Source organism: Crotalus tigris, unplaced genomic scaffold (genome assembly GCF_016545835.1).
Source record: "Crotalus tigris isolate CLP2741 ecotype Arizona unplaced genomic scaffold, ASM1654583v1 scf7180000018862.1388955, whole genome shotgun sequence".
Taxonomy (NCBI): Eukaryota; Metazoa; Chordata; class Lepidosauria; order Squamata; family Viperidae; genus Crotalus; species Crotalus tigris.
In genome coordinates this window covers 80,463-141,410 of record NW_024097242.1, presented here as the reverse complement: position 1 = coordinate 141,410, position 60,948 = coordinate 80,463, and the positions used below count along the sequence as shown (strand labels likewise).

Genomic DNA, 60,948 nt, shown 5'->3' with positions numbered 1-60,948 from the left:
AAACTTCTCTCCACATAACCGGTCCCTGATGCCCAAAAGGTTGGGGACCTCTGATCTAAGCCCTTTAAATTGTCACAACCTAGAATCAGTTACAAGGCATTGCACTTTTTTCCAAACTGTTCTTGCTCCTTTAGCCATCCATTCTCTAAATGAAAAGAATTACCTCTCATCTGCTGCTAAATTCCATTTCAGTCTTGTATTCTACAGAAACAGAGATCTGAATTTTCATCAAAGTGAACTAAGAAGGGAAGCATAAGATACTCACCTCTCTTGCCTGCCTGGAATAAACACCAAAGTCCCTACCCAGGCTGGACAAAACACATGGCATGAAAGGCTACAGTGATGAAAATCAGCTTCAGCATTTATTTGAAAAGTAGAAGTCTAAAGGAGTTTCACCTAGTGATGAATGCCTCTTTAGCTAGTGTTATGCCTCCCTAGAGTTTGCTCCTCAGACAAATGATGTCACACTACTTAATGAAAAGACTCCTTGAATGAAGACTAGGAAATGGGAAGAGGAGAAAAACACACACCAGCATCTTCCTTGGACTGATCCAAACACTACTGAAATGTCTATAGTTAAGGAATGGGGAAGTCAGAGGATAGTAGGTCATCCTGTCCCGTAGCCTCTTCTTATTCTACAGGATGTTCTTTGCAATGGCATTCAGGGTCCTCACTTTAGTCACATCTGCCACCATGCTAGAATGCTCAGGTGTGGAGAGGGAGGTTCCCATCTTAACACTGGAGTTCCTAAAAGAAAAGCAACAAGTCATTAAATGCTATCTAAAAAGTGTACAAGTAGTCCTTGGGATACAGTTATTTAACAGCTGTTTGAAGTTACAATATCCACTCCAAAGCTACATATGACCCCCTTTTGCCCTTTCAACTGATCACAGGTTGTGTATTATCTGTAATTCAGTACTAATTTAATGTAAGCGTCCCCCAGCCTCGCTTTCTCTCCCCATCCCACCCCACTGGAACCCTGTAGCACTTGGGCCCGTTCCCCACTTGGGGCAGAACAAGATGGAGGTTGTAGGACAAACCACTCTGTTTGGCTGCCTTAATAATCCCTGAGGCACCCTGTGCTCTATTTAATGACCTGCATGTTCATTTAACAACTGCCCTGGGGGAGCAGGTTTGGGGTTTAACTGAGATCCTCAATTGCAATCACAACGTATGACCATAAGGGGGAGATCTTCATTATGGTCGTATCCCAGGGACCACCTGAATCCAGAAAAAAATCAGAAAAAGAACCACTTCCAACCTATTTTTACTTGATCAATATACATGTAACATATATTTCTGGAATAGATAATAAGTTTTTCTAAATGTTTATTGATTAATGAAATTCATATGTAGCAATATATATGAAAATTAGTTTTAGAAATGTATTAATGAGATTATAACATATCTTAAATAAATGGAGAGTTCCAGTTTAAGTTTAAATATGTGAGAAATTATAGATTTGGATAGAATAGACACTGAGCGGTTGAAAGTTTTGATTAAGAGAATTTATATTTAGATATATTAATGAATGATTTTATTTGAATTAATTTGATTATAATATTATATATAGATAGAGAGGGAAACTTTAAGAAATATTGTGTGAATTTATAATGCTATTGTTTTCTTTCTGTAATTGATCATCATATCTCCACGTTGGCTCTTAAGCTTCTTTTGGTGCAAAATGGAAAACTAATAAAAATTGTTTAATATATATATATATACGTGTAACAGAACATCACCTGTTGCCACTTTACTGAAATACTGAAATACCAATGACTGCTTCAGTAGACACTTCCTTGTTACAGTTAAGAAGTGAGGAACTACAGATGGATCTTATTGTAATGCAACCGATGCTTTTATTCAGTTTACATTAAATAGTACAAACAAGATTAAGGCAAGGAAGATCTTGCTCTATTACCTGAACTTCATGCCTGAGTTCTTGGCTGAGCGAGCTGAGCAGTGAAACTCAGAAGCACCAGAGCCTTCTAAAATTCTTTGTAGGTTTCTCTCTGTTATGCCTCCCCCTGTTGGAGATAATCCATCTCTGAGTCACAAATGAGAAGTTAAGCATTCACAAACAAAGTCAATTTTATCTAGATATTAGAGGGAACATCTGCTCTGAATCTGAGATTATTTCTCAAAAACACTTTAGCTTTTAATGTCAACAGATAGTGAACTTGCATCTCTTCAGCAAATAAATCTGCTAGATAGTATTCCTCCTCAAGGACCAATCACTGTTTTTCTTGATGGGATAGATAAAATAGAAAAGTGATACTTAATGCTTGAAATATTCATTACACCATACCTACCAAACATTAGAGAGGGGATAGAAATGAAGTCCAGTAGACTCTTGTCCAAAAACTAATATAGTCTTATCAATATATTTTTGAACTTTACCCTATATCAGCTAATAGCACTCATAACAAACTTACCTGGTACAATAATGATCCTGTCCTTTGCCTATAAAGAAAAAAAAAAGATTAGTAACCTCATTTGTAACAAAAAATATAACTCACATAGAATCCTCAGATATCAGACTGAGAGCTCGATGGCATTTTCTCTATTCTGAATTATCAGGAAAAAAAAGGATAAATTATCAGCAGAATTACAAAATGGGAGAAATGAAAGCTCACCTGTTCTATCAGCCGCTTTATCAAGGGCAGCCCCTCCAGGGCAGAGCTGTCACAACCACTAGTTAGGACCCGTTCAAAACCTATGGATATCAGTGTTTCCATGGCTGTTACAGGATCACAGACCATGTCAAAAGCTGCAGGGGAATTAAAACTCTCCTGGTTAAGACTAATTACAATTGATAAAATATTATCTCAGATAAGTTTCTAATTTCAAATAGTATCAATCTTAGTTCTAGAGTAAGAAATACATAATTAGTAAACAACACTTAACAAATGTATTTGGAAAGAGAAAAAACCTAGAGTAAAATATAATATTTTATAAGATTCAAAAGACAGTGGTGGGCCTGCTCTCATAAATTTTAAATTTTATTACTATGTTAGCTGTTTGTCATGGATAATCAAATGGATAACATTCCTGAGCAGCATGATGTCAATACATGACATTGACATTTAAAAGATACATAACTCTGCTCATAACTGCAAAAATAAATATATAATTAACGTAGAGTTTTGTGGTGATTTTCAATTATTTTGTAGTATGTCTTGTTTTATATATTCAATTATTTAATGAGATAATTAATTTTAAATGTTATGACAAACATAAATTTTCTGGGTTTTTTATTGATATTTTATTTTCCATTTTTATTTTATGGACTCATTTATTTTATTCCTTAAATTTTTTAATGTTCAAAAGAAAAAAAGCTGCATTGGAACAGATCAGTATAAAAAAAATCTACTAATAAGAAAAGTCTAACCATTCAGACAACATAAACCTATTTGTAATAATAAATAAAAAGCAGGATATTAATCATGAATCTGGAGCTCAAAGCAAGACTGAAATCTCTAGGAGAAAGCAGCGACATCTCAGACCACATTCTCACAAATCGCAGCTGGCATGTCACAGTGTCTGGGCCTGCATTTTTCCAATTTTATTTCTAAGCTATAAAACTTACCCCTATGGAAGGTGACTGGCAAAGGGCGAGAAGCCGCTGCAAAGGAAAGACTTCTAATCAGTAACATTCTTATGCTGAGGTGAAAACAAGTTTTTTTCTTACAAAAGACTTTTCATAAAAAGGCATTTTGTATAATAATTCAGCCATGTTACCTTGAGACTATTTCTACAATCTAACCTTGTCTACAAAGACATCTTTTCAAAGCATCTTTTCACATACCTTTTGTATATGAAATCCTTTACAACTATTATACTCATGTACCTACAGAAAAGCAATCTTAGAATCTAAGAAGCATGCGTGAGTGAGAGGGGCAATCTCTAAATTTGATACATAAATAATTCTACTCTTCTCCTTAGACAACATGTCAATAAGTCATTCACAGAATTAAATGAACATTTGTTTTAATGCTTTGAGTAAGTTTGGAACTAAACACCTGGAGGATTGTCTTTTACAGTAGATACACTAATTTTTTTAACACAAAGAAAAGGCTTTTTCTTTGTCTCAGTCCAATTTTGTGATATTCTCCCTAAAAAACTGCTATATTATTTTATATGACATATTTTCATTTCAAATATTTTATTAATTTATCAAAATATAAAATATAAAGTACAAATAAAAATGAACATAAGGGGAAAATAAGGGAGGAAAAGGGGAAGAGAGAAAAGTGTAGGTTAAAAGGGGGAAAGAAAAAGAAAAGCATTTGACTCCTTTTGGTGCAGTAGAAAAAACTCAACTTTTTACTTTTATATAATAATATATATTAGCTTCTTCTTCTTCTTTCTTCTTCTCCTCCTCCTTCTCCTTCTGCCATATCCGTTACCAGACGTTGGCAATCAAGTTGGCGATCCTGTTTTGATCAGCAGCCGCACGAAAAACTGCTGCTGAGTTTTGTCTAAACCAGTCCCTTAGATTTTGAAGCCACGATGTTCTTCTTCTGCCTGGACCTGTATGACTATATTTTCAGCGTCGGATCAAAATAATTTTATTTGTCCATACATTGTAACTAACTGCTTTGCCTTTGCTTCATACCCTTTCAGATTTATAGCTAAAATTATATTTATTTTTATTTGTACTATGCACTATATGGACTGTCACTTTGAACTTTCTGTATAAATTTGCAGAATCCATTCTGATGCAGAACTGTCTAGAAATTATGAACATAAAATTAAATGAAATGAACAGACTTCTTTAAAGATGCTGAAAGCTGGCAGCTGAAAAGTCCTTGAGGGTTATGAGTAATTGGGAAATATACAATATTTCTTTTTCTCTGAAAAGGAGACCTTGGATTAAAAAAACCCAACTGTATAATTTATCTTGTACGAGAAAGAACTGAAAATGGACTCATTGTAATAATAATACAGGATACCCTAGAATAATGGGAAGCTATTAAATATATTATTGTAACTTTCCTATAATCATACCCCAACGATATATCCATCTCAGCTTGGAAGAATGAGCCTGCTTTCCCCCAAGCAATAAGGTATGGGGGTCATAACATCTACCTATAAGAAACCATTGGGGGTTTTTCTATCTGAGATTTGGATGTACTAGTTATGGTCACAGAAATCAAACAAATCCTAAGGAAAGCAAGACTCTAACCAAGCAGTGCTGTGCAGAGCTCCGTGTCCACATAGCCATCCTCAGTCAAAGTTCCAAATACCAGCCCATCTGCTCCATACTGCTTTGCAAGTTGGATGTCAGCTTTCATCACTTCTATTTCCCGGTCAGAGTAGAGGAAATCCCCACCACGGGGTCGGATCATCACAAATATGGGGATTCTTGTGCATTGCTTTACTACTTGCAAAAGACCTATAAGTAATAAAAGAGGTAAGGCAGTTTCAGTTAAAAGCTGGGGCAGGGCATGAATGTGACAAGACAGTAAACTACTCTATAACAAAAGATAACCCAAAAGAACTAGCTCCTCAGTTCTGCTTCCTGCAGCAACAATCCAAAAGAAAAAAAAAAGAAAGTTCTGATCTTTTGCTGAAGAGGTGGGGAAATAAAAGGGATGTTGAATAAGTGCATATGAACAAAAATGAAAAAGTATTAACCTGCTTCTAAAAAGCAAAACATGGCTAATGCCATAACATTCCAGTTTCAATTAGAAAAGTAATCTCTTCCTTTTTATCTGAGAGTTGGGGAGCTGTAGACCAAGGACTAGTTTACAACATTTTATAGTAGTGTTCGATTCTCATCACTGTAAAGGCTGAAAGGCTGGATTCAGCTTATCAACTCACCGATACTTGGTGTAATTCCTCCCTCCATCAGATTGGCACATAATTCAAGGCGACCAGCACCTGCAAAAGGTACAGATATACTGTTTGAAAGCAGATGTTAGGAACAATCATTTTTTTCTGTAACAGATAGAAATGTTTCTGGGCATTCCTGAAAGATCATTTACAAGGAAAGGCCTTATTTAATGTCTTTATTTGGACTTCTAAGTAGTAATATGTGATTTCAAAAAGTGAATATGCATTCCACATGATTTGCTGTGGGATTGATTAAAGTAGAACACAAAAGCTCTAAAACAACTGTATATAAATTTTCTATTCATATAAATTGGTGTCTTGCCTGTGTCAGAGCACACAAAAGAACTGAAGATATTAAAAGGAATACATAGGTTTATACTTTATAACATTACGCATCTTGCTCTTCCCTCCAAAAGGATTTTAAAAATGGCTTCATAATGCTTTTTGCAACTCATTTAGCCTATTTCACCCAGAGTTAGGAGTCCCAGTGTCTTCAGCTTCTATTTTATGGAATTACCTCCTCTTTCAGCATTAAGGGCAGATTCCACTGAATCAACACATACTTCCATGAGAAAACCATTGGCCATTCCTTGAAGAGAAACACAAAGCAGAAGTTACGGGGCAACTGGATTCTGCCCTTGAGAAAAGGGTGAGACTATTTATGAAAAAGGTGAAAAATATATCTCAAACTGTAGCTCTCACTCAGTTTCTTCTATCTGAACTCAGAACTCAGAAGATTACTAGATTTTCATTTAATAGTTAAATTCTGTTCTATGTTATTATAAACAGCACTGTATGAACAATATACCCGGAATTATTACTGAAAAGCTAAAACTTTAATAAAAGACTCTATCTTCAACCACTTCCATATTACTTTTAAAGGCAGAATGAATATAAACTTCTGAAAGAAAATATCTCAGCACTCATGCATTACATAAAATAAAGGTAATTAAAGGTATTGCTGAATATTTTCCTAAAGCACAAAAAAAAGAAAATTAAGATAAGGGCATGAAGACCAGAGCAATACCAATAATAATTTTGCTTATTAAAGATTCAATTTTTTTCTCCATGTAAAAAGATTCTAATATAATACAATGAGCAAAGCTGATTTGGTTTCCCTCTCACTTTTTTTCCAGATAATTTAAAAGTATTTTGGTTGCTTTACAGGAATTGCAAAGTTGAGGAAAGATCTGGCATCCATAAATGATAAAAATAGCATCGAATGCTGATGCAGCAAGATTTTAGACACATAAAGACTGACCTGCGACTGCTAATAAGTGATGCACCAACATCAAGATTTTGATTATTTTGCATTTCTTACACAATTGTCTATGATCAACTTTTTAACTATAAGCAAAATACCCACAAGTTGGTAACTAACTTCTCTAACATCTCTAACATCTTGTATAGACTGTTATGTTCTCAGTCCAAAACAAATCTTTCAATTATAAAGTATTCAATAGCCTAGTGAGACATACTTATGCATAGTAATCATGCTTTACAATTGTTCTTAATCTTAGAATACTAGGATCCCATGCTCATTTGAAATGTATAGTGCCAGCTAACTGCACTAATACTGGCATTGTATTGTTAATTGCTTATACTATTTTATGTAAATATGATGCAATGCCTTACATTATGCAAAAGGTAAAAATCTCTGAAATGTACTAACAGTTGTAGAACAAAATAAAAAATAATTAGAAGCTGTAAGGGCAAACGCCTAGCCTGAACTAAATATAATTTTATATAACCCTACTGTAACTGTATAATTTTAACAGAATGGAAAACTGGAGACCAATTTATTTATTCAGCAGAAAAATAATGAAAGTCTTTACTATCTGTGTTTTCTCAATGAAAGTTGCAGATTTGGGAAGATGGTTTTCATTAGAGCCATGATGGGGGAAGAAGCGCCTAACTCCATCACTTTACAACTCTGTTCCCACAGGACACGTGCTGATGGCGATTTTTGTGTGCCAATACACACCCACTTCGAAGATCATTCTAAAGTATGCCAAGAAGAGTTACCCTAATCTCATCTATATTATACTCCTTCACATCTAAGGATAATTTCAAATGGATTAATATTAGCAGTGCAATCCTATACATGTAAATCCCAATCCCAGCGGAACTTGCTCAGTTACATCCGTACCTGGGATCAATAACCACTGAATTCAGTGAACCTAGCCTTAAGTAGCCACTCAAAGGATTATTCTAAAAAAAAATAATCAGCCCCCTTATCTGCGGCGCCTTTTCCGCTAAGTATTCTTGAATGGATGCAGCTAAGTGCAGCGAGCCAAACCCAGGCAGAAGTGGGGCTCCAGCGAAAACTCCCCACTGCACTATTAGCTTCTTTCGAAGCTATTCTGAACCTACAAGGAGGGGGGGCGCGTGCGAACTTAAGGGTACGTGTTTAACTCCGCCTTCCCAATACTCATGATTTCTTCCAGCCTCCATTCTTATTTTTGCTTCCACCCACTCACCCTCGCACCCTCCCACGGGGCCCCGTTTCCGGTCCCATTTCCTCATGCTACGTCAGTCACGCGGGAGCTCCGCCGGAGGTGGCTTTAAGGTTGACGGGACTGCTGGGAAAGGAAGAAGGCCACGCCCCCATGCTGTGTTGACCTTGAACGCAAGGAAGCGCCGTGCCAACTATCACGTGATAGCATGGAACTTACTGCACTTCGTTTCCGGTTGCCTTATTTCCGGTTAGAGGCAAGCTATTTCCGCGCGGTATCTTGAAGCAATGCTCTTACGGACAGTACTAGGAGGTACTCGATTTTTGCTGGCAGCTCGTGAAGGAAATAATTCTGGCCAGGTACTTGCATAGTAGAAGATGACTTCCTGATCTCTATAAAGCTAGGATTATCACATCTGGGCTGCAAAGATCCGGACAAAAATTAAATAATAAAGCTAATTTTTTTATTCTCTCCTGCAATTTCATGGTAATACAGAATCTTGCACCCAGATATGGTAGCTCTAGTAAAACTAATAATTTATTAAGGGACTTGGGATCACGTTTCTGTGATAATTGGTGATGTATTGGGTAATATATCAACAAAATCAAGGATTGCATGCTGTCATAGTTCATGTACTGTGCTGTTTCCCAGAAAAAAAAGTCAATTTACTCGAACACATCCTTTAAAATGGAATCTGCACTTTCTGCATCGTTAGGTTTTTAATGTAAAAAAAAGTGGAAAGATTTTAGTTCAGCAAACCAAAATGTAAAAATTTCCTTGTTTATTTAAAGCATTTACTTTCTGCTTTTCAGCACTAAAAACAGCTTATTAGATAGCAAAAAGAAGACAAAACCTGATCTTAATTTTTGGTCCAAAAAAGTTCAAAATGGAACTGAAATGGAGTAAGAATGGGGGAGGGGGAAGCTTACCAGTTCTTAACACATTCTAATTCCTATAATGGATGGCTGTGATAACTTGGTTAACATCAACATCTCCAAAATTAGATGGTTTGTAGGATCCAATCTGGGTCGGTCACCAGGACCAGAGGTTTTGTCTTCCAAGCTTTCAGACTTGTACTGGAGCCCCCATCCTGAGGAAAATTATCTCTAAGCTTTCGGACTTGTGCTGGAGCCCCCGTCCTCAGGAAATTATCTTGGCTAGAGAGCAGTTCCCTGAAGATGGGCTCCAGCACAAGTCCAAAAGCTCAGAAGATTAAACCTCTGGTCCTAGTGGCCGACCCAGATTGGATCCTGCAACAATGTCCTGGGACACGTATATTCGCCTTCATTTGTGATAGTTTTGCTAATCTGCCTTACAGTATAATGTAAGGGCTTGGCCAGCCAGCTAAGAGGCAGATAATGAAGAATATAGATAATCTTTGACTTACAACCATTCATTTAGCGACTGTTAAAAATGATATCAGCCCTGCAAAAAGTGAATTATGATCGGTCCTCACACTTACGACTGTTGCAGCATCCCTACAATCACATGATCAAAATTCGTATGCTTCTCAACCATTATGTACTTATGTTGCAGCATCCTGGGATCACATGATCACGATTTGCAACCTTTCCAACTGGCTTCCAACAATCAATGGGGATAGCCAGATTCACTTAATAATCATATGATTCACTTAACTGCAATGATTCACTTAACAACCAAGGCAAAGAAAGGTTGTAAAATTGGGTGCAACTCACTTAACATTCATCTTGCTTAGCAACAGAAATTCTGGTCCCAGTTGCAGTTGTAAGTTGAGGACTACCTGTACTAAATATATAACTCATAATTGAATTGCTGGGTTTTGTTGTTCTCCCAGTTTGCTTTTCTTCTCTCAGACATTTAATTACAAGGCAACCTCACCGGTGTCTCATAATAAAGCATCTGCAAGAATGGGTAAGGACAAGAATCCAGAATAAGCTGATAGAAATGGTAGTTCCTTACTATCAGCCTCTTTTCTCCTTGAGGTACTTATGAATGTGGTCATCTCCAGAGGGAAAAATTCATTATACAAATGCCTTGGCTTACATATTTGATCATATATTGGGATACAATGGTATACATTTTACAATTGCATGATGACATTATTGTACATGTGTTGCTAATTTGCCATCATTATTTGCTGTGGATGTTACTGTTTGTGTGAAATCTGCCCAAGTGACCTAAATAAAAATATAAAAAATTGTACTAAGCTTCTTGGTCAAATCAATTGATATTCTAATGTATCTTTTTTCTATTAGAACTCCTGTGAATGTGTTTTTTTCTTGTGCTTTTTAAAAGCACAATATCTTCTCTGTTAAGTACACCTTAAGTCAGTGTTTCTCAATCTTGACAACGTGAAGATGTGTGAATTCCACTTCCAGAATTCTCCAGCCAGCATACAGTAGCTGGCTGGAGAATTCTGGGAGTCAAAGGCCACACATCTTCAAGCTGCCAAGGTTGAGAAACACTGCCTTAAGTAATATATTGAAAACCACTTTTGTGTATTGGTTAGGCTAGAAACTTGGAGACTATGAGTTCTACTCCCACCTTGGGCACAAAGTCAGCTGGGTGATCTTGGGCAGGTCATTAATCTCTCACTCCTAGGAAGGAGGAAATGGCACTTGGGAAAAACCTTGCCAAGGAAACTGCAGTGAGTCTATCCAGCCCGTCTTTCAAAATCAGACATAATTGAACAGAAGAAAGAAAATGAAATACCAAAAACATTTTTACTATAAAGTGCATCTTTCCAATGGTTGTGATTCTTTTTTTTTCTTAACAGTTATCTCTTCAGTCCAGTCCAATAGTAAAAATACTTAATATTGTAGTCTACCAAGTACTTATACAAAGGGTTGCTTGAATAGTTAATGTGTCTTACCACCTTTTTTGTCTTTAGCAATGTTTCAGGTGGTGGCAGCTCCTGCAGAAACGGGCACAACACAGTGCAGTTTCAGAAGCAGCTTCACATTCCAGAGTAGCAGTACCACCTGTACCCAATGCTGTGACAAACCGAACAATAGGACGTTGGCTCATAATCAGCAGTGGTACTGTGGCTGGAGCTGTGGTGCTCGGTGGCATAACTAGGTAAGGCAAGTTACTTTCTCATTCTCAAACACTCCCCCCCCCATCTTTTTCTCGCAATATATGCATTCCATTCAATGGAACTTTTTACATCCAACAAAATATCTTCTTTCAACTTCCTTATAGCTTTGCTGGATATGCTAAGTGTCTTTTAGTGAATGTTAAAAAAATACATTGCCTTTGAGTACTTGTGTCATTCTTTTTATGTCTTTGATTATTGAGGGAGGAGTTCTGTGTCTTGGTGTTTGAGCTGAGCATGTCATTTAAAAGTGCAAACTAAATATATTACATTTTTATATGACTATTTATATCAATCCCCAAGAGTGTTTAAGATAATCTTGTTTCTTTTTCCCTTGGAAAACCTATAGAATATATACATTATTTTTACTGCATATGCATATCTTAAGAATTTTTTAATCACTAATAGATTTGTGTGTAAATTCCCCCATCTGCTTTATATCTATCTATGTCTCTGAATCAATTTTTAAATAGTCTTGTTATGTTCTAACTCTGCTTTTCTAGATAGGCACATCTATCATATTTTAACATGAAAGGACCTTCTCCCCTGATAAGTAGTTTCTTTGTTTTCTTTCTAAGGTTGACAGAATCTGGGCTTTCAATGGTTGACTGGCACTTAGTGCGGGAGATGAAGCCTCCTCAAACACAGGAGGAATGGGAGACAGAATTCCTAAAGTATCAGCAATTTCCAGAGTTTAAAATGTAAGTATGATTCGTATTTAAGTTCCTTCAAACTCAGTTTCAGTTAAAAGGAATTCTAGTATTAGCATGGTTCTCTTTCTACAACAGACAAGTTGGGCGGGAAAGGGGGACCTTGGCAGCTTTTTTGAGGGAATTTGAGTTGAAAATTAGAGAGAAATTATTAAACTTTGTTGCTGTTTTTTCTCCCTATTTTTGAAAAAAAAAATCCCCAATGCAACAGCCTGAACCATGACATGTCACTGAGAGAATTCAAATTCATCTGGTACATGGAGTACTCACATCGTATGTGGGGGCGACTTGTGGGGTTGGCTTATATCCTCCCAGCAGCCTACTTCTGGAGAAAGGGCTACTTGAGCCAATCCTTGAAAGGTCATGTCCTCGCCCTATGTGGGCTTGTCTGCTTTCAGGTAGGAATAGCTATTGGAATTTAGGAATAAATGATTGTGGTATTTTAAAATAACTGAGACAGGAAATGAAAAATACTAGTATCTGAACATTCAAAGGGCTGGTGCTGAGCTATATGTGTGAGTCAAAAGCTGAAATGACTGGTAGACTTGCAGAAGCTTGACGTAATTGCGCTAGAGATGATTATGCAATGAAAGAAGGAAGGAAGGAAGGAAGGAAGGAAGGAAGGAAGGAAGGAAGGAGAGAGAGAGATCAGGCTATAGAAATTATCCTGTTTATTTAAATTCAATTTTTAAACTTGTCCAGCTCCTTTATGACTCTGGGCAGCTTACAGTCAAAAAATATATCAAGGAAACACAAGGAAGGCTAACTCAGCAGCAATCCCCCAAAACATTAGGGACTCCACGATCAACCTACCCCAAGCTTGGGAGAACAGCAATGGAACCTCGTGTGAGTGGAGGGTGCTTGCGCTCGCATGCAAAGCTCCATTCATACGAATGGAGCTTCGTGTGCATGTGCACTTGTCTATAGCTCACGCGGCCCAATTTGAAATAGGCCACGGCCAGTAATGGGCCGTGGCCCATAGGTTGGAGACCCCTGACCTAGAGCATGTACACTCTGCTTAACCTCATCAGATGGGCATACAAATTCAGAGACAAGCAGTCCATCAAGTGATCAGGTTTTGTGACATGAAGGGCTTTATCAGTAGCAACCTTGAATTGCACCTGGTGGTAACTAGTGCAGATTGTGTTGCAGCGGGGATATGTGCACACACTGATATATTCATCTGTGGTTGTGCCCCTACATTCTAGACCAACTGAACCTTTTTGCTACAAGTTGAAGAATTTTCTTTCTAAAATAATGGTGAAAAATGAGATGATTAATTAAGTAAATCTTTGTTTGGAAATTGCATGTAGAAAAAGAAATGAACTTTGTTTCCATATAATTATTTTGTTATTTTTGCAGGGTCTTTTGGGCTGGTATATGGTCAAAAGTGGATTAGAGGAAAAGCCAGATTCCTGTGATATCCCTCGGGTCAGTCAATATCGTTTAACTGCACATCTGGGATCTGCTCTTGTTCTTTACTGCTACAGCTTATGGACTGGGCTATCCTTGTTGCTACCACAACATAAGGTTTGTAAAATATGGGACTGGAAAAGGCTTGTATCTTGAATATTGGTTGGGTACCCCATAGTCCTAGATAACATTTGTATTTGGAATAGGGAAGAAGTATGGCAGATATGTCCTATACAGGCTTAGTCAGGAGGCAGAGATGGGAAATATAATCAGAAAATATGTTGCTTTTGTAAGATCTTTTTATGTAGAATATATGAAAGAATTCTAGCATATACTATTGTACCTGTGTTTTGGCAGCTACCTAAAATCCAACAACTATTACGCCTAAGAAAATTTGCTTATGGGACTTCAGGACTCATCTTTCTCACTGCCCTCTCAGGTAAATATCTCTGTTATTGGTGCATTAAATTTGGAGGTGGGGAATAGGGGAAGATAAGAAAAATGCATCTATTGTAAGACCTTGCTTCATCAGGTTCATGATAAGATTTGCGTTTTTCTCTGACACAAAAGTTCTTAAATGCCTTCACCTGAAGGACAGTATAGAGAGCTAGGAAATGTTATACGGTACAGGGATAAAAACATATCTTCTTGAAAACTTTAAATCTTATATAGTTAATCTTATTGAAAATCTACCTTCAAGTATGTCAGCGTCTGTTCTCTGAAACTGTAGGAGCATTTGTGGCTGGACTGGATGCTGGTCTCGTATATAATTCCTTTCCTAAGATGGGAGAACGTTGGATACCTGATGATCTCCTTGCTTTTTCCCCAATGGCAAAGAATATATTTGAGAATCCCACAACAGTGCAGTTTGATCACAGAATTCTGGTATGCATCATTGCCTTTATGCTATGAAGTAATCATTTTTTTTCGCTGATTAGTTTAAAAAAAATATACACAAAAAACCTAAGGTTATGGGAATGAATTCTACCAGCTTAGATGGAGTGTTAGCTTTTACATACCTAAGATAACAGTTTCCATTCCTGCCATCTATAATTTAAAAAATTTCTCGAGGTATGAAGATCAGAAAGATCACTTTTGCTAAAATAGTAAAAATGTTGGCTCAGTTTGTAGCTTGCATGATCTATTAAAACAAGGTTATTGCAAATTTACGACAATAATCTTTGGAAACCCACACATTAAGAGGATTTGAATATAAAAATTATGAAAATAATAGAGCCTAGTGGAGGCTACAATCTCAATCTCCGGAACTGCTGTTGACCTAGTAATAAGGTATACAAGAAGGCAGAGCTTGAAAATTGCTAGGTATGTATTAGTATACCTAAGGCTTGTTCTCCTACCCATTTGCCTGCTGATGAAAGCAGGACTGCTTGCTTTGTAAAATGGAGCTTTCCAAGGCTTTTATGGGGCTGTTGGAAGATGTTTTAATAATTTTTTTCCCCTCTCTTTAGGGCATTTCCTCAGTTGCAGCCATCACAACTCTCTATCTGCTTTCCAGAAAGATCTCCCTCCCGCGTAGAACTAGAATGGCATTTGCTTCCTTATTGACTGTAGCATATCTTCAGGTATTGATTTATCATTAATGTATACATTTAAATTCCAGCTAGCAGACAAATGGTATTCTCTGAGCTAAATGATAAACTGTCCTTCTAGATGCCTGTCCACTTATTTAAACTGAGTTATTTTGGATGATTGATTCAGGGATTTTAAATATAGTTAATAGCAACCGTGACACTACACAGACCAGCTTTTTTCATATAGCTTTGAGCTAGAAGTAGACAGACAGACAGATAGACTTGCCAAATCATAATGGAATAAATTGTCAGAAAAGGTGAAGCTACATAAGCATTATTTCATGAAGCGAGGGGTGGATTACTATTGCAGTTGTTCCTTTTTCTTGCGCTTGGGTTAAAAAAATGTAAGAGAGTGAGTAACAGAAGCTAGTTAACTATTTATTTATTTATAATATTTAAATAGTTGCCTATTTTATATCAAACTCTGGATGGTTCCCAACCAACAGTTAAAACAACATCAATAACAAAATAGCATAATATATACATATATACATTAAAAACTGTAAACATTAAAATCCTGGCAGAAAGTTAAGCTATTACATGAAATCCATCACTAAATCCTCTCATTATAAAGTTGTTTTGTATTGTACTGTTTATATAGTATACAAAGGTAAGACCAACAGGTACAAAGATCTTCTGAACATTTGTAAAGCATGCTATATATATTAAGTTCATATCTGATTTAGCATTGATATTTTTGCTCCGCTGCAGGTCACCCTGGGTATCAGCACATTACTTCTGTATGTCCCAACTCCTTTAGCAGCTACTCATCAATCTGGTTCTTTGATGTTGCTCAGTATGGCTGTGTGGCTAATTCATGAACTCAGAGGGATTCCTAAATAGTCTTAGCTCAAACACTGAAGGTTCAGAATTAATACCTTTACAGTATGAACCATGTGATCCTCTGCCTGGGAGCTGAATTGAAGAAGAGGACTGTATAGAAAGATACCTTGGCTTCATTGATGTGGAGAACACTGCTTCAAAATATTATGAATACAAACCATCATCCGTTTTGCTGGCCTTTTTCATGCTATAAAATTACCGACACTATATCTGTGGCAAAAAAGAAGGCTTGTTTTGGCTATTCCTCATGTCCTTCAATAGTTTACTGAAGATATAACCACAAACATTTTCAGTGGTGTCTATCTTAAATTCTACATATAAAAGATGACATGATGCGGAATAGGATTATGGACCGAATGTCCTTGAAAATTTGGAAGTATTTATATTATGTAAAGGATGAGGAAATGCAGTTTATATTCTAAATTCTATACCAGTGTGTGCTTTCATGTTTCTTTTGGTGGAATCTTGTTCATTTTTAAATATTAAAATATATTATGAGTTCTAAGTAAACATGATAAACGTAACTTTTTTCATCCACTGTTTTTTCATGTCCTTATGCAACCTATTAATATGTTAAAAGAGAAAGCCATGTAATTATATTTTATGACTTGAAATGGCACAAGATTAATCATAAATTCCTTAAAAATAGTAAACAGTGAAATTTGGAATTATAGGCAGGACAGTGCCGTCCACAGTCAGAAAACAAAAGCAAAGTGATATATTCATCATCCAATTAATTTGCTTTGCCAAGAAGACATTAATCCCCACAATTGTTTGCTTTAATTCTTATGCATACAGGGTGCATGTTTCTTATCTTGACTTCCCTCTCTCGGGGCTGGCAATAATAAACATTCAGAAAACATTTCTAATTCCTACAGTGGGCAGAAGCTTAGCCGGGTCATCTGTAAACACTGACAGCTGAGTTTTCATAAATTATCATATACCTTGATTGCTTGGTCCTAAAATGAAGTGTGAATTTCTGATTTATGTCTTAATATAATATGTGAACTTGGTCACTATATCCCTATTCAACAAACAATTGCTTGATGTGATATGTGATTATAGCTGATTTGTCTGCCTTTTAAGTGCTGTCCTATGCAAAGCCCACAGCAGGAACTGGAAAAATATTTACTTATATCCTGACTTTGTTTTTATAAATAATTTAAGACTGTGAACATACCTACTAGTCCTTCCTCCTATTTTCCCACAACCCTGTGAGCCGAGTTGGGCTGAGAGAGAATGATGGATCCAAAGTCATCCATCAAGTTTTCAAGCCTAAGGCAGAATTAGAACTCACAGTTCCCTGGTTTCTAGACCAAGCTGGCTCTCAAGCTTATCTAAAAAAAACCTCCTCACATATTTTCTTCCAATCTGTGTTTCCTGGATAATATTAAATTCAAAGTCATAGCCCGAGTTCAAACCCCTGTAATTATTAGGTAATTATTAAATTTAACAGGAACACATTAGTTTCTACTTCAACTGGTCTGTTTAATGCAAAGATGTCAAATGTTTTGTTGTCTATGACCAGTTTTATGCTTGTTCTGATCAATCATATGTTGAAGCCATTCAAACTTTTTTTATTGTCAAAGGGGAAAAAAAGTGCTTTAACAAAAAAGTGAAAAAAATACAACAGAAGAATGCACAATATATGTCATAATACACGGTTAAAATTGTATACATACTTGTCCAATGAAAATATTCAAATATATATATATATTTCTAATACATTTATACAACTGTCTTTTTAACCTGTATTCTGTATAAATGAGTTCTGTATTTGATTACACTTTTCTATATAGTCTACATCTATAGACAATCCACTTGTAAGTTGGAAGTGCAATCAGGTTTTCAATCCATTAAATAAGTGGAGCTATACATTTATTTTTCCAATGCTGCAATATCACTTATAGCTATAGTAAGGACACATTTTTGTTGTCCAGTTATCAAATTCCATGTACTAGGTATATAGTTCAAAGGAATATTATCCTCTGAAATTTTAGCTTTTGTTGCCCAATATTTATAAAACGACTTTCTCTGAAAACTTCTAATAGCATCTCCAAAAATAAGGTACCTGCAATCAATCCTTATTAAACATTCTCTGAGATATTCACTAAACTATATACATTTTGGGTGCATTAACCTCTTTTTAAGATCAAAAGAAATTAATTTTACTTAAGCCTATGAATGGATCTTGTAATTATCAGAATGGGACATTGACTCTTATTATTTCAGAAATCCCTAAATAACACTTAATTCCTTTCAGAATAGATTCCTTACTTAATGTTGCTGATATTTTACTATCAGGCAGCATTCACTCAAATACTGTAGAAACTATTAAGAGTTCCTCTTTGAGGAAGATGGGCGGTGTAGAAATATGAAAAATAAAATATTTCGGCTCATCGAGAAAGCCACAGATTGGGCACCTTTGGTCTATTCTATGCTGCAAGTGTTCGGGGCTCGTTAGAGGCGATTTGGCAGACGCCAGATGGGCAGTATTGTATAATCTTTGCGCGGATCCCAAGTTTCAAAAGAAGGGTCAATGAAAGACCAGTGGCCAGCCAATCACCGCGACGCCTGCGGAGTTGATCCGGAAGCAAGCCGGAGAGGTTGTCCAAGGGACCAATGAATACGGGAATCAGGGAGACGGGGCGGAGCCTTGCTTCTGCAGAAGTGGACAGCTCCTCTCGTCGATCCGAAACGGCCTCGCTATGACGGCGCACAGTTTCGCATTGCCGATGGTCCTCTTCTCCATCTTCTGGGGGCTCGTGGGATTTGCGGGTCCGTGGCTTGTGCCGAAGGGGCCCAACCGCGGGTGAGGCTTCTTTCCCCGTCTATCTCTTCCTCGCCTTCCCATTCATACAATCTCAATTCACTCTGTCGTTCCAAGCTATTGGTGCCTGAGGATGAGTTCAAGACTTTAAAGCTGTTAATCTAGCTCATAGTTTCTCATCCTTTGAGGATTTGTACATTTCAGTTTCCAAAATTCTCCAGCCAGCAAGTCCAGACATTCTCAAGCTGCCAAGGTTGAGAAATACTGGGCTAGCCTGCTCCCTCCAGTACCTTCCAGGTGTGTTGAGACCCCAGAATCTCCAGCCAGTGGGGCAAGAGACATAAGTGATGCATTCATTTTCAGATACTTATGCCAGCACAAACCAGTGCTCTGTAATAGAACAGGGTATCTCATTTCACCAAAGGGAAACAGGGGCAAGTGTTAATGCATGCTCCTTTATTTTGCTAGGTTTAAAAAAAAAAATCTGTAAATAGATAATCACATAACTACCAAAAGGCTTAGTTAGATCATCTGGTAGAATTCTGTTGGCAGGAAGTTATTTATATAAGGTACATTAAAAAATAATAATTTATAGTACAATTACTGTATGTGTATAGAAGGCTAGGATGTAATTCTTGTGACTGTTATCCTGACATTTTCTTATATATTTCTCTTAACGTTTCCCCTTTTTTCTTTAGAGTGATTATTACCATGCTGGTGACAACTGCTGTTTGTTGCTATCTTTTGTAAGTAAATCATGCATAATGGGAACAAGATAGCTGGGGCTATTTCTAAAAAAGACATATGCTTTTGTAACTGGGGATGATATACTATAGTAATATGATCCCAATTCCTCCTTTCTGAATACTGGGAAAATAAAAGGTAATTTGAGCTAGAAAAGGCTAATTCTTATCATGCTGGTAGGATGATGTTATTCTGCAGTGCCACTGGAACAGAGTGAATGCATGATGTGGTTAAGTAGATTTGTTAAAAGACTAACAATTGTATGTAAACAGCACGTCAGGCTTGGTTAGTTTGTATTATAGGTTGTTTATTAGCACTTAATGTGTTGTAACCCCAAACTCCTTGAGTATTTATGCCTCAGTATATTGTGTGTGTTTAAAAAATTGGTAAATGTAAGTCTAACCAGCATGTAAGCATATTGTTTTAACATAACATTTAAGGCTTTTGTTTCATCAAATATATACATGCTCATATCCCAATCATATATCTTTGTAGTATCTTAATCTGGCATGAACAGTTATGCAGAAAGCACAAGAAGTAATAACCAAAACATTAAAAGCAAGAAAAGAAACTATGTAAATTTACCAACATTATTATATTACTCCCTACTTTTCTCTCCTTGCTGCAAACTACATTTGTTTCTACCACCTCCACATGCTGATTCATGCATTGCTCTCTATCCTTTAACTTTTCTTCTTTTAGTATCTCAACTCCATCCAATCATAATTTTCTTGCTTTTTCCATTTTTTTAACCCTTTTGCTTTTCTTCATATATTTTATAAATCAGTTCCTTATTCATTATCTGCATGACCAAACCACCTCATTTCTTTCATGCTGATCACTCACTTTTGTATTCAATTTCCATTCATTACTCATTCATTACTTAAATCTTACTTTATCCCACATTTCTTAAATATTCTGTTCAACTTACTTTTTATGTTTGTCTTGACACATCAATTTGTACTTCCATATAATGGAGTAAGCAGTAGCAGAGTGTTATACAAACTTATTTTGCTTCTGTTGGCAAACACCCATCCTACCAATTGACCATGGGTTTCCTATTACATTTCTCAGCAATTGCATGTTATATTTCTTCATTTGTTTTCCCAACTTCAGTAACCATTTTCCAAGCTATGTTACCATTTATAAGTAATCCTTGACTTACAATAGTTCATTTAATGACCATTTGAAGTTACAACAGCACAGGAAAAGAGTGCCATATGACCATTTTTCACACTTACAACCATTGCAGCATTCTCATGGTCATATGATCTAAATTCAGACTCTTGGCAACTGACTCATATTATGAGTTGCAGTGTCCTGGGGCCATGTGGTCATTTTTTGCAACCTTCTGACAAATCAAGAGAGAATCCAGATTCACTTAACAACTGGGTTACTAACTTAAGAACTGCAATGATTCACTTAACAACTGTGGCAAGTTATAAAATGGGGCAAAACTCACTTAACAACTGTCTTGCTTAGCAACAGAAACTTTGGGCTCAGTTGTGGCTATTAGTCGAGGACTACCCGTATTTATGTTTGTCAAGTACAAGTATCTTGCTCTTGTGACATCATTTAGCCTCTCAGGCAACAAGCTGTCAATATATTCATATAAAAATACATGCACATTTATGTCTAGAACCAATACACTTCTGTTGTTTTCAGATGCATTCCTCAGGCATTTTTTCTCTTAAGTATCTCAAACAACCATTGCATGTCCTTGCCTTATTCCTTACTCAATTTTATTGAGTACTTTTCATTCCTTTATCCATCTTATTATATATAATAAAATGGATAAAGGAATGAAAAGTACTAAACATCATTCCACCAAGCATCTTTTCCCATGTTTCTTATAAGCATAACTCAGCTCTATGGTACTTTGTAATATAATTCCTTTCACCATCTTCCAAATAGCTTCCATATCTTCTTTCCTTAGGTCCTCTTCCCATTAATTCTATTGGGAGATTATTCTATTTTCTAATACTTTTTCATACGAAACATTTGTACTGTATTTTCATTTTATATGTTATTTTGCTTTCACTATTTTTTTCACTTCTTTATGTGTTTTTTCCTAATTTCCTCTCTTGACACTTCCTAATAATTTGACTTACATTCAGATTCTCATATCACCCTTGTATTATTCACTAATTCTTATCTTTCATCATAAACAATTATACAGATCATGCTTTGAATTTTATTTTTTTTTTGCTCTTAATTGTGACTATCATACAGCAATTTTATCTTTTTTTTTTCAGTTGGCTTTTAGCAATTGTTTCTCAAGCCAATCCTCTCTTTGGCCCTCAGCTGAAGAATGATACTATCTGGTACGTGCTCTTTCAGTGGGAATGACCTGGGCTGTTACAGACCAATTTAATAGGTATGTATCAACCTATTCATACTCATAAAAGCATAGAAGTGACTAGCCTCTTGTAACCAACTAACAACTGGAAAGAAAAAAGGATTGACTTCATTATTATTTGCAAGAGATCCTGAGTTTGACTCTCTACTTGTCCTAGGCCTGCACTGGTACGACCAAAATTTATGAATCCATAAAACAGGCTATTATTCTTTTTGTCTCTGTAAGACAGGGAAGGGAAGCAATTTATAGTTCTAAGACAGGTTCTCTCTCTTTTGGGAAAGTTCACGGCTGATAATCTTTCTCTTTCAGGCTTCACTCATGTCCTTTCCAGTTGAAAGTGTGGTGGATCTTTTACAGCCCATTTCCACTGTAGTGACCATCCCCTGCCTTCCAATTTTAACTGATACTTTGCCATATTATCATCTTAATGTTTTTATTAAGGACCCTCCCTTGGTAACTGCAGTAAAGTAAGTAGTACAGTACAATAAGTGGTTATACCCTCAAGATTGAATCACTGTTGATAAGAGCTTCACAACATCCTTCTGAATAAGAGAAAGCCTTTTTCTTCATTTCAAATGACATAGATTTGTAGATTTCTCCACATCTTGATCTTTGCATACAAAGATTCTTCTGTCAGAATGTATTTGCAAGACATTTCTAATTGTCCATGTGAAGTACCAGTTGTAAATATAAATATGGTATAAACTTGTATTGTGAAAATAAAAGTACTGTTTGTGACCTACTGTTGGTGGGGTCCTATTGTCAGACTTGGGAGAGTTTATCTACAATGAAACTGCTGATATCACTTGTATCATTTTAAAGAACAGCTTTACCAAAATCGAATTTTGGGAGATTTTGTTGCCAAGTATGATTTCAGTCTACCTACCCAGATGACTGAGAGCCAGTTTAGTCTGGTTAAAGCACTAGAGTAGAAGCCAGGACTCTATGAATTTAGCCTTGCCTTAGACATGAAAGCTGACTGGGTGACTCACTCTCTCTCCCTTGAAATCACTTTAGAGCAGTGTCTCAACCTTGACAATTTTAAGGCATGTGGACTTCAACTCCCAGAATTCCACAGCCAGCATTGCTGGCTTTGGAATTCTGGGAGTTGAAGTCCACATGCCTTAAAATTGTCAAGGTTGAGAAACACTGCTTTAGAGGGTTGTTATTGTGGGGAAAATAAGAGAAAGGAGTAGTATGTCTTCATTGCCTTGAGTTATTTATAAGAATAATAATTCTTATTATTATTAAATTAAATAAGATTGAAGCCAATAAATGACTCTCCCTTCCAAAAGTAGAAATGCAAGAGTTTATTCTGTGCAAGCATTCCAACATTTTTTTTAAAACTATTTTTTCCTTTTAGATCTTCAACCAGGTAGAAAGGCACATGAGGAATAATGGCTTGTGTAGGCCCTTGGGCTATGAAAAAGAAACATCAAAGATGGTTTCAAGAAACTCTGATTAGGTAGCTCAATATAATTTATTGCTACAGTTAACTGGATTTCAAGTATTCAAACAAATACATTATGAAATGTAGCCCACCGTTGAATTTAGACAGTTATCCAGAATGGTTTTGTATTTCGAAATAGTTTTCTGCAATACTAGAAATAGATGAAGTGCCCAAGGAAGGAGCATTCCCGATGAGCCAACCTCCATCATGTATGTAATAGGAAATCTGACAGAATCTCCATGCTCTATATGAGCAAAATTCAGGTCCTCGAAAACCACAAGTGGAAAAAGAAGGCAGAAAGTAGCCGCCAATTATAGCTTCTTTTTCTTCTTGTTTTGAAAGCGTGGGTTTTTTTGTCCAATGGATTGTCCATTTTCAAACATTGTCCTCTCTCAGCCACTGGTACAAGAAGCCTCTTTTCAAAACAGAGGCCAAGCACCAGTATGAGCTCTTCACTTTCCTTTGCAGAAGATCCCTCAGAAAAGCTGCTTGGTCCTGCAAATCTCCCATGGAAAGTTCTCTCACCCACCTTTTCCTGAGTAGATAGTTTTCTTTGGTCATTTGCATTGATACTGTTTCCAATTCCAATAGGGATGGAAGCGAACCTTTGGTCCTTGCCCTATAATACCTGCAACATGATTGTCCTACCCCAGCTAAGAACTTCAGACACAATCTGAAGTCCTCTGGCAGCCATGGCCCTTGGGGTAGAGTATTATTGAGCAGCCACTCTGAGTCTAATGAGGAGTGCTACAATATTCTGGATTGGGGGGAAAAAGGGGAATCACAGCTTTTGGTCTGCTAAAAACCAGTGCCAGTGCCAATAAGGAAACACTGGACAGTCACTGAGATCGTCCTGATAGCATTCTTTTGTCAGGAGCCTTCTTCCTGGGCTGGCAGTGGTACAACTTCTAGCCACAGCAGATCAAGGGGTGCTGACTGCAATGGCGGCTGGTGGATACGGCGCAGACGGAAGAGGTAGAGCCCAATTGCAAGCGTCACCACAAGAATACATCCAAAGAACAGATAGTGAACAAAAGAAAGATGGAACCAAGAGCTGTGCGACTGATGGAAGCTCTCCCGTTGGATGTCCCTGAACAGAACAGAAATTGGGTACTGTTACACACATTTATTGTATATCACATTCTCCCTAATGCTTAGAGTGGTATATGTAAACCTTGTCCCCCCCCACATTTTATCATTACAATAGCCTTGAGAGAGGTCAGGAAGCAACTGGCCCAAAGTCTTCTCATATGTTTTATAACTAAGTAGGGATTTAAAACTGAGTCTTAATAGTTTCTTTAATCATACATTACCCTGTACCTGCTACTGTGCGATAATTGTTTAATGGGAATTTTGACACTATTTACTTATAGTGCCTTTTATTTCGTCAAAGGTGCAGGGATTGTGACATAGAGCTCCCACTCATCTTTCTTGTGTTAAAGCTCCCTTTCTGGATACTTCCATATATTGCATCACTTGCCCTTCCCAGAGACTTGAACACTTTAGGGACTCATTCAGTGGAAGAAGATTACACTTCTACCTAACCTTCACATCAGTTTATATATCTTGGTTTGCTCTGAAAGTCAAGTGACAGAACTTCAGCTACCAAAAATGGACGGCAAATAAACCTTCAAATGCAGGAAGAAAATTTAAGTTCTAGATACCTAACGATTTGGCTTGTGTTAGTTCAAATCCTAAAAACAATTTATGAATGGAAGGGAAATATCCCCTAATATTTAGTATTTTACTCTTATTAATCAGATTTGTGTAGAGTGCATTGCATCTTTCATCTTTTTTTTAAAAAAATCAACACATTCTACAGGGTTTGGGCTCTAATTTCATATTTTCTGTAAAAAAAATGCCTTAACTTTCAGCTTAAAAATATTCTACAACATTGGACTGAGCATGACCATGTACAGACTGTTGCAAAATGCAATATCTGAAGGCCACAATCCTGGAAGACCAATTTTTTGGGAGAAGCATCTTCCAAAAGTCTGACATTGTGAGTTCCCAAGATGACTTGATTCCTAGAGAAAAATCAGAGAAATAAAATAATACCTGAGAGGTAAAAAGCGGGTTTTATAAAGAATGGCTCCCAATGTCCATTGCACTTCTCGGTCATATAACAACTGCACTGTTCGCAAACTAGAGTAATCTTTGGGGAAATGGAATCCTTCATGCAGAACCTGGTGCATCCAAGCTGACTTGAAGCATTGGTACCTGCAAACAGAACATACAGTTTCATTTACAAAATGCAGAACTGGGACTTATCTTAGTGATTTCTAAGGCTCTTATCCCATCACTGCAAAATAGGATTGTGGATTCAATACATCTTCTACCCCCCAGTTCTGTAAGAGGCAAGAATGGCTCCTTACTTAACACGGTGGAGGTCTGCATGTGGTGAGTAAAGCTTGTCTTGGAATCTCTGTAGCAATACTGACCAGTTTAGGCTACAATAATCCTGGAAAGTAGTAAAGCAAAGGGAGATTAGTGTAAAAAAATAAAAGACACACAGAATATTATCAAGGCAAAAGTCATACTCACTTGGGCAGCACGTGTGAATGCACTGCTTTGATAAGGTCCTCCTAAACGTAGCACGTCATCAGTGCAGTAGTAGAATTCTGAGAACCCGTAGAATTCACTGTTCGTAAAATCAATAGATGCCTGATAGGAATTACTCAAAGAACTTCCACTACTGTTGTCTCCAGCCAACAGGGGGCGCAGTTGTTCTGCACAGCTCCTCCAATTACCTTGACCCCTGACATGCATTGCCTGCCCACCTTTATCCACAACATCCTCTAGTCCCATTGGCAGGCATGGGTCTAAGACTGGCACTTCAGGATTCATGCCTATCTGTACACTGTGCAACCTACAATAAATAAATGAATGAATAAATAAATACACCTGTAAAAATTTAAGACAGCATTCCCAATTCATGGCATCAACTAAGTCAGAATGCCAACTTTTCCCTTGCCCTCATTCAAATACCTAGTTCATTACTTCCCAGAATTTCCCTAAAACAAATAAACAGACACAGACACACACATCTTAATAACAGGTACCTGAAACTTAAGACTTGAGACTATGACAATCAATCACAGCATATAGGCTGACTTTCAGAGACATAATCATCTGTGGCAGCAATAGGAGTACTATCTTCAGAGCTGCTTTGCTTTTCAGCACAATGGGATTGTTTGGGATTTTCATTGGTTTTTATATTTTGATATAAACCACTGGGAGTCACGATTTTAAGTTCATTCGTACAGAAACACATTCAATCAGTCAATCATTGTTAACTGGCTAAGACAGAAACAGCAAAGATCAGATCCTTAATTGCAGATTAAAGAACTATATGGACTGATTTTTGGCATAATGCCATTACTATACATAAACCATATATTGTGATTTTTGTATTAAAGACTTTTCTACAAACTTCCCTAGAAGACTGGATGGATTGTAGGGTGCTTTTTAAAATGTAGCAAGATTTAGTCATGAAATCTTAGAGAAACATATGCCAAAAGGGCACTCCTCAATTTACTTTTTCTATATCAAATACTCTGAATTCTTTTCAAACATTCCTGCAATCTCCGATTCCAATTTTGATGAACAACTAGTTTGGAATAGCGTAGCAGGAAAAGGGGGAATTGTTCAACAAGAAAATATAGGGCAGTAATAATGTTTAAAATTTTTGACTTTACAGAGACAGAATGGGCCCTCTGATTAACCATTATCCTCCATGCCAAAGGCCCCTTTTTATTTGTATATAATTGGATTCTGTGCAGTTTCCACCTTCTCTTCATTGACCCCATGTAGTTCCTCAACCCTAATTTGGGCTTCTCTTGGTGTGGGGAACAGAAAGTGCAACTGCTAGCCCTAGGAAACCTTATTATGAATAAGAATTGCCTAGGAAACTGGTTTCAGGCTCAGCAGCACAAGGGCAGGGTACCTGTTGTGAATGATTGTCTGATTCAGCACTAGTTCTTCATATCGTTGCCGAGCAAAGTTGCCTCCAAAGCCCAAAAAAGTATTGACATAGACCCGATACACATGATTTGTGTGTTGCACATCACATCCCAAGTTGAAGTCCGCAAGAAAACTTTTGGCAGCTTCCTCCTAGAAAGGAAAGAAAAGTGGTAAAAAGCTAAACCTAGCTGAGCCCCCCCCCCATTTCAAACCCTCCCTAGTCATGATGTACCTGCTGTGGGGAAGAAAAGAAGGTTGAGCTTGGCACCTCATAGGCTATTTGAAGGGAAGCACCTCCCATGTCGAGGATCCCAACTGTTCTTTTTCGGACCATGGGCTCTTCTTGACCTGACAGGGTCACAGAAATCAATGCATCTTCCTCTGTAGCCCAGATAGAGAAGAGAAGAAAGAGAGAATAAATTACTAATTGTAGAAAAAAAGAAAACGGGGAGAGAAAGGGGAAAGGAGTTTATGCCTTTTTCACTTTGTTTCTGTTCCTGTTATATTGAGGAGACGAAAAGGTATAATGAGATAGGACATCAATTCCTTGCTGCTGCTTGGAATGAAGAACTGCATAGAATTCCCTCCTTCATGTGCCAATGAGAAAGCAGACATCCACTCACTGGGCCCCATATTTCAACAGAGCTTTCTATAAATCTCACCTTCCGCATGATCAAATCTACCTAGGACAAAGTTGATGCCTATCCAAGCATAGACACCTGGAAGAGAAAGAACACAAAATGCAACATCAGACACACTGAAGAAGCAGAGAAGCTTTGGTGCTCCAACACCATTTCTGTAAGGCTTTAAAAAAAGGAACCCCCTTATAGGTATATCAATAGCAGGTGGAGTAGGATGCTGACCTCAACTAGCCATAGACCCCCAAAACAATGCAAGTCACAGAACAGTCCACACTGGGCCAGAAAGCAATTCGCCAAGACCAAATCCACCCACCAATTCCAGCCAAATCTGGTTTCACTACATACATTTCAGTCTGTCCTTTATAATGCATCACTCTGAAACCTAAAGAAATTAAACTCGGATCCGCACCTTCTTGTTTCCCTGAAATCACTTCTGCCTGAGATTCCGAGAAGAGGAAGTCATATTCCAAGGGTAAATCCCTCACCAAGTCCTCCAGGATGGCCCCCTGCTGCCTGCAAAGATCCATAAGCAAATGAGAAATATCTCCTCCTAATACATTTACCCACCCTGCTCTGTTTACCTTTGCAGAGAGCATAGCAGGCTGCCCCATTAATTCGAAAACCTATCTCTTTACTCCTTGGGGCAAGAATCCAATCTTTTTCTATTGGAAGAATTTTCAATTCTAAATGTGCAAACCTTTTGAGGTTTAATATAGAGCCACAAAGAAATTGGTCAGGGTAGTGGTGGAAATGGAGTTCCACTGACTATAGTTAAATGAAGAAAACAGAGTTGCTTTATAGTGGGCAAAATTGGGAAATTGGAAAAAAAAGGAATAGCTAAAACCCTACTAAATGTTTGCCATACAAGAGTTCTGCACTTTGAGAAATCTTCCCTTTTCACTCCATCTAATAGCCCAGTACTTCCTGCTTTTAAGCCCCCAAGGAGGCCTGGATCAAGTCTAAGAAAGTTGTTGATCACTCACTTGTCAGACAACAGTCTCATGCCTGCTGTACACATAATGTAGAGCGGCGTCTCTTTGTGCTTGACTTTGGGTACATAGGCAGCAGCAAAAGTGAGCAGTGGCTTCATATATTCATTAGCCTTCTCTGGAGTTTTTGCCAGTGTAGCGATCCCTATTCAAGAAAAGTTTTGGCTTTTTAGTCTAGATCAAATAACTTAGACATACCAGATGGCTTTATAACAGAAGTCTAGATAACAGTATTTTTAATACCACCCTTTCTTAAAGTATGAACAAATCTAAAAAAAATATTTTTCACTCCTTAATAATGGAAACAATAGGTTTTTATATTTCCAAATCCTTTTAAAATGTATACATTTGCAGGTGATAAAAAATTTATCCATTTACAGGTATTCATATATTAACACAGGTATTAATATATCTGCTCTATCAAAACTGCTATTTTTATTCCATTCTGTTCCTATTCATTTGATTAAGAAATATAAAGTTGATTTTTTTTCAATTTTAGTTAAAAAAAAGCTTTAAGTAAAACGAGGTTTGTTATATTTATATCTTAATGAGGATAGGATCTCCAAATATCAAATTAAACACATTTTGACTAAACAAAAAAAGGAAATATTAATGTAATTTATAAGGCTTTAAGAAGAATAGCATTTTTTTTAAAATGCAATGTTTTAAGCATATTGATTTACTGTACAATTTACTCAAGAAATATTTAAGACGTGGAAGCTGTATGTGGATCATTTTACACTGAATAAATGCCCTCTCACTCACCAGTTTATCTCTATTTTTAAAAAATAATGAAACAATATATTGTCTGAGAAGAAAAAAGACCACATCATATAATAAGAAAATTGTATTCCATTATCTAAAGTTGAAATTCAAATTAGCAGTTGGATTAAATTGATTAAAATAGATGAATTTTTTGAAAACAGAAGAGGTTTTTATCCAACTTTTATTTAGTGTGTGTAATTAACATATATAATTTACAAACTATGCTAATAATATTCTTGCTCTGAATAATGTTTACACTGCATTGAATAGAATTTGTGAAAAACAATTGTTTGTACAGGTGTTAGAATTAAAAAACAGATAAAAAATGACTAGCCATGGTCACATCAACATTATCTCTTGCCAAAGTACAGATGTTTACACCAGCACCTCAAGGAGAACTATGGGATCTGCCACCTGCTTTTCATGGATGTCTGCCTATTGTAACAGAAAGTGATTAGAAAATTCCAAACCTGGTTTGATCTTCTTGACCACAGGTTCACTGCTGTGATCTCGCATTTGTCGGATGTCAAGTAAGTGATGAGGATTCCCATTGTGTGGTGGCCAATAATACACAAAGACCCGGGACCCACTGCTCCCGCAGTCAACAACCACCCCGTAACTCAGAGATGGATTCTTCGTGTCTGTTGCCTCCAAGGCACGATATCGTGCTAAATACCTGCAAATAGAAAAGTGATTTAGCATTGTGTGAAAATATGTAAATTTGAAGCACAGAAAACAAGCTGACTTTTCATAGATGATTTTTCTATGGTTCTAGTTATCCCAAAAGACAGTTATTCAGAGATTGGAGAATCCTTAGCTGTAAGAGGACCATCTAGCTAGCTGAACAATGTAGCTAACAAAGCCTATTTCATTATGTGCATTTATTAGCAAGCTGTTCCTTTAGAGATAGTGCTATCCCTGAGAGACTACACTGGGATTTAATGGAATCATAATGAGCAAACACCAGTGCCACCTTGCTAAGGTTCAGTTTCAGCCTATTTCATTCCATCCAGAGCCTATGAGCTTCCAGACACAGGAAGTTCTCCTTTCATAAACAATTTCCAGCGCATATCTTGGGCTCTTAATATGTTCTTTCCCATATTCTATTAACTGAAGAACTAAGACAATAATCCCCCCCCCCCAAGCAGCATTATTAGAACATGATCACTTTCACTAGTGGGAAAATACAAGCTGAATTCAGTTCAGACAGCTCCTTTCCCACCACCTGGGGGAGAACAAATGCTAACTTCTTTCAATAAGAGAATGTAGATTGGGGGGAAAGGGCACTACAATCTCTTCTAACTTGTTTTAGGCTTCAATCAGCATTTAAAATAAAGTTAAAATATTTCTGCTTGCTAAGATTAGAAAAAAATCAGGCAGAAAGATTTTATATGACACAAATTGTGATCATTTTCTTCCCTTGATAATTTTTACAGGAAATCAGTCTCTATTATCTAAAGTAAAATCTACAATTTAGAATTTATATTGTCCATACATAATATCTTCAGAATTTGATTACAAGCATCCAGTACCTTCTATGCTCTATATAAACAGCTGTTTGTTTTAGGGCATATATTTTATATCTCTTTATGGACGATTTGTGCTCCATTGGAGCAATATTGAAATGGTATTGGTTCTCCTGCTTAAGCGGGGGGCTGGACTAAAAGACCTCCAAGGTCCCTTCCAGCTCTATTCTATTCTATTCTATTCTATTCTATTCTATTCTATTCTATTCTATTCTATTCTATTCTATTCTATTCTATTCATAATGTTCTCAGGGTTTTTTTCTTTCTAAAATGCCTTTTACAATGTATTTTGATGATCAGCTAATTTGAACATGGAGATCTTTTCTCTCTTAACAGGGTTTACACTGAGATCTAGTTAGATTTGGATTTTAAAAACAAAAGTTTTCTTCGAAGACATGGAATTTTTTTCTGTCAAGAAATATATTTTCTCAGATGTAATCTGTTGGGGATAATTTGCCAATGACAAGAAGGGATAAAGGGAACACTGGTCAAATTCCCACTCCTCTCACTACCATCCCCTTTTTTTTTATTATTCTTTCTCTGTTCTGTAAGTGGCTGGAAAAGAAACAGATCCTTTTTAATTGTTTTAATTTTTTAGTGTTTTAATGGTTACTGTTTTTTGTTTTAAAATATTTTTGATATTTTAATTGTACTGTATGATTTTAAATTGTGAACCGTCCAGAGTCGTTTGCTGAGATGGCCAGCTATAGAAATCAGACAGATAAATAAAATGTTTTACACATCAAAACATTGGCTTGCAGACAGCTTTTGGAATTAGGCCCCTATCTGCAGCTGTCAGGTCTCCCCCCACCCCCACTCTGGAAAGCATTATTTGTTTTACCTTAGCAGGTCTCATTTCAACCCAATGCTACACTTACCTACCTTTCAAACTGCCTATCCCGGGAATCAGCTTTCCAATGCCACAGATTTCTAATTGCCACAATCAGTAGAAGAGAGACTGCAAATAACAGGAGTACCAGGGCGAAACGCTGACGGAGACAAAGGCTCACTGAAGGCACAGTGAAGTGCCAAGATGCTGGACACAGGCAGGAAAAACTGATCCTGGAAAAAGAAAAGGCAGTTTTTCAAAGACTGGAGTCTAGTCTCAGCCACTGTTGCTTATAAGTACAATGATTATAGCAGTATTTCTCAAATTTGGCAAGTTTAAGATGCATGGACTTCAACTCCCAGAATTCCCCAGTGAGCTATCTGGAGTTCTTGAAGTTGAAGTCCACATATCTTAAACTTGCCAAGGTTAAGAAACACTGGACTATAGTATTAAAAAGCCAGGTGTAGATGTTTCTAATATCCACAAAAAAATAAATTTCACTCAAAGCTGTAAGTTTGGAATAGGAGGAAATCTTCCAATAAGGTTGGGAGACAACATAGAATATAACTGGGAACACATGAGCTTCACAGGTAAATAAGAACATTAAAGTCTGCAACACTGGTTCTTTTATGCCATCAACAGCCCTGAGAAGCTTCTTTACCCACCATCCAGAGATCTCATGGCAGCTGTTCTCCCACATGATGGAAGCAGAAAAAAAACAAAACAGGACTACTTTCCAATATCCTTGGAGGGTCATTAGCAGGGATTGGGCCCTCCCCAACTGCCATCCAAGAGTCATTCCATCAGGCTATGGCAGAAGGAGGATTAACATTCTTATGATAGGTAGAATTAGTACCTGAACATTCTTTTTTCTGAACCATTGCTTTCATTGGAAGCAAGAGGAGAGGGAAGGCTTGTACTTATTAGAAAAACTTAAAACCCGCCAGCTGAAATATGTGATATAAATCCTTTGAATAAATGAACAAGACTTCGAAGCTTTTACCTATACTGCAATCCTGTGCATTATTGCACTGCAATTCCTCCTCTCGGATTGTATTGAGACTTACATCTATGCATACAACTGTAATGAATGAGTTACGTCTGCCTTCCTCAGCCCAATTTTCTCCAGTGGACTGGACAGCATTTTTCAGAATTCCCACCAGCAGACAATGATTTTGTTTTGATACAGCTATGTAATGCCGCATTATATCCTCTTCCCGGGCTTTTTCTCTGGGAAGTCTCAACCTACCTCTGTGCCAGCTTCCTCTTTCAAAACTGCCTAACCAGGAGGAAGTTTGTCTCCCACTTTTCACACCCACAGGAATCAGAGTCACTCTCTCTGCTGAACTGGCACCAAGTGTGATCCTTGAACTGTCCTGGCTGCTAGCCAGACTGTGCTGTGCCCATTTATAAGACTGAGAGGATGAGAAAAGAAGCAGATTTTGCCTGAAACGTCAGGCATAAGATTATTTCCCACTCTAACCTAGCACCTGCTGGGAGGTCACCGTTTTTCTTAAACAGGCTCAATCCCAATCCTCATGCAGTCTGGGGAGGATGCAGACCTCGAACCGGGAAAGAAGGAAGGGCCAACCATAAGGAAGAAATGTACCGGTAAGAGGCTCTATGGCGAGACTTCGCATTCCCGTCACTCACCTGGCCATATGGTCACCCCACTGCCCAGATTCTGTTAGCGTCCTCTACGATCTCCAGAAGGGAGTTGCATCTCTCTTTCCTTTCCGCCACAGGGTCTCGGCGCTTATACAGGAGAAAGCCAGGAAGAGAGAGCCCGGTGAGCCCCGACACCCCGCTTCCCAGATGGCCACAAAGTAACCGGTCCACTTTGCGCCTCCAGACTGAAGGGCCCCGGGTCTCCCGCCTTCCCAGGGCAGATCCCTCTTCACCGGCACACACAGGAGGGACTCACCGCTGCCGCTCTTTCCTCCGTCCAGCACCTGTCGCTCAGCTCGCTTTCCAGCCACGTCCTCAGGGCGAGCGAGCTCGGAAGAGGCAGCCAATGGGGTCTAGGATGCAGGTGACGTAATGGACCCAGCACGGCTACTTTGAGCAGTTCGGCAGTCATGGCCCCGCCTTCTGACCTTGTATCCAATCAGCTCGCAATTCGGAGGGACCTTTCGGAAGCGCCGTTAAGCAATTGCAGTATCGGAAACGTCACAGGTCTGGGTCAATACAGGGGCTGAGGGCGGGTGTTCTAGTTTCGCGCACTGACGTCACGAGAACATTGCCCAATTCGGGGGCCTAAAGGAGACTCTTTCAAAAGTTCAACTTGATTGGTTTCTCTGTAAGCCGAAATTTTAGAAGCTGGCAACGCCACGGAATTTCCAACGAGCCCTTCACTCTACGGCCCTCCCTCTCGAGCCACCGAAACACATGCGCTACCCACGGCAACGTCACCTTTAAAATCAAACCAACCAGCTTCTCCAAACAAACCACACGCGCCATAGAAAGCTGCGATCCCTTCTTACCAGGCTGTCTACCAGCCTGACAGGCAGTGTAGCCAATGACTATTTCCTTTTTTCGACGTACAGCGCGTTCAACGGGAAGATGTCCAATGGAGTGAGGATAGGACAAAAGGTCAAAGAGGCATTGCCAAATATCTTTTTCTGATAGGCGGGACTCAAGGCCGGCCTTTGCCAATCGACCAATTCACGTTGGCCTAAGGCGGCGCGAATACGGATCGTGACCAATCCGCAGTGCCAGTAGGCGGGATGGACTGAGCGGGAGCCGCAGGACCGAGCGGGGTATCCCGTAACCGACTCGACGGAGGCGCCATGGAGCTGGGGGCAGGCGGCGCGGCCGGGCCCGGTCAGCGGGGCGCGGCGGCGCCGGGCCGCCTGCTCCTCTTGCTGCTGGGCGGGGATGGCGGGGGAGGGTCGGGTTGGGTGTGGCCGTGGCCCTCGGGGGGCGGCGGGAAGGGGGGGACAGGAACGGACACGGAAACCGGCCCGGAGCCGGACTACGAGGCCCTGCCCCGCGGCTCCGCCGCTTCCACCCACATGCTCGCAGGGGCTGTGGCTGGGGTGCTGGAGCACAGCCTTATGTACCCGGTGGACTGTGTCAAGGTGAGGACAGGCGGCGGGCCGCGCTCGTGCCTCAGAGGGGCGGCGGGACGGGCTGGGAGCAGGGACAGGTGATGTCTCAGGCTGGAGCAGCATCACGCAGGGCCACGCGTTGCTCCGTGATGTTGGACATTGACCGGTTGGGGGAGAATCGCTCGGCTCCATCCTAATTGTTCAAATAAGCGTTAAGGAGATTTGACAGAAGGTCAAAAGGATGTACGTCTCGGGGTGGTTATTATGAATTAGGCCAAGAAGAAGAGGGAGCAACAAGTAATTGTGTCCTTTGCGGTTGGCGGCGGAAGTGGCAATGTGCAGTCTTCTGAGTCCCGAACTTGAGATGACAATTAAGCACTGCCACCAGCGACTGAGAAGTAGGATCTATTTCTTCCATCTCAAACAAGCCCCTTGCTTTTGCCGGCAAAACAGATTGGACTCAACCATTGTATAGGAGATGTTAAAGTGTGTGTGTGGGGGGGGGTGTTTTGTGATTCTTTGGAAGTTTATTATACTTCCAGACATCTTTCACTGAATCATATTGTCTGCAAAAATCACATGTAAGTAGGGAGAAAGCATACAGCAGAACTAAAGCAGAGGCTCAAATGCTGAAGGTTTGTAAAAGGGAAGTGGGTGGAAAGAGTTTGGCTGGGAGAACTTATTTGAGTAAATCTCTAAACATATCTAACCTGCTCCCCCCTCCCCCCATCCCCGCACTGGCAGACAAGGATGCAAAGCCTGCAACCAGAACCTGCTGCTCGTTACCGGAATGTGCTGGAGGCTTTGTGGCGGATTGTGCGAACTGAAGGGATCTGGCGACCTATGCGTGGATTGAACATCACAGCGACAGGGGCTGGTCCTGCCCATGCCTTGTATTTCGCCTGCTACGAAAAATTGAAAAAGACACTTACCAACCTTATCCATGCTGGGGGCAATAGTCACGTGGCCAACGGTATTATCCCTTCCTGCCTCCTAACCCCATCCTGGAGTTCTAGTTGTACCAGTTGGGGCTCAGAGTGAGAGAATGCCAGATTTATTCTTATTGTTCTGGCATTAGTACTCTCTGAACCCTCATGATTGAGGACATTCTTTCGTAATGCTGTGATCTGCTTGCGGCAAACTATGTTAGCAATATGTCTCATTGAGCAATATGTGGCCTGTAGGGATTTAGGGAATAAAATGGGCAAATAAGGTTTCTTGCATGTGCTTTTGTATCTTATGTGAGAAAGTGATATGGTACAAGAATGACTGTGATTCTGCCTGTATATATTTGTTTTTTAAAACATGCATACTGATGTGCTTCAGATACATATGCTTGTATTTGCCTCAATGCCTCTTTTTTAGCAACTTAATTGAATGGGGAAAATTCCAGGCTTGCTGTAACAGGTGCTCTTGCATTCCTTTAGTCCAATCTTCTTCCTCAGAATAGCTTATCTCTAAAGCTTCTATTTAATCTCTGATCATTTGGTTGTGATATTCTGTCTCCTAAAATCTAAGACATAACTCCTCATCCCCTGAGTCTTGTTGACTCTTTAGGAGAAAGACAATATAGATAGTCCTCGACTTATGATCACAGTTGGGACCAGAATTTCCATCTTAAGTTGTTGCAGTCATAAGTTGATTCAGACCCAATTTTATGATCATTTTTATGATGGTGAATCACCATGGTTGTTAGCACATCTGCAGTCATTAAGCAAATACCACGGTCATAAGTGTGAACTCATTCTTTTGAATAGGCATTTTTTGCTGCAAAAAGGGCAAAAAAGGTTACAAATAGCTATCATGTGACTGTAGGACATCGGTTATAAAAGTAAAAGTAAGCTGGTTGCCAAGTACCTGAATTGCAATTTTATGAACATGAGGGTGGTGCGATGGTTGTGAGAGCAAGGACAGACCTTTCCAGCATTGTTGCAACTTTGAACGGTCACTCAATGAATGGTCATAAGTCAAGGACTGTTTGAAGGATGTAAATAGTAGGTTTATACAACACTTCAGATTCAGGATCCAAAAGATGTTGCAGAGGGAGGAGTGTGAAATTAGCGTTTGCCTGCAGCAATGTAAAGCAGCTGTACCTTTTCTTGAATTATATTCCTTCCTGCCCCTGGGATACTGGGGAAGGACTTGGAACTTTAAAGTACAGCAGAAAGAAAGGTGCTATGTTTGTGCTCTTGCTCTTTCTGAAATACTTGTGGAAGATCAAAACTGAAATGCTGCACAGCTTACTAATAGTAGAATAAATGCAGCACAGCTTACTAATAGTAGAATAATCTTAGCTTTTGTCTGCTTCGTATGTTACAAAGATCTTAACTAAGATGTTTGCAAGATATTCTGTTTTCTCCTTTTTTCTAGTGTGTAAATGGAAATAATTTGGAGAAACATTGTATCATAATCTTGATTATTTTTGCTGTTTTCATTGAAAATTAAGGCTTACTTCTGCATCAGCTACTTATGCCTTGGAAGGAATGGCTTATGTCCCTGTTTTCACATGTGTAATATTTTGATGGCCTAATCTGGGATCTCATTAAAACTCTCACAGGTCTCATCTCAACTTTTCTTCATATTTAACAGTTCTTGTCTTGCAGGTGCAGCAGGCTGTGTGGCAACATTGCTTCACGATGCAGCCATGAATCCAGCAGAAGGTAATACTGTTATTCTTGGATCCTCCATCTTTCATGAAGACAATTGTTCTTTTATTATCACCAAAAAATGTTCCAGTGTTTGTGAGAAGGGAGATGGAGCAATTATTACAAATCATTACAAATACTACAAATTTTATTTGAATGATGGATTGCACTGACTGAAGTAAAAAAGAGTCATGATTATTTGTTTGTTCAATTTCTGTGTCTGCCCATCATCGTCAATGACTGTGCAGTTTACAATTCAGAAAATATGATTAAAAATTTTAAAAACCTTTTTAAACAATAAAAATAGTAAAACCAGCCAAATAAAATTAAAAATCCAATTCAAGATATACAAGAGCAAGGTATTGGCCAGTTAACGATATAGCCAGAAAACAGGCCCATTGGCACATTCAGCACTCCAGGCTTGGGAGCATAGCTAGATTTCAAGGACCTTATAAAAGGCTAGCAGAGTTGGGGCCATTCTGATCTCTGAAGGGAAGATGTCCATTGTAACTTTCATTTACTTTTTCATGTTTATAATAGGGCAAGACCATATGGTTGAGGCAATGGCCCCTGCTCCATGGACATCTTCCCTTCAGAGATCAGAATGGCCCCAACTCTGCTAGCTTTTTATAAGGTCCTTGAAATCTAGCTATGCTCCCAAGCCTGGAGTGCTGAATGTGCCAAGGGGCCTGTTTTCTGGCTATATCATTAACTGGCCAATACCTTCAATGTTCCATTTTTTTTTTGTAGGAAAATCAAAACTCATTCCAGTGGTCCTAAATATTGTTCACAATCTAGAAAGTGGTCATCTGGGTCTGCTAATTTATGCAGTTGGATTGATAGTATATTCCAGTACTGAGGCTTATGTGAGGACTGTATTGAATACTGAAGCATAAGAGTCTGTGTGTGTGTGTGTGTGTGTGCGCGCGCGCACTGAATGCATACTGTTTATACCTCTTTATTCATTAGAGTTTTTCTTTCTTTCTTTGCGGTTATCATCCATTTCCAGTGGTAAAACAAAGAATGCAGATGTACAATTCTCCATACCAACGAGTAACAGACTGTGTGCGTGCTGTGTGGTGCAATGAAGGGGCAGGAGCTTTCTACCGAAGCTATACCACCCAGCTGACCATGAACATCCCCTTTCAGGCTATCCATTTCATGGCATATGAATCCTTACAGGAGCACCTCAACCCCCACAGACAGTACAACCCTAGTTCCCACATGGTGGCAGGTGCCTGTGCAGGTGCCATTGCTGCTGCTGCCACCACACCTTTGGACGTTTGCAAAACATTGCTGAATACACAGGAAGCCTTGGCACTGAATACCAACATCAGTGGGCACATCACAGGTATGGCTCACGCATTCAGGACGGTGTACCGCGTGGGCGGGCTAACTGCCTATTTCCGTGGGGTTCAGGCACGTGTCATTTACCAGATGCCCTCCACAGCTATTGCATGGTCTGTGTATGAGTTCTTCAAATACATCTTAACAAAGCGAAAGGAGGAACGGTTGTCCGGGAAGTGAAGTGTGTTATCGGATTGGCTGGTGCCAAACTCGGATGACAAGCAAGACTTTGGAATACTGATGCCGCCTCTTGCCTGCTGCTGCATTTTGCACAGCCCATTGTTCTCTCAATGGAAAATATACAGCAAACAGCAACTTCACCTGCTTTTAGCTTATCATCTAACAAACATGCCCCAGGTATTGGATACAAATAAAGACCAGGGTGGAAATACTGTAAGTGTATTGGAAATTGGGGTGATAGCCTGCATTCTCAGAAATGATTGCAGGTAAGAGTTAGTAGAGGCAGAAGAAGTGTTAGCTAAGCTGTTGTCTATTAGCACTCACTCAGACCTCATGCTCTTTGAGAAGGCTTTGATTGTTGTGGCCCTTGGCACTTCCAATAAAGTCTGCTTTATTGTCCTAGGCCTTGTCTCTTTCTTACCAGATGATTCTGAGCATTTCTTTATGGAAGAGGATGGGGAACATGCAGCTTTCCTAATGGTGTTATATTCCAATGTTCATTGGTCACAGCAAGCGTTTCCTTCTTAGAGATAAGATGAATGCATTGTATTTGTATGACAGGAATTGTTTTATCTTCTCATCTGAAGAGGTGGAAGAAAAATAGGATTCACTTTCATAATGCTGGATGTTGTATGATGTACACTGAGATCCAATGTTATCTGTTGGATGCTACTCATAAAGCATTTGTGACTTTTCAACACCTAGCACAGTCTATTCAGCACTATTGCCATTCGATATGTATGAGAATAGTGAAAAGAGACACTGCTTTAAATTGTGGTATCCTTCAACTGACTTGTTAGCATTATATTAAAATTACACTCTGAAAAAGTTATATAATACATGCATGCATCGTATAATTTGTTCGCATGCATATACACAAATGTGTACCAAACTGCAATTGAACAACAGGGACAGGTGGTCTTGTAGAACATATTTCTCCATTAACAATATAAAATATGCAGCTCTGCATTAGCTTGTATTTGCAACAATGCCTTTTTCTGTCTCCACCAAAGAAATACAAATTTAATAGAAGGGACAGTAATTCTGTAATTATTAACATTTAACATGGAGTGGCCTATCACGTTAACGATCTTAACTTCAACTTTACAGAACTTTTGATGGTGATAATGCATTTGTCTTTATTAGGAATGAGTTGTGATTAGCTTTCCTTCTTCATCTCAGGGCTTCAAAACTGACATTTCACAAGGGGGCGGACTATAGAGAGGCAATAAATATAAGCAGTGCAGTTAAGCCCATGTTTTTTAGTATGATGTTAATAGTTCTGTCAAAATGCAACATAAATCTTTGTATAGTATAGCTCTCTGTCTGCTTCAGATGAGTATATCCCAACTTTACATTCCTAGCAATGCATCAATAGGTGTGTGTAGGGGGGCATTTCTGAGCCATAAGTTGAACTAAAGTAGGAAGTAAAATATTTTCTCTTCGAAGTGTCCTTTTGTTCATGCATAACTGCCTTGCTGCATCTTAATTTATCTTCTACTGACTTATCTTTTAGCCTTTACTAGAGAGTTTTGTCCTAGGAAATGTCACCACTTGGGAATACATGCAATGATATCTACATGTTTACTGTAACAATGTCTATTGTTAGAACAGATTTTGCATTTGTTCTCAGCTTCTGCTTTGCTTTGGTATCACCCTCATAGGAATTAATTTTATGGTGTTTCGTGTGTCCCTGCATATCTTAAGATGATTCTATAGTAATTTGGGATATCTGGGAATTGCATTCACAGCACATCTGGATGACACCAGATCAGATTAGGAAACATTAGGAGGGCAGGAGGAAAAATGGAAATGATTGATCTCATCTACAATTTACCCACATTCCCTGCTAATATCATCTAACAGATTACTAGGGATGGGGATAGGAGTTCCCTCTCATAAAACGTGGATAAGATGATTCCTTCCTTATCAGAGATCTCTCTAAACAAGGATATGAATCTTTAAAATTAAAGGATGGTACCGTGAGTGCAGCTGCCAAATGCACTCAAGAACTTTTTGTTTGGTTGTTCATAGGTTGAGCCCCTTTCTGTTTTGGTTTTGAAAGAATGAGAATAAATCTTTAGATATTTCCCCAGCTATAAGTTCTTAGGCATCCTGTCTTCCTGGTCTCTGCCCAAATGTGAGATGGATGCTTCCCAATCCAGCAGCATATTTTTTAGCTTTTCCCCCAAAATCGAAGATAAGGATCGTTCCCCCCTGCCCCCCCCCTTTTCCACTTTCTGATTTCAGGTATTGGAATGCTGCATTCCATGCAGCAATGGAATTAGGCTGGATCTTGAAACTAAAGTGTGACTATTCTGAGAATGAAGGGTTGTGGAAAGAGCAGGAGGCAGTTTTGGTATCAACAGCTAGCTGATAAGGGAACATGAAGGCCTTCCCAGATGCATGTTGATAGGTCATCAGGACGGAGGTTGGTGATTGTAATATCTCTTTATATACTGTATATCTGAAGATGTAGTCAGATAGAAGCCAGTTGGGTATCAATTGTCACCGGTGTTCATTCTATTTACTCTTGAGAAGAATATTATCCTTCTCCACCATTGATATGTGGAGTCCTTAGGGCCCTCTGAGAGCAGAGGTTCTTTTGATTATTCAGCTAGGTAACATCATCATGACGCTGATGATGACACCTACTTGGTTAATGAAACATTAGGAAGCAAACCAACCAAGCTCTGAGAGCAGTAACCGTTCCACAGTTCAACCCTGAGCTACATATATCGTCTTCTATTGGAATTATTTGATATATTTAGCAGCAGGAGAATTATTCCTGCTGCAATAATTATAGTCCTAGGCTTCTTAAAAAACCATAAAATACAAAATATTATCTGCTGGATACTATGTTTCCATTAACTTCTATACTACTGTAAGTAAATCTACTCTAGCAGTGAAGCCATTTAAGATGCAGTTATTACACCAGCCAATAGATGGGGATGTTGCCAAAGGTACCGCTCCCATCCTCTTTCTTTGTGCTCTGCCTGGAGAATACAATATATTGTATCGCCAATGTCTGGGTTGATGGAATCAGGAAAGAGCTGCCCTTTCAATGAGCAGCGCCAGGGATTTGCATGCCAAGAAAAATCCGAGTTGCTGCTGCTGCTCCATCATCTAGCATCTATCTATGAGTTGCTAAGGAAACCACGGAGCTGGATTGAAAGGCAGCTGGCCTTAGCATTGCAGCCTTGTGGCAGTAAAGGTATTCTAGGCTTTCCTTAAGACGTGGGACACAAGATCACGAATTCTTGCTACTGCTACCATATTGTTCATGGATGGTGGGAGGAGGTGATCATTCCTGGTTCCACAGAGGGCATCTACAAAATGTTGCTCTGCGTGCATTCAGGCTACTCCGTGTATTTGCTGATTGCCAATCAGTTCTCAGCGGGCTATTACAAGGGGTTCTCCTTTGTGATTAAAGCCTCTGTTGCTTTTCCTCCTGCTCATGAAAAAAGCAATCTAATTATGGCATTTTTCTCCTTTCCTGGAGGGTGTGTCTTCTATTATGGTCCAGTGGATTAGTGTTTCCTCAATCTTTGAATTTTAACTACAACTTTGCTACTCCTTGGCCCTATCTTTTACAAAATTGATTTGCTGTGTCAACGATCTTCCTTCTCTTCCAGCCCCTCCTTTTCCAGATATTTTAAAGATCGATTGTAAAATGTCAAGCCAGATGTAAAGAGAGAGCGGAAATGGGAAGGCAAAACTGCCAGCAGTAGAGTTACTTCTTCTCTTGTCTTGCTCAGCTCCAAGAGTTGACCAAAAGGAAGCAGAGGCTGGGAATTTCATGGCTTTATAGTTTTGAACTGAATTTTGATCTGAACTTGAACTTGAATCTCCACTGAGACCACTGTGGAAACCACTGCTCCTGATACCGATTGTGTGCATGTGCATCTTTGAGTCAGTTTTGACTCTTATGATTGCCCAGACAGGTTCCTGCATTATTTTTGGCAAGACTTCAGAATAGGTTTGACATTGCCTTCTTCCTAGGGTTGAGAGAAAGTGACTGGCCCATGTCAGCCAGCTGACTGCCTAAAACAAGATTAGAACTCATGGTCCTCCAATGTCTAGGTTTCTACCCTAGATATTTGCTTTATAATCTCCTCCAGCAAAAGCTGGGTATAGCTTGAAAACATTCCTGCAAAAAGAGCTGGTGGGCTCTGAAAAGCAACTCTTTCAGAACCTGAATGGCAGGATGCTATGATTATAAGGATTGGGAAAAGAAGAACTGGGCCAGAGGGGCTTTTGATCTGATTCTATGTTCTAATTATTACAGATCAATAAATCAAAAACAGATCAATGAGGACCGAGAGATGTTTCTACACAAACTAATTCATTGAAATCTGGTGCCCTATAGGTGTTCCACAGTTGGTTGCCTGTGTGCCATCTAGTCACAGAATGAGCTACTCATCAGTGAAGAAACTTTCTCTTTTCCCTGAATATTTAAGGATCTCAAGGATTTGTAACTTCTACAGTTAACTGGCATCCCAAGGGGGTCCTTTCAGGCCATCTTCTCCAAAGGGATCACAGATTCAATGCATCTCAAGGGAACTGGGCTGCCTTAACATTTTAATATAAATGTTTATAATTTGTGGAGCCTTCCAGATCCATATGGTAGTGGAGTTGAACTTAATTTGTAATGCACTTTTCCCAGTAGTGGCAACCACATGGGATTATTAAATATTAATTATTTCATTATTCCATGGTCACTTTGTTCGTATAGACCGGTACTTTCTTCTTTCTTTTGCTTGGGCTTTATTTTTTCAGAGATTTTTTTTATTATATTTATTTATTTATTCATTTAATTTTATTTATTTATCCATTCAGAGAAGTTGCAACTATGCAATCTTTCAGAATTAAGGGACCTGGAACAGCTACTATTTCCAGATTCCATGACCCTATGTGGGGTTGTATAACATCTCCACTCAAATGTTAATCTAGGTTTGAAGCATTATACCTTTTTTTCTTAGTGTCTGCACTTCTCCAGCTGTGTCTTCAACTCTGACTACTGGAATTATGGGTACTGATTCAGAGCTGCAATGAAACACTTTTGGAAATTACCAGCTTGAGTAGTTAAAAGAAATTACCTCATGCAAACGGAAAGACAACGTGGAAACTGCTGCATGGTCCCATCCTGAAAATTTTTCTATTTTCTTGGGAAAGGGGGTATTCAATTGTAATATGCCCCCAAATTAGTATACTGTAGTGGTATGTTGTACAGTCTCATTCCATTGCAGATGCAGATCAAGCCCACGAGCCTGAAGGCAAAATCAATAGATGGCAGGTCAGGTGATAGACAAACTATCCCTATATCTTTTAAATTGCACTGCTTGATCATTGCAGCTACTTGTGTTTATTGTGCTGCAGCAGGTTTTTATATGAAGAGTGGGAGCAAAATGTAAGAATAGGTATACTTAAGAAATTGGTTAGCCCACCACCATTACCGAAAAAGATTATCACCTGCAGTGGACATGCTACAATATATCGTGCCATCTCCATAATTCATTCAAATGTAATTTAGCTCCCAATTTAAAAGGGGGAACAGTGCCTATATTCATTTTTCTTTTCTGTTCCACCTTGTCTGCTTCTTGGAGACTGCCTGGACAAATCCCTGCAGTTTTCTTGGTAAGGTTTTCAGAAGTGGCTTGCCATTGTCTCCTCGTTAGAGCCTAGGGAAAGTGGCCAGCGTAAGATCAACCAGCTGGCTTCATGTCTAACCAGGAGCAAAGTCTCCAGGTTTCTAACCTGATGCCTTAACCCAGTGTTTCTCAACCTTGACAATTTTAAGGCATGTGGACTTCAACTCCCAGAATTCCACAGCCAGCAATGCTGGCTGTGGAATTCTGGGAGTTGAAGTCCACATGCCTTAAAATTGTCAAGGTTGAGAAACACTGCCTTAACCACTACACCAAAGTGGCTCACAGTATTGAGTTACTGATAGGCATTCCAGACATTTTGGTAGAGCTGAAAAAAAAACTCGGTCATCAGATCCAGGCTAATGGCTGCAGACGCCTTACCCATCTCCTTCTGAACCGGCTGGTCTGTTCTTGCCTGTGCTCATTTGATTTGTGTCTCCCAATGGCAGGAGTGGAGCAATGCTACATGGAGACCTTAAGGCCATGTGGGAATGATGAGAGTTCTTGCTCCTTGTGTGTAGAGCTGAGGCTCAATCTTAGAGGGTCTCCATGGCTGTAGTGCGTGCACGAACCTTTTTCCACCCTTCTGGAAATGTATGAGGTCAGTCAGAGGATTGGAGAGAGAGGCAGAATAGGTAGGTAAGATGTGTTTGTTCCCAAAGCCTCCCCATCTCTTCTCTTTGCCCTTCAGCATCTTTTCCCTTTCAAATCCTAATCAAGGCAACTTCTGCATTGAACTGGGTCCCTCCGCCCTATCTCGCTCTCGGCCTGCAGGCTTAAAGGGGGGGACAGGACATAACTGCCCATCGTTTGCCCGTCGAAGCCCAGCGTGGGGACAGCGCAGGCCGTCAATCAATCGTCAATCTCGTCCCTTTGTTCCAAATAGCAATTCTACCAATGCCGCTTCTCAGGCCCTTCCCGGCTGTTCCTTTCCCGGCCCTGTAGCCACAATGGACCTCTCTGCGCAGCTTGGCACCCTCTCCTTGCCCGGGACAAAGGAATTACAGTGGACGGCTGCCGAAGGGGCTGGAAGGAAAAACCTTTGGCTCCCGAGGGGCTGCATCCGCACCAGCAGCTGCGACAAATCACACCCTCTCGTTTGGCTAAGCGAAGTAGTCGCTGCGGGCTTTGGCTCAGCGGCTTCGAGGATTAGGACTCGGCCACTGCTCGCCAAAGCCAGTGGGCTTCTAGGGCAGTGTTTCTCAACCTTGACCATTTTAAGGCATGTGGACTTCGACTCCCAGAATTCCACAGCCAGCATTGCTGGCTGTGGAATTCTGGGAGTTGAAGTCCACACGCCTTAAAATGGTCAAGGTTGAGAAACACTGTTCTAGGGCGACGCTGTAATGCGGGTTCCTCCCCTCCGGTCGCCTTTCTCAACCTCTGTTCGGTGTCATGCGAGATTACTCTGGTTTAAGATTAGCTAACACGGAAAGGGGGAATGGGGGGGGTGTCATGCAGGTGAATTCACCCCCCCCCCAGGAAGGCCGAGCCTCGTGGACTAATCCTGCCTCTCACTTATGAGGCTCCAAGCAGGACGTCTCCCCTAGCAAAGCGGAAAGGATGGGGTGGATGGAGAGACACCGGTTGATCTTCGCCAACAGGGCGCACCCTTAAAGTGTTGGGGGACTACAGTTCCCACCAAGAGAGACTCACGGGTTCAAATACATCTGGAGGGGACCCCCTTGCCGAAGCATTTGCCTATACCCGCTCCCTCCTGTCATTCCCCAGTCCGGGCAGCGAGGTGCCATGGGCGTGGCAGAAGGGCTTCCGAATGACAGAGTAGCCCCCGGGGGCGGACGGCTAAGCCTGCGCAAGGGACAGGGCTGGCACCGACTTATCCGCTCTTGCCTGGGGTGGAAGCGGGCCACACCATCCTCCCGCGCCAAGAGACTTTCCCTGCCTCTCCATAGCAAGGCCAGCTCTCGATATTGCACCTGGTTTATTGTGGCATCCTTTTAACTCCTCGTAGTGCGGCTACATCGATACATTTAATACACGGGTAGCAGGAGGGGACTCGAAGGAGGCGGCCTTTGCTTTGTATAAGCGAAGCGGCTTTCGGCAACGCCCGTCCTCGGTTTCCCCACTGCAGTCCAGGCGCGTAGCGCGGAGACTCCCCGGGTGCCCCTGCCCCGTCGGAAAGCTTCGGGGCCTTCGTGGAGGCCGGCGGGGGCTCTGCCTGGGGGAGTCCAAATAGACTGCAGTGTTTCTCAACCTTGACCATTTTAAGGCACGTGGACTTCAACTCCCAGAATTCCACAGCCAGCAACGCTGGCTGTGGAATTCTGGGAGTTGAAGTCCACGTGCCTTAAAATGGTCAAGGTTGAGAAACACTGAGGGTCTGTTCTTGTCGATCGCGCCGATCCAGGTGAGCTCCGAGAGCGGCCGAAGCGCTGGAGACCAGCCACAGACAAAGGTCCCTTCCCCTCTTCGCCCGAGGCCGCTTCTCCGGGCGTCGCTCCCTTTCTCCCCAGAAAGGATCCCGGCCCGGCCGCCGAGCGGCTGCGGAGGATCAGCGGCCCTCTGGCCCCGCGCTATTCCAGGAGCGGCGCCGCCTACCAGGCCCGGATGCCCTGAGTGCAGGAAGAGCCGGCGGCCCCCTGGTGCAGGGGCTGCGCTCCGCCGGGGAAGCCGCCCATGTTCACGTAGGGCCCCGGCGACGGCTGCACCGAGGGGGCCACGCCGTTCCCCGCGGGGTAGCTGCAGCTGTAGCCGGCGCCGTAGGCTGCGCCGGGGGAAGCGCCGTAGGCGTAATTAGGGAAGCCGTTGTACGTGTAGGAGGCAGCGGGAGCGTTGTAAGGCGCGCTGTAGGCCTGCGAGCCGCCCAGGCAGGGCTTGCCGTCCCTCACCAGCACCGGCACGGCCACTCTGCGTGGCGGCGGGGGCGGCGGCGGGCCCGCGGGAGGCTGCGGGGCCGCCCCCGCCGCCGGGCCGCCGAGTTCCAGGGCCTTGTCCTGCCGCTGCCGCTTGCACTTGTAGCGCCGGTTCTGGAACCAGATCTTGACCTGAGTGGAGGTGAGCTTGAGGTTGCTGGCCAAGAGCTCCCGCTCGGGGGCAGAAAGGTAGCGCTGCTGCTGGAAGCGCCTCTCCAGCTCGAAGACCTGCGCCTGCGAGAAGAGCACCCGCGGCTTCCTCCGGCTGCGCGCCTTGGGACGCTCCGACGCCGCCTCCGCGGGCTCCTGGCCTGCAAAAAGAGCGAAAGCGGAGAGGAGTAATCGAGCAAGAAGCCCCGGGGGATTAAGGGCGAGGCAGCCCCCCCCCTGCGCGAGGTTGTTGCCCCTAAGCCGCTGGTTTCGGTGCCGCCAACGCCTGGAGATACACCTAGCCTATAGCAGGAGGCCCTTTTCAGACTTCTACACACCTGCATCACTTGGTGCCCTTTCCAGGTTCTGGGCACGAGTGTCTGCAATCTCTGCCAACATGATGCAGGTCGTGGGAATGGGGTCATCAACTGTTCCCTGGGATGAATGAGCATGGAGGGAATCCCCCTCCTTGGGAAGCCTCCTAGGTCTTCTACTAAGTGGGGCCTGGATTTGTCCCAAAGTCCCTCTTGATGCCACCAAAGAAAAGTCAGGCCACAACACAGAAAATCCTTGGGTTTCCTATAATGATTTGCTGCACAAAGTTTAGTATAAATCTCACGAAGAATTCGTATCTGATTGAGATCATGCTTTCCACCCACCTACAAGCCACTGTGATGGAATCCACACAATGTACCAATCTGAAACAAACCATCTTCTGGGTTAATCTCTGTTTTACAGGATGATTACAGACTGAAGATTCCACAAGAGGCTCAAAAGAACCTCTGGACTTTTTTTTTTTTTTTTTAAATCAGGCAAAAATAAAAATGGAGCAGAACAGCATTTTGACTTGATGCAACAAGTGCAACACGACCAGACCAACCAGGAACCCAACCAGGTTAGCAATGTACGTGTTGGGTCTCCAGCTGCACACAGCTCTAGCCTCAGGACTTGGAAATGAGAGAGCAGCCCTTGGAGGCCCAGAGTTGCCTGCCATTTTCCTTGCCCTGAGCAAAAATCAATCATTTTTTTCTCCTTGTTGAAGGGGACCGGTCGCTGGAAAGAAGTGGGAGCTGGAAGAAGGACATTTGCCCACTAGATAAGAGAAGGACAGTTTCAGTATATCTCCCCTCCTGCAAATCCAAAAGTGCTCTTCGCTTTTCCCCATCGCAGAGTCTAGGCCTGGCAGGCCCCTTCTAAACAGATCTGGAGCAAACTGCTTTCCACACTCCTGAGCAAAGTCTGGTAGCCAGATTCTCCCCCCCTTTGGGTGCTTTTCCGTGAGGGCCTAGGAGAGCTTAAAGCTGCCTCTGAATGCGACCTCCGGTCTCCAGCCTACGAAAGGCCTGGCCTGGGCTCCGTGATTTATCTCCTCACTCTTTGAGAGGGGCTGGGTGGGCCTGGGGGAGAGTAGAAATTGCTTTTTTGCTTAGCTTACAGCCAGTTTTCTGGCAAGTGACTTTAACAGGGCTGACTCTCCAGATGGCGGGTACAGGGTTGCATGCCCTGCACAAAGCTAACCCCCCCCCGCACAAAAGTAAACCAATCTTATTTCATAATTAAAAATCAACCCCCTCCCTTTTAGGGACACAGCCCGATACATGGGGTCTCAATATTTCGACAATAGCTATCATAACCCGAGTGCTTCCACAGCCGCCAGCCTTTTCCCAGAGACCCACAAGACAATTTGCTCAAAGCAGCTTCCATCGCGTCCCCAACCAGATCGGGCAAGATGGGGGTGCTTAAAGCAGAGACCACCCGAAGAAGCCCCGGAAAGAGGTTTAGAACGGCCCGAAGCGAACTTGCAGAGCGAGAAGCAACATCTGGGAAAATGCGTGCCGGGAAGACGTTCCGCGCTCAGCATCCCCATCTGCTCCGGCTGACAAAGGAATCGTTGGGAGGCTCCAGGGGAGGGCAGGGCAACCCGGACCCCACGGGCTCCGGGCCACTCGAGGAGATCTCGAGCCGTCCGCGGGGTTGGGCGGGCTCTACTACCGGCCCCGCAGCCTCCCAGGGCCGGGACCCCCAGCGCTCTGCCCACCTTCCTCCCGGACTCACCGGTTCCCGAGTCCTGCGCCGGCTCTGCCTCCTCTGCCGGGCCTTTGGGCTCGCAGGTGCCCCGCAGCACCGCCTGCACGTAGCCGCCGGGGGAGAAGCCCCCGTCCGCTCGGCTCTTGGTCGAGGCCATGGGGGACAAGAAGAGCCGCTGCTCCTCGCTCTCGTCGTCCTCCTCTCGGTCGGAGAAGCGGCAGCTCAGCAGGCAGGAGGCAACGGCGGCGGCGGCGGCGGCGGGGGCGAAAGGCGCTTCCAGGGGGGCCCCGAGGCGTTGCTGCTGCTGCTGCTGCTGCTCCAGTTTCAGGATGTCCTTGACGGAGAAGGGGGTGGAGGTGGCGGGGCTGGGGAGCATCCTGGGCAGGGAGGCGGGAGAGAGGGAGACGGCCAGCCCGGCTGGGGCAGAAGGGCCGCGCCCGGGAGCGAAGCCAGGCGAAGTGGCGTCCATGCGAACGCGGCGCCGCCTCTGCCAGTCCCCGCCTCGGCGAGGACCAGCAGCCCGCTCTGGACTCGGAGCCGCCTCTTCGGCCGAGCGGGGCGCGTCACGGCGAGGAGGGGCCGGGCTGGGCCGGGCCCCCATTGGAAGGCGGGGAGCGGGAGCGGCCCTCCGAGGAAACCTGCCCGAAGGTGTGAACCGGCCGCGGGGAAAAGCCGGGCCAGCCGGACCGCCGAGGCTTCGGGTCAGAGGTGACCCCTGGAGACCGAGGGGGCCCCGGAGCCTCGTGCCCGGGCGCGGGGAGCCTGGCACCACCAAGACCGCCGCCCGGGCAGGGTTCGCGGGGATCGGGCAGAGCCGGCCGAAACCAAGAAGTCCCGCTGACTCCACCTGGCCCGGCCGCGCCGTTTCACCGCCCTGCCCGCCCCCGGGGCCCGAGTGCGGGGATGTCCCGCTCGGCCCTCGGGCATTTGCTCGGAGTCGCCTGGCTTGGCTTTTCCGAGAAGACTCGGAGGGACCCTCGGAAGAAAAGGGCCGGGTGGGGCGCCGCCAGCGCCCTCCCCCCCCTCCCCGGCTGGGTAAGCGGGAGCTGCCTTGGAGGGTGATGGGACGGCTGCGGAGGCGGGCGAAGGATGGGCAACCCGGGCCCCTGAACCGCCAGAGCCTCGTTAAGTCTTATTCCGGGAAGAGGAAAGGAAGCTTCCCAAAGGAAGGAGGACGGCGGCCATCCGCTTCTGGTCACCTGTGACAGGGCTCTTCTTCCCCGTCGTTTTAAAGCAATGGCACTCGAGAGAACAATGGCACCCAATGGTCGTCATCACAAGGACGGTTAGGATAGCTGGCACCGCCATCAATGTATGCAGGGCTGTTAAAAGTTGTGGATTGCCTCGCTGGACGTTTTTTTAAGAAAAAGATCAGAACGTCATTGCAGAGGTGGCTTTTCGCCATGATCAAATGCATCTCCTGGTTCAGAAGCAGTGTGTCTGCGGGTATGTGAATAAGACTAAAAGGGATTGGCAAAAGCTATGAGTTTTCTACTCTAGTTGTCTGGTCTATTATGGAACAGGAGTGCTATATTTTTATTATTCCTAATAATAATCGTATTATTTATAAAATCTGTCTAGGAAAAAAAAATAAGTCCTTATAGCTGCTGTAATCTTGTGTTCCCCAATTAGCTGTGATGATCAGAATTTATCCTGTTGTGTATGCAATCTGAATAAAAAGCTCCAAATTTTCCTTTCCTTTCCTTTCCTTTCCTTTCCTTTCCTTTCCTTTCCCACAGATGACTGAGGAAGGGGAAGTCTGAGAGAGATGGGAGGAAGGTACCCAAAGTACGGGGTCAGTTCTGAAAGTCCCCTTACTCATTTTCATTACTCATTTTCAGGTTAACTTATTAGAATGATTTAGTGTGGCTATTCAATGATGTCACTACCGATGGATAAAATGGATTAAACTCGTGCGAAGTTTCTTAATTTCCCTCTTGTTGGCTCTGCTGTTCTCTCCTGGGAATTATTGCAGAATTCAGGAGCAGAGGGAAGGGAAGGAATGGGAGGCTCTACAGCCTGGTCCGGTGGGTGCTGGGTAGCGAAAATTCTTCCCAGGCTCTGTTTCCTAACTCCCCCCTCCCAGCTCGACCAGCTGGCCCCTTTTTCCGCTGCCAAGACTTACTTTCTTTTCTTTCTTTCTCTTTCTTTCTTTCTTTCTTTCTTTCTTTCTTTCTTTCTTTCTTTCTTTCTTTCTTTCTTTCTCTCTCTTTCTTTCTCTCTCTCTCTTTCTTTCTTTCTTTCTTTCTTTCTCTCGTTCTTTCTTTCTCTCTCTCTCTCTCCTTTCTCTTTCTTCCTTCTTCTTTCTTCTTACTTTCACCTTCCCTTCCTTTCCCTGGGGTGGGGCAAGCTAGAGAATCCCAACCAAAAATAAAAATCCACAAGGTTCCCGTATCAGCTCTCTGCAAATAAACGTTGAAACAGGGTTATACAAAGAGACTACCCAACTTGTAGGAGGTTGACTTCCTGCACTTCATTTTGCACTTCATTTTGCAGTGGCCATTACTTAAAATGGATCTACAGAGTTTAATAGATTTGATTTCCCCTTGAAATTAAGTGTGCTGAGATTTTAAACCAGAGGTACAGATAATGACCTTTATAATTAGGTAGCAGGGCCCTCAGTAGGGAACAGGATGAGGAAGGGTCTGTTCCCCGTCCCCGAAGGAGTAGGTGATTTCCTTTCGATAGGAAATGGATGTAACTGCTCATCACTGATGTTTGCAAGGATTCTTCTGCGCGCAGGTTATAGCACCCTCTTAGGACCCTGTGCAATATAAAGATGACGTTTGGCAGCATTTTCACTTTCTCAACAGTAATGTTGATAATTTCACTGAGCAAATGGACAGCAGAAGACTCTTCTGCTAATCTAGGGAGGTTCAAAATAAGCAAGGGGAGCAAAGAGGCATGGGAGGTTCAACACGGGCTCCAGAGGAAAAACAAAAGCGGGTCCCCACGGCCTGGCCACGAAACCATTTCATGCAAACTCTCTAGGCTTAGGCTGCAAACGTCCCGGACACCCATTGCGGATTCTTACACCGCTTGTTGCTTTCTCTTTGCGATCGGGAATAGAAATACTCCCGTATCGGAGTGACTGGGAAAGTCATTGAGATCCTGATGGAGATCCCTCAATACCGTGCACTTATCTGTCTCCATTAAAGCCCGGCGAGGCCTACTTGTAAATATTTTTGCTCCTCTAAAACATTTGATCCGGAGGCGGATATAAGGCCTGGCGATTTGCTCCCGAACCCCAGAGCCTTTGCGCATTTTTGGAGGGAGTTTGTCCCATCTGCAAGAGACCAACTTTGGAGAGAAGTATTTCCTGCCGACTTTGCTTCGGGGAGCAATCTGAAGCACAGCTAAAGTGCTGCAATCAACAGGGCGATTTCCTTTTCAGTAAACATGTCTGGGATCTGGCTGAAAATCTGTTACAGTTGAGAGACCAAAGGCTATTTAAAAAGATTTACGGAGAAATTAGCTTGCTGAGGAAAAAATAAAAAAGCTTTCTGCCGCTTTGGAATGAAGTTCTTTTTGTCGCTATCTTAGTGAGTAGGTGCCAGTTTAGGAACACGGAAGCATATTGTGCGAGGTTTTAATTTGTTTTTAAACGAACGGAAGAAAACGGTAGTAGTACGTGCATCTCTGTCTATGTCTGTCTGTCTGTCTGTCTGTCTCTCTCTCTCTCTCTCTCTCTCTCTCACACACACACACACACACACACACACACACATACAAACTGAGCAGCCCATCGAGATGAGGAAGCACCTCAACAATTTAAGACGAGCAGAAAAAGACTCAGCACCAGCAACCTGTAAAAAGGCACGATCACCTCGGGGCCCAGCAGCTGATCTGGCAGTGGAGCGATGGCGTAGCTGTGTACAAGGTCGAAGCCAGCAGGTTTAGGAAGGTCTGGTCGCCGTGTAGGAAGCGCAGCAGTCGCTAAGAGGACCCTGCCTCTGTCGGTAACTTTAGGCCCGTTTTTGAAGTCGCAGCTTCTCGGTTGTCTCATTTGTAGTTCTACGGAAACATTCCACCCTCAGGAGAAGTAGACGATTCCCCGAGAGCGGAGCTACTCCTGAAAGCTACAAAACACGAAGGTTGGGATTTTTCGCTGGGCCGCCACGAAATGCAATTCTCTGGAGACGCCACAACCTCTAATCTTTTGGATTAGAGGTTTCACCAATCGGCCGCTGGATACGCCGCCCTGTGCCTGACCGCGTTCACCGTCCCGAAACCAAAACATGACAGCGTTTCTAGAAAGGAAAGGCTAGAACGGTCAACAAGCGGAGCCAGTTGTGGGATCTAGCCCGCATATTATTGCATCGAGCCGTGTATTTCTGAGGTGCAAGGAGATTTAAAAGAGATTCCTGAGGGAACTGCACGAAAGGCGGGCTACGCGAGGTCCGATCCTTCACTTTCCCCGCTCCTCCAGTTGAATAGACTCTGGACGAAAACTATTAATTCCCCTTCTCTCCAAAATCATTGTCGAGCAATGGAGGAACTGCGAAGGTGCTTCCAGCTCCAGCAGAAGACAATCTTTCAAACAGAAACTCCTTCCTTCCTTCCTTCCTTCCTTCCTTCCTTCCTTCCTTCCTTCCTTCCTTCCTTCCTTCCTTCCTTCCTTCCTTCCTTCATCACCTCTTCCAAGGTTTTTCTCTGGCTGGCTTGTCTTAGACTTTTGTTATTTCAAATAAACTAAGACAAGGTCCAAATACCTCCGAGGTATATGAAGAGTTTTCTCCCTCTCCAGAAACTGAAAAACTGAGCTTTCTAGTATTTCTGATCTTTAAATTGCCAGAAAACTGTTGTAAATCTCACCTGGACGGAGGAAGTTATCCTTGGTAAGCCTCTTTTCTTCCATCTTCAACTTCAGGGCTGCAAAATGGGGTTATTGACCTTGGTCTTTTAGTAAGAAATGCAAGAAAACAGCGTTTGAAATGTATTAAACACTGCTTGCAATCCTATCCTCATTTAGGATTGCACGCTTTGAAAAACAGTTTGCTGTTTATCATCGCAATTATTGTTCAACTGGGATGGAAATCTTTCCGCCCAAGCTGCGCCTTAATGGCCAACCCAAGAACCTCCCAACTTGATCGGGACCATCTTTATCGGAAGAAAGTTTGAAACAAAGGAAGGTTGACCTAGGTGCAGAATGGAGATCCTCGTACTTTACTTCCAGAAAGGTTCGCTTACGAAGGCAGAATTTTTTTAAAAAAAAGAGGGGGGGGGAGGACGGACATATTTGGTAGGTATCAACCATTTTGGGAAGCCAGAGGAACATTACAAGCGCACTTTCTGGATAGGAGGAAAGATACTGAAGCATCTTTTAATATCGAAGTGAAAAAAGAAGCCCGTTTAGCCGCCCGGCCTAGCGGGGGACAAAACCCTTCTTCGCCTTGATCGGAAGGGCTCTCAAATACACCCGAAAGGGCCCGCTTCCAAGCCCGCAGAAAGACAGAAGCTCTGGAGACGGAGACCCAAAGCTTTCAACGCTACAGCGGGCGTCCGGCTGAAGCCCTGTCTCTCTCCGAGCGTGCCTGCTCGCCCATTCCCTCATCCCGGCTTTTCTAACTTCCCTGCGCTCCGGAGGGGGAACGTGCTGCTCCTGCTCCTGCTGCTAATGGTTATTGTCTCGCAGGGCCCATTAGCCGCTTTTGTTGCCCATCCGCCCTCTCGGGCTTTAGCGCTGCCTTGTTGTCGCAGCCGCCCTGCGCACTGTTTAGACAAGGGATTAAGGTAATGGATGGAGCCGGAGCCCTTCGGAACGAGGGGGATGGGAATGGGAGAGAGCCACCGGAATAGGAAGCCCCTTCTCCGAGGAAGGAGCCCCTCTCACGGCCTCCTTTAGCTCCATGAGCCCGTGGGCCCAGCTGAGACCCCCGCAGCCCCCGGGTCTCCAGCGCTCGGGTCCCCAACAGACCCAAGGAAACACGAAAGCGCCTCCTCCTTAGGCCCAGCTGGACCCCGGCGATTCGCCCGGGGAGGCCTTGGCCCGCTTCGTGAAAGAAGTTCGCGAGGGGAGCCGATTTCCTCCCGCCTCGCCCATTTTGCTTCTCAAGGCTTCGCCTTGGAGGGGGGTTCCCTCCAAGAAACCTACGTTGAAATCCCTGCCTAAATCTCAACAGCGATCAGTTTAATCTTGGTCGATTGCTCTGTCAGTGAGCTGAGCAAGCAAATTATTTCTATCTGCATAAAATTATTTCTTAAAAAATGTAACCATTCTAAAGGGGAAAAATGTGCGGAGTGGGTATTATTTTAAAGAAGGGTTATTCCCTGTTTTCATGCAGGAATGAATATTTGAAAAACGACTAATTGCATTAATGTGTATGTGTGTGTGTTTGTGTGTATATAATGCTACAAGTATGCTGGGTTTTTTTTTAAAAAAATTGTGGCAACTTCTGAAAGAAGTGTCTTCTAAATTTCTAATTCTAATCGTAATAAATTAGCAATACATTTTGCTAGACACATTTTGCTAGAGAGAAGTTCCCTGAGGATGGGCCCCAGCAAGGGTCCGAAGGCTCGGAAGACTAAAGCTCTGATCCCGGTGACCGAACCAGATTGGATCCTGTAAATTAGCAATAGTTTCCCGCCCCTCTACGGTCCATTGTTGACGGGAATCGGGACTTTGTCCACGCTTGAAAGAGCGGAGAAATTACCTGCAAAGTTTTCCCCACCGTAGATTCATTCGGAGGAATTCTTTTGAGAAGTTCGCAGTGCGCTTGCGCGGTAGTCGCTTTCGCTAATGGCGCGCTGGTTGTGAAATGGACTGAAAATGCGGGGGAGACTCGGGCCAAACGACCCAACTGCTCAGTCAGCGGCTGTGTCCGCTTCGGGTGCTGGCTTAACTCTTACGTCCTCAAGTCCTCAATTTCTACGTCCCAAGATCTGGGCACCTGACATAGTCGGAGTCACCTGCGGTACCATCCTCTTTGTCATTAAGTCCACAACTTTTCTTGAGTTATTGTTGCATTTTGCTGGCTTCTTGATACAACTTAAACATTAAAATAAATGAAACCAATACACTGATTGAGACCTGAACAACATTAATCATTTTTATTTTTCGATGTCTGTGGAGATTCTCAGCCATCCTGTTCGTGGTTGTCTTAAAGGTGTTTTTTCAGAAGGCATCTGGACTTTGTTTTTTGTTTTGTTTTTTCCCCTGGAGGAAGACATTTCGCTTCTCATCCAACCAGTTCTTGCAGTTCTGACTGAATGGGAAAACGAAGTCCAGCTGCCTATTGAAAAAAAGCATCTTTGAGACATTTTTATTTCTCCTTGATTTCAAAGCGGACCTTAAGAAGACGTCGAGGCGCCTCCCATTAGGATCAGGACGATCCCACTTGAGACTAAGCTGGCTCGGGAAAAGGGACGCACAAACGATCGGGGTTTTATCTTCCTTGGCCGTTTCTGTACAGGTGTGCATATTGTGAGGGAACACACGAAGAGGCAAAAGGGGAAAGGCAGCGTCGTTAAAGAAAATCCGCCCAGTAGCTGTTACTGCCCTGACTCCCCCCCGCCCTTCTGATTTTGCTCTCCCGAGCTGGCTCGGCCCAACGGCTCGCTTTCAGCATCCCCCGAGATGCCGGATCACGATCCTGTTTCCCGTCTCCTCGAACCACTTCCTCGCAAAGAGCTTCCGCTGCCCTCCAGATGCGCTAGGCCAGGGTCACTTGCCATTTTCCATCTCTTGGCCCGAAATTCGGCGGCCCTGGCGGAAGGAGGCAGACTTTGTGGGACTCCCTCCTCCCAAGCGCCGCCAAATCACCGGAGTTCCCTCGCCCCTGGAAGCCGCCTCGCCTGCGCGGAGTTTGGTGGCGCCTTTGATTCAAGGGCCGGTTCGAACAGGCGCTGGGGAGAAGGAGTCGGCTTCCCCCCTGCTAAGCTCAGGTTGGACTCGTCCTTCCAGTCTCACCGGCTATTTACAGAACGGGCTCTTGGCCGGTGGTCTCGGGAAGCTAAAGAGGCGGCGGACACCTTCACTCTTTTCGTGGGAAGCCCAGGCTTTCGCCAGGCCTCGCCGCGCCCCTCGCCAGTCAGTGGGGCGCAGGGGGCGCCGGAGTGCTCTGCTTCCCCCCCCCCCCCAAAAAACCCCTTCCCGCTTTACTCCGTATTTATACAGCGCCCGCCCTTGTGTAAACTCAGCCCAGGCCGTGGTTATTCTCAGGCCGGGTCTGTTTGTCCTTGGCTGTCAGCATCGCCCGATGAGAAACTGCTCTTCCCGGCGAACCGGCCGCCCTGATTTATGTGGGAACCCCCGCACCGAGGGAATGCGGGGCTGCCGGGCGGACGAGCCTACGGGAGGCTGGGCCGGAGCAAAACCCGGGAAGGCTCCGGGCTGGCGGGCGGCGCCTACTGGTCTCCGGAGCTGCCTTCTCAGCCCAAGGGCGGCTTTCACTTGGGTTGACGGGCTGAGCCTGGCCTGGTCTGTCCGTAAGAGGAGGGGGCACTCTGGGAAGGGCTCCTGGGCGTTTCAAGGCGGAAAGAGCTGGCACCCCGAACTATTTGGCTGATTGCTCTTTAAGTTCGTCCTGCACACCCAAGACCTCAGGTCATCATTGCCCCCCCCCTACTTAGAGCACTCTCCCTGTTCCTTAGTTTCCCAATCAGCACGACCCTTTGGTGTGAAGTCCTGGGATTCTGGAGGACATCAGGTTGGAGAAAACTAGCGTAGAGGATGGTGGACTACTCATCCGAAGGATTTCCTCTTCAAAAGTGAAGTGAAATGGATGGTTTTTAAATTTTTAGGATTAGCAGGAGTTAATTTACAAAAGACTGGAAATCTTTTCCAAACTTTTTGCTGAAAATGGGGGGGGGGATGAAATGTATTTGTTGGATTGGCTGATTAGAAAGAGTTAAATATGGGAAGAAGGGGAACACATAATGTCATTTTAAAGAGGGAGAAGAAGTAATGTCAGAAGTCACTTTTTAAAATATCATTTTTTTCTTTCTATCTGCATTGCTCTTTGTACTTTTTTCTTTTCTTTTTTTAATTTTTCTTGAGATATTTATTGGTGGTTTTTTTACTTGTATAAAAATACTTAATAAAATCATATGTTAAAAAGGGAGTAGCAGAAGTTACCACATGCCTAAATCTGCCCAGTGTTTCATTATCATTTTTGCTTAATTTTGGGATGAATTCCCTTTTCTGTAGGATTACACTCCAAGGAGCTGCCTGCCACACAATGCAACTATTGGGAGAAATATAGCTGAGAGAGAAAGATTATTCTCAGATACCAATTGCTGTCCATACAGCTTTTAAACAAATTAATACAATTAATAAATAAGGTGTTTATTTGTATAAGAAATGGATGTGCCTGTTTTGTGCTCCTGATCATTAGGGCAAGCAATGGCAAATTAAAATGTCTCCAGGTTTGTTCACAGATAGATGGGAAAATCTGATTCATCTTATCTACTCCCAACTGGACAACATCAAATAACTTAAAACCAAACCCATTGCATTGTTGTTGCAGAGAGTGTATGGATCTTCTTTACAGAGGATGACAGATGCATCTCCACCATGACTTTTATTTATTATTAATCAAATTTATATGGCCACTCATCTCACCCAGAAAGTGATTCTGGGTGGCATACAAACAATCCAATAAAAACAGTAAATAAATGAGAAAACATTAGTTAAAAATTTGCTGTGCACAATTAGGCATTAGGCCTGATTTGATTAGTAAGAAAGTAAGGTCATATTCAAGACCTTAAATCTAGATTGCAAGACTTTGACTGGCAGACAATAAAATTCAGCTGTCAGAGAAGACAATTCACATGCATATTTCATCCTATCCCAGGTGGTTAATGGGTGATACACATATGCTGTCTTTACTACCAGATAATGAGCGATAGATTGTTCAAAATTGCTATGCTGCCTAGATAAAATACATGTTTGTGTATGTGTGTGTGTGCATGTACTTTACATATATTTATTGAAGGGGGATAATGCTTTCAGTATAAACAAATAACAGGAATTAATAAATAAGGGAATTATTCATTTCCCTTACCAAACTCCAAATTGGTTTTTTTTCAAGCAGAAACTATTCACGGATCTAGTGTTGTGATTAAGGCATCAGGCTAGGAAGCCTGGAGTCTGTGAACTCTAGTTCTGCTTTTGGCACAAAGCCAGCTGGGTTATCTTGGGCCAGTCATTTTCTCTCAGCCCTAGGAAGGAGCAATGGCAAACCAATTCTGTAAAATGTTGCCAAGAAAACTGCAGGGGCGTGACCAGACAGTCTCTGAGAATCAAATATGATTGAACAAACACGCACACAGAGACACAGAGAAAGTACATACATACATACATACATACATACATACATGTCTTTGATAATTTTGAATATTGGAATCCCAGGTATGGACATTTAAAGTCAATCAGATAAAAATAAAGAGCTCTGGGATGTAAGGTAAAAGGCTTTTTTTATTAATTGCTGAGCTTTCATTAACAAGTTATTAAGTTCATATATTCATAGTCTCTGTAACCATCTCATTTCTACCCTGCAAAAAGTAATAGGAAACAAAGTAACAAGAAAGAAAGAAAAATGGGATAACGAAAAATAGAGAAGAACAGTGGAAAGAAAACTTGTTAAAAAAATCTACCAAGTCTTCATTTGGAGTGTCAAGAAAAGATTCTTGTAATCAGTCCTTCAGCAGCACAAAAGTTTTCATTGGCTCAGCGTAAATTTAAATTGTAATAGCCAATTTGTAAGAAACATAATTCATCCCAGACTGAATCCAGTTTAATTGTGCTGGCTGCAAAACTCCTTTAAATGTTTATTTTTAGGATTTTTTAAAGAGGTTTTAAGCAGGCAGCTCTTAATAATGGTTAAAGTAGTGTTAGGAACAGAGGGTAGATCTAATGTATAAAAGCTATGCTCAGAATCAAATTGCAAGAGTGTGAAAAGGTCATATTGTCACTGAGTCAGAGCAGGGTAGGAAATGTCTCAACACAAAGACACTGCTGGCTGATTTTATATGGAATATTTCATGCCAGTTGTGTATCTAAGCTGCACAGAGCCATCAAGCTACAGGCTGTTAAAGGAGACAGTTAAACATTCCTCTTCTGA

At 41.9% G+C, this 60,948-nt stretch overlaps 6 protein-coding genes across 10 annotated transcripts; 3 read left to right on the top strand and 3 right to left on the bottom strand.

The window, feature by feature from the left end:
- Positions 1–335: 335 nt before the first annotated feature.
- Positions 336–8,480, bottom strand: CUTC (cutC copper transporter). Of its 3 annotated transcripts, none has more exons than XM_039357072.1 (9): positions 8,319–8,480; positions 6,356–6,427; positions 5,827–5,886; positions 5,189–5,398; positions 3,590–3,625; positions 2,637–2,770; positions 2,436–2,463; positions 1,922–2,027; positions 336–747 (listed from the first exon to the last, which is right to left on the bottom strand). In XM_039357072.1, exons 1-9 carry the CDS (start codon positions 8,362–8,364, stop codon positions 636–638), a joined length of 804 nt encoding a protein of 267 aa, XP_039213006.1. In that variant the 5' UTR covers positions 8,365–8,480; the 3' UTR covers positions 336–635. The 3 variants fall into 3 exon arrangements, with proteins under 3 accessions (XP_039213006.1, XP_039213007.1, XP_039213008.1); XM_039357073.1 differs by lacking the exon at positions 8,319–8,480 and adding an exon at positions 7,988–8,304; XM_039357074.1 differs by lacking the exon at positions 8,319–8,480 and adding an exon at positions 7,674–7,943.
- Positions 8,465–16,461, top strand: LOC120314217 (cytochrome c oxidase assembly protein COX15 homolog). The gene is made up of 9 exons (XM_039357071.1): positions 8,465–8,653; positions 11,167–11,354; positions 11,949–12,071; positions 12,292–12,478; positions 13,443–13,610; positions 13,851–13,932; positions 14,224–14,378; positions 14,963–15,076; positions 15,797–16,461. The coding sequence occupies exons 1-9, from the start codon at positions 8,582–8,584 to the stop codon at positions 15,926–15,928; spliced, it is 1,221 nt and encodes a 406-aa protein (XP_039213005.1). The 5' UTR covers positions 8,465–8,581; the 3' UTR covers positions 15,929–16,461.
- Positions 16,462–18,554: 2,093 nt separating this feature from the next.
- Positions 18,555–22,544, top strand: LOC120314193 (V-type proton ATPase subunit e 2). The gene is made up of 4 exons (XM_039357039.1): positions 18,555–18,740; positions 19,397–19,444; positions 21,698–21,819; positions 22,111–22,544. The coding sequence occupies exons 1-3, from the start codon at positions 18,637–18,639 to the stop codon at positions 21,789–21,791; spliced, it is 246 nt and encodes an 81-aa protein (XP_039212973.1). The 5' UTR covers positions 18,555–18,636; the 3' UTR covers positions 21,792–21,819; positions 22,111–22,544.
- A 591-nt stretch (positions 22,545–23,135) lies between these two features.
- On the bottom strand, positions 23,136–34,457 carry ENTPD7 (ectonucleoside triphosphate diphosphohydrolase 7). 3 transcript variants are annotated; one of them, XM_039357035.1, is made up of 13 exons: positions 33,889–34,457; positions 33,618–33,719; positions 32,018–32,197; positions 30,080–30,285; positions 28,839–28,989; positions 28,265–28,368; positions 27,877–27,933; positions 27,447–27,595; positions 27,198–27,364; positions 25,796–26,120; positions 25,627–25,712; positions 25,310–25,471; positions 23,136–24,341 (listed from the first exon to the last, which is right to left on the bottom strand). In XM_039357035.1, exons 2-13 carry the CDS (start codon positions 33,623–33,625, stop codon positions 24,122–24,124), a joined length of 1,815 nt encoding a protein of 604 aa, XP_039212969.1. In that variant the 5' UTR covers positions 33,626–33,719; positions 33,889–34,457; the 3' UTR covers positions 23,136–24,121. The 3 variants fall into 3 exon arrangements, with proteins under 3 accessions (XP_039212969.1, XP_039212970.1, XP_039212971.1); XM_039357036.1 differs by lacking the exon at positions 33,889–34,457 and having other exon boundaries at positions 33,618–33,878; XM_039357037.1 differs by lacking the exons at positions 33,618–33,719; positions 33,889–34,457 and having other exon boundaries at positions 32,014–32,146.
- Positions 34,458–34,666: 209 nt separating this feature from the next.
- SLC25A28 (solute carrier family 25 member 28) lies at positions 34,667–39,588 on the top strand. The gene is made up of 4 exons (XM_039357038.1): positions 34,667–35,044; positions 35,759–35,987; positions 37,618–37,674; positions 38,669–39,588. The coding sequence occupies exons 1-4, from the start codon at positions 34,754–34,756 to the stop codon at positions 39,184–39,186; spliced, it is 1,095 nt and encodes a 364-aa protein (XP_039212972.1). The 5' UTR covers positions 34,667–34,753; the 3' UTR covers positions 39,187–39,588.
- Positions 39,589–47,110: 7,522 nt separating this feature from the next.
- Positions 47,111–52,104, bottom strand: NKX2-3 (NK2 homeobox 3). The gene is made up of 2 exons (XM_039357013.1): positions 49,913–52,104; positions 47,111–48,018 (listed from the first exon to the last, which is right to left on the bottom strand). Exons 1-2 carry the CDS (start codon positions 50,484–50,486, stop codon positions 47,390–47,392), a joined length of 1,203 nt encoding a protein of 400 aa, XP_039212947.1. The 5' UTR covers positions 50,487–52,104; the 3' UTR covers positions 47,111–47,389.
- Positions 52,105–60,948: the final 8,844 nt, after the last annotated feature.

Coding starts and splice junctions, on each gene's coding strand:
- SLC25A28 (XM_039357038.1), top strand. CDS start 34,754: ATGGAGCTGGGGGCAGGCGGCGCGGCCGGGCCCGGTCAGCGGGGCGCG. Junction 35,045..35,758: donor ACCCGGTGGACTGTGTCAAG/GTGAGGACAGGC, acceptor CCGCACTGGCAG/ACAAGGATGCAAAGCCTGCA. Junction 35,988..37,617: donor CAATAGTCACGTGGCCAACG/GTATTATCCCTT, acceptor CTTGTCTTGCAG/GTGCAGCAGGCTGTGTGGCA.
- CUTC (XM_039357072.1), bottom strand. CDS start 8,364: ATGAGGAAATGGGACCGGAAACGGGGCCCCGTGGGAGGGTGCGAGG. Junction 2,771..3,589: donor GCCAGTCACCTTCCATAGGG/GTAAGTTTTATA, acceptor ATTCCCCTGCAG/CTTTTGACATGGTCTGTGAT. Junction 2,464..2,636: donor TAAAGCGGCTGATAGAACAG/GTGAGCTTTCAT, acceptor TTTTCTTTATAG/GCAAAGGACAGGATCATTAT.
- LOC120314217 (XM_039357071.1), top strand. CDS start 8,582: ATGCTCTTACGGACAGTACTAGGAGGTACTCGATTTTTGCTGGCAGCT. Junction 8,654..11,166: donor AAGGAAATAATTCTGGCCAG/GTACTTGCATAG, acceptor TTTTGTCTTTAG/CAATGTTTCAGGTGGTGGCA. Junction 15,077..15,796: donor TGACTGTAGCATATCTTCAG/GTATTGATTTAT, acceptor GCTCCGCTGCAG/GTCACCCTGGGTATCAGCAC.
- NKX2-3 (XM_039357013.1), bottom strand. CDS start 50,486: ATGGGGGCCCGGCCCAGCCCGGCCCCTCCTCGCCGTGACGCGCCCCGC. Junction 48,019..49,912: donor GGCGCAGGACTCGGGAACCG/GTGAGTCCGGGA, acceptor CTCTTTTTGCAG/GCCAGGAGCCCGCGGAGGCG.
- LOC120314193 (XM_039357039.1), top strand. CDS start 18,637: ATGACGGCGCACAGTTTCGCATTGCCGATGGTCCTCTTCTCCATCTTC. Junction 18,741..19,396: donor CCGAAGGGGCCCAACCGCGG/GTGAGGCTTCTT, acceptor TTTTTTCTTTAG/AGTGATTATTACCATGCTGG. Junction 19,445..21,697: donor GCTGTTTGTTGCTATCTTTT/GTAAGTAAATCA, acceptor TTTTTTTTTCAG/TTGGCTTTTAGCAATTGTTT.
- ENTPD7 (XM_039357035.1), bottom strand. Junction 28,369..28,838: donor ATGAGACTGTTGTCTGACAA/GTGAGTGATCAA, acceptor GGATCTTTGCAG/GCAGCAGGGGGCCATCCTGG. Junction 24,342..25,309: donor ACCCGCTTTTTACCTCTCAG/GTATTATTTTAT, acceptor TGTTCTGTTCAG/GGACATCCAACGGGAGAGCT.